Below are 72,089 nucleotides of genomic sequence, written 5' to 3' on the forward strand. Positions count from 1 at the left end.
TACTGCCCGTTATGCTGCAGGAAACCACACCAGCAGCCACGTGGTACCAGTCCAGATTGTGGGGTGGGACTGGAGAGCCCATGGTTACAGATAAAACTCACGGATAGCTTGAAACGTTGGTATGAGCTGGACGTAGTAGAAGGTAAATTTATAACACACAGGGCTAAGAAGTTTCCAGTAGGTGAGATTCCAGAAAAGCCTGCAATGCCCACACTCCGAGGAATAGGAAAGGTGTGAGAGCATTTCTATGATTTTTAATGTTTGTTTTCAGAAAAATAACCATGAATTTTTGGACAATAGCGAAATGTGGTTTACAGATTCTGCTCAGACTTGTCAACAACTTGACCCATTTAATTACCATTGTGAGTCGAAGACATGCCAAAGGCATGAGGTTGATTTCCAAAACAACCGAACTTTGTTATGCCAAACTTCCGATGCAAGGACTTTTGACTTATATACGTTGTCTTGGGAGACTCACTGACATCATACCCTGCATATTGCCAAGGATTTATATCTAGTATGTGGTCACCAGGCCTATAAATGGCTTCTCCCGGGGCAGAGGGAACCAGCATCTTAGCACGCCTTATGTCTGCTATCTTCAGACTTCTGCATGGTGACCTAGATACAGACGCTGTCCCCAAACATTCCCTATATACATGAGCTGCAGACAATTACCCCAGACCGAATGATAGACCTCATATAGTGGAAATGGGGATAGGGAATACGAATATATTCATTTACCCTTTCATTACATAAATGTTGATATTACTAGATTACTAGTGTATGCAACTGCTAGAACTGGTGTATTTGTTATGATGAGATTTGTGGACAAGGTATCTGTCAGTGAACGGGATCTGTCCCCTCCAGGCTCCCATAGCATGGGGAAGTATCTGATGGTTAAATTGTCTGTAAATAATAAAAAGGGAGGAATTGTTGTGGTAAATATTTATACTTTGCTTTGATTATTATTTTAGACAATTAAATCTACATATATATTTGATAATTTAATATTTTAAATAAGCTTTATAAGTGTTATTCATAAAAGCAATAACACAGCATTGTATGTTATATACAGCTGTCTTTCTGTTACACTTTCCTCTGTTTTTTTTAAGTATAGTTAATTGGACAGAGCTAGTTTAGTTCAAGGACATCTGCATCAGTTTCCATAATTTACAACGTTGTTATTTCCAATTAAAATACTTTCTGTATTAGGTAAGGCACCTAGCCATACCCTTACTTCTGGGGGGTGTAATAAAATACGTGTTGCTTGGCCTCTGAGGGCAGACAAGAATTGTACACTCAGACACTGGCTGTGTGTTATTTTCTTTCTCCGATGCATCGTATTTATTTCATTTGAACCAAAAATGGCAGACAGATTTAGAGATAATTTATCTCAATCCAAATTAGCTCTTCTTGAAAGGGCTACCACGACACTAAAGTGGTGTAACTTTTCATGAATTGGCCAAGTGCCCCCATGCTCCATTTATATTCCACCCACTTTGGCAGTCGGCCAAGACTGGCGGGAAAACACCAAAAGTAGCAAAATTGCTGATTTGCATCATGTTGCGCAAAAATTGTGGCTTTTCAAACTGTTTTATGGCAGTTTTCTTGATTTAAACATTTTGATGTATCAGCCCCAAAGTGTATAAGGGGTGAAATTTGCTATGTGTGGATATTCTAATCTTTTCTCTTGAGAATTGCAGCAAAAATTAATCTTTGGCCTCTCTGAATGCAATTTTAGTCTTTATAGTTTGTACAGTGTTCATGAAGAAAAATGCTCCCTTACATCCTAAACCAAGAATTACATCCCTCGAAATCTACACACTGAGGTCAGGGGCAAAGGAGGGTTAAAAAAGCACTTGTCCTTTAAGGACCCGCTCACACGAGCATATAACACACACAAGCGTATAACTCAGACGAGTGCTCTCCAATGTTTTATCGGCTAGCACTCGGCCCAATGTTATACTATGAGGCAGTGCAGATCTGCTTTTTTTTTTTTTTTTTACAGACTGAACCGGTCTGTGGAAAAAATTGCAGCATGCTGCGAGTGGCTCTGCAAATCGGATCACACCCACCCATACAAGTCTATGGGTGCGTGTAAAACATCGGACTGCACTCGGATGTCATCTCGCACAGACAATTTGGAGAAATGAAGTTCTCCGTCTTCTCCGCATCTGTAATAAGATTCTGTCATGCCAGGGACTCAGATCACAGTAAATTGACACTTAGCTCAAAGTCTGACCGAGTTTGAGCCGAATGTCATTACCATAATCAATGCAATTCTCTCAGAAGAGAGAATCATGGCTGGGGTGACCCCGGCCTAAGGGCTTGTGTACATGGCCTTACTATTGGTCCGCGTGTGATCCGACACAACATCAGATCTCACTCAGACCAATGTTATTCTATGGGGCCGTGCACGTCTGATTGTTTCCTTGGACTCGGTCCAAAGAAAAGATCACAGCGTGTCTAAGTTTGATCCAATACGCTCGGCCATACAAGTCAATGGGTGCGTGGAAATAATCAGACTGCACTTGGATAACATCTGAATGCAGTCTGATTTTCACAGACTGACAGAATGGAGAAGATGGAAACATTTTTTTTACATCTTCTTCTCATCCAAGAAAATCAGATCACACCATGATCACATCTAACTGGCCGATTCTCTGGATGGGAGAATATACGCTGGTGTGATCCCGGCCTAATGAGAAATCACTTAAAACACAGGAAGATTTTACATAGAGCAGGTATTTGCACATAACCTCGGTAGCCAGTAATAACAGCCACAGGACACCTATAATCCGCACTGTACACCAGGGGACGCTGCTGCTGCTGACTGGTCTATGCTCATCACTTATGACAGTGCACGATTCCCCTCTGCAGCGGACACATAAGACAATAGGGGGTGGGCGGGGCTCAGGCAGCGGTCTGACACTGTGCAGGAGATGAAGGATGCCGGGGCTGGCCTGTACAGACACACGCCGCACACTGATCTCCCCGGTAAGACACACGTGATCCACGGCACGCAACTCAACGCTGTGGATACTATAATCGTGACGTCACGCCAAGGAGACATCACATGATCAGAGCTGTCACTAGACGGCACGCCCACGTCTCGTTGCGTCATCAAGCGACGACCGGTAATACAGGTTTCTGATTGGCTGTTGGCAGTGACGTCAGTGGTTCGCGCTTGTAGGAGCCCGTGGAGGTCGTATTGGGAGGTGTGATGGTGCTGACATAACGTGACGGCAGCTCGGCTTCTACAGACGGCTCCTGCTCATGGCTCACCGCTGCCTGCTGGTGCAGGGGCTCTGCCGACCTCTCACCGGGGCGCTGCTCCCCGTGCTGCCGCACAGCCGGCGTGTGGGGGCCTGCTGCTTGAGGAGAGTGAGTCCCATTCCTACCCTTTCCTATAGTGCTAGGAGACATGTTCACTGGGGTGATAGTGGCGCCCCCTAGTGCTCCTCAGCTGCCATTGTGGTTTACACTTTCTGCACTTTTCTCTCCTACAGCCTCCTCCTCAGTGACTGGGAGATTGGGGCACACCGAGCCCCATGAGCGTCAGCCACTGGCACTACAAATGGCAGCAGCTCAGTCTGGGCGCGCGAGCCTCTGTATTCTCTTCTGTGTGACCCACCCCTCTCCTGGGCTTTGGGTGTAAGATGTCAGCTCTGTGTCTCAGGAGGGTCGGGGTGAACACTGTATACTGCACTGCTCCCTCCTGAGACAGATGTAGTTACCTAATGGACCCAAACTATCAAATGCTCTCCCCTAATGAAAGCCACAAAAACCTATAAAATCACAGGAGTATTAGCCATACGTAAGAGAGAATTCTTTATTGAACAATTTACAAGACACATTAAGGTTTAAAAGGAGCGTATCAGACATGGGAAATGCCACACAAACCTCCAAATACAGCCAGTAATAGACAATGAATAGTAAGAAGTATATAAAGTATAGATACACCAAAAATGTCATATGTAGAATGAAACAAAAATGATATACAGCAATAGGTAATCAATCTCCAGATGTATGCATCACAGTAAAATGAATGCAAAGTGGAATGGAATCCTAATAGGGAATAAATGGATGCACATAAACTCTGGTTTGGAGCATAAAGGTCTTTGCTGAAAATTGACAGTGTTAGCAGAGCAAATATTTGCTGCAAAAAAGGAGCGTTGTGCATTAGCCACAAGAATGTAGTCACTGGTTCAATGCACAAATTCAACATGAATCAATCCGATATAGAATATCCAATTATGAAAACCAACCATTAGTAAGGTGTAAGGATCAGCTGTAAGTGAAACGAGCGTCAGGACTGCTCCTTTAGCTGCCACACAGGTCTATATATCTCCTGTCATTCTATACCAGGGTTCCCCAACTCCAGTCCTCAAGGCCCACCAACAGGTCATGTTTTCAGGATTTCCTTAGTATTACACAGGTGATAATTGCATCACCTGCACAGGCAATAATTCCATCACCTGTGCAATACTAAGGAAATCCTGAAAACATGACCTGTTGGTGGGCCTTGAGGACTGGAGTTGGGGAACCCTGTTCTATACCATTGTCGGTTTAAACTTTGCTGTACAGTTCTCATATAGTCCAGCACAGGATTGACTCTATCCTATACTGATCATTATGCCTTACTAATGGTTGTTTTTCATAACTGGATATTCTATATCGGATTGATTCATGTTGAATTTGTGCATTGAACCAGTGACTACATTCTCGTGGCTAATGCACAACGCTCCTTTTTTTTGCAGCAAATATTTGCTCTGTAAACACTTTTTCAATTTTCAGCAAAGGCCTTTATACTTCAAACAAGAGTTTGTGCGTCCATTCATTCCCTAGTAGGATTCCGTTCTACTTTGTATTCATTTTACTGTGATGCATACGTCTGGAGATTGATTACCTATTGCTGTATATAATTTTTGTTTCATTCTACATATGACATTTTTGGTGTGTGTGTATATACTTATTACTATTCATTGACTATTGTTGGCTGTATTTGGGGGCTTTGTGTGGCATTGCCTATGGCTGATACTCTCCTTTTAAACCTTTCTAATGTGTCTTGAAAATTGTTCAATAAAGATTTGTTTCTTAAGTATGGCTAATACTCTGGTTTCACAAAAACCTATAGAAACAGAAAATGTTCTGCATCACCCTCCCACCCCACCCCCAGAGATCAGTGAGCTGCATGTCATGTTCATCTGAATACAGAGCCCAGAAGAGAACACAGAACACACACACAGGGTCACATTTGCTGATTTAAAAGTAGTGGACAAGCCCTCTGGCTAGTAAATAAGTATTCCTGGAGGATATGGATCTGTTGTGATGTCATTGGATGTATTTATGGTTTACACCTAGGATTTTAGAGATGAATTTACAACTCTTGGTTGCTTTTGTAACGCACCATTCAGCTGGTTGAGTCATCTCCCTCACGTGGGATTTTGTAATGCAGTACAGGAGCTTTCCTAAACTAAATCTCTGTTCAGTTCCTGAAATAAGGCTTCATACAGACAGGGTGTGTAAAAACAGTGCGACTATGTGGGGACACTTTACACTTTTTGTTTTAAAAAATAAATCTAGTTAAAAACTGTGTATTTGCTTAAGATGAAAATTTACCTTGAGAAACATTTTGAGATTTCTATTAGCTTACAGTCTGTAAGGAAAATTATTACATAATTAATAGGGTTGAAAAATGACAAATGTTCATGAAGTTCAACTGAGTGATGGGAAGGAATAAATTGGGGATTAGGCACATCCATAGTGCACGATCCTGTCTGCTCTCAAGAGCAAGGTTTTGGTTTTTTTTGTTCCCTCCTGATCCCGAGTGTCAATCAAATGGATAAAATAAGTGGGTAATCAGCTCTGTTATCTGTCTACAGTAAGCAGGCGTCTCTAGGAGGATTGACATGAACTGTCTTTACTTTTTTCAGATACAGACTCAAGCTAGTGATATCCGAAAGAACAGCTTCCTGGCCAATGTTCTAGCTGCATACCAACGACTGTGTTCTCAGCCCCCTAAAGGTATGTTCTAATTCTCTTTGTGCTCGAGTGAGCAGAGCAATCATTACATTCATCGTTGCAAAAAAAAAACCATTGACGAGCGATTGTTCAGTCAGAGCTGGAACATAGCATTACATTATTCAGGGTCAGATTTATTATATTGTATCTGCTTCACTCGGCTTTTATGTATTTTAGGTTTTGAGAAATACTTCCCAAATGGCAAAAACGGCAAGACTGCAAATGATACAAAAGGTAAATGCACCAGTGTTATTATGGATCATCGGTTTCTGTAGGTTTTATCAATATCTGAAGTACAAATCTATGTAGGCATGATACAAATAGATGACAATGTTTCTTACATCTCTTTAAACTCACATTGTGGAGAAACCCTAAGATTCTACCAAGATCACAACTAACCATGTATCCACAGGATAAGTCATAAGTGTCAGTGTGAATGGAGACTAGTGTCGTTACTGTTTATTTCTAGTTTTCTGTTTAGTCTTTTTCATACACAATGTGGTACATTTATCAAGAAGAATGCCCCTGAATTCTGGCATAACTTGCAGAAAAAACTATCTTTCATGATGTGTTTTAAACCCTTCTTCTGACTTCAGTGCCTAAGGGGTGTGGATTCTGAATGTGTGATGCATTGTGGCATACCTCTCTGCCACAAAGTATGTCAAGTTAGACCAGACAGTCTTAAAATTATCTAACAGCATGAACCACTTTGATCAATTTTGCACATTTTAAGACTGTCTAGTCAGTTTGCAGTGTCTAAATCTTTGATAATATCTTTGATAAATATGCTCCAATTAGTTATTATTTTAGATTTCTTTTTAATCTGAAGTAGGTGCTAAAGAAAATGAGAAGACTTCTTCAGGTGGAGGGGGTGAGTCAGGTGGAGGTGGCAATAAAGGTGGAAAGAAGGGCGGGAAATCGGATGATTGGTGGTCAAGAATGCAAAAGGTGAGACCCTTTTCAGTTTTATCAATTTTGAAAAGAGCCATCCGTAGAAATAAAGAGTGACATTTCCTAGGGATTTTTTTTGCAGTCTCTATGTGTGAATGTGACTGCAGATTACTGAATTGAGAGTGCAATGCCTGTATACCCCTGCAAATAGGAGGTTACATTATCCCAAGTATGCGATTCACATCGTTGTGGTCAGATGCTGACTAGATTCTCATCCGCTTCTCTCAATGTTTGATTTAGCTGTAAATGTTTTGCTGTTTCCTTTGCACATCGCTCTATTGGAAGGGGTTTTCTGTGACTTTGATATTGTTTGACTATCCTTAGGATAGGTCATCAAACACATATAGTGACTGTAAGTTCTAGCTCTCATAGACTTGCACTGAGTAGTGACTTCTGGCTCGACCAGCAAACGCTGGAGTGATCTGGCTGGGCGCAAACAGGAGATGACCAGAGTCGTGCTGAGAACAGAATAAGACAGCGGCTGGTGAGTATAATACCACGGGCTGTGAACCTACAATACTGACACCAATCCAGCAGTGCAATAATAGACCAGGCATGGGTGGTGATTTAAAGCAAATAGGTCTGAGCTGCGATATCAGTCACCACCACTATAAAATGTACAGAGCCTGATAAATCGGACACAATGCCAAAAGTTAGGCCTTTGATGTTGATGGCTTTTTCTAAGGAATGACCTTTAATATCAAAATCCCAGAAAACCCCTTTAACCATTGCTCTTTCTGTCTACAGCCAATGTCATTGAGGTCATTAATAGGAGTGCAAAGGAAAGGTGGAGCTGTTTTCCATAGTTGGAATGTAAATAGCTGATTTAATTTGCCAAAAACGCCCCTTAAAAAATTAGTTTTGCAGTCTTGTTGGTTGCTGTTGGTGACATTTTCCTTCCACTAGCTTTGAAATATTTCCTCTACTGTCTATATAAGGTTAGCAAAATGACACCTTAATACATTTTGGTTTTTTTTGTTTGATATGTTTTCGCAAAGAAGGATTTTTGTAACCTTTTAATCTCTGATTTACAGGGTGAATTTCCTTGGGATGATAACCAGTTCCGATACTACTTCCTAGCATCTACTGGATTTTGGGCTGTAGCTACTTACTACATCTTCTTCAGGAAGGTTCCTGTAGAAATCACATGGAAAGACTTTATAAACAACTACTTATCGCAAGGCCTGGTGAGTGTGGAGAGCCTCACCTGTGTGCAGGGGTCAGGCTAGAAAGAACTTACTTGCAGCTTCATATTCAACACCGTTTACAAGCTAAACATGAAATCGTCAGAATATGGTATCATTCATGCATCCAATTAAATTGTCTTTCCAATATGCAATGATATAAAGTTTGGTGGGTTAAGTTCCCTGCCAAATATTGTTTCTTTACATCTCTATAGGAAGTGTATTCTAAAAAGGCATGAGGGTCGCTTTGAAGTGTTTTTTGTTTTTTTTATTTAATGGCGTCAGCTATCAAGCATGCCACAGCCTTTCAGATTTGGCTTTGAGGGTTAAACAGTATATGGGCATTTTCTAGCCACTTACCAATTCACACTGTGTTGTAAAATGTATTAATTACATGAGGAATAACAGGAATGGCAGAATGCCTAGTGATAAAGAAATGATGCTCCAGGATTTTTTTTTTCAATGAGAAACACAAGTATTTACTAAAAGAGACAAGTCAGGGGATCTGACAGATGGGGAAACCAATTATATTTGTCATTTCTTTTAATACCAAAAGTGACAAACTCAGTATATCACTTTGACTTAATGTGCACTTTTTTTCTTAGGTGGACCGTCTGCAGGTTGTAAATAAACGTTTCGTAAGGGTTGTGCTTATTCCGGGAAAGTCTAGTATGGAAGGGGTAAGAGATGTGTGATTTATTATAGGCATTCGTCTAAATAACTTCCATAACTTATTTTGTATTATTGGGTGCGTGTTTTCTCCCAATATATAAGGTTAATTTCTTTAATACTTTAACTATTTCTTGCCTGGTCGTTGAGTATGTAAGCCAGGATGGGCATAATTTAAAGGAGAATCTACCAAAGGAGATCCACCAAAATTAGTTTCTGAATATCTTCTATTTTGTGTTGGGCTGCATTCCCACGATGATCTTTTAGTGCGTTTTTGACGCTGCATGTTTTTGCCGTGTCAAAAACTCAGCATCTTACAGTTCAAGAAAAGTGGATGGGATTTATAGATATCTCATGTCCACTGTGCTTCTTTTTAACGCTACATAAACTGACCTGCGATGCTTTTTTTAAATCAGCAGCATGTCAGTTTCTCTTTTGGGTATGTTGTGTTTTCTGTGCGGATTTTCTCCATAGATTATTACATTAGATGCGGAAAGTCCGCAGCAAAAAAAAACGCACATGCAGTTTTAGTGCCTTTCCGCCGCTGAAACAAATCAACAAGTATAGGAATAAAGTGTTGTCAAAGCAAAAAAACAAGAAGTATCAAAAACAAAAGCATCTTTATTTAAAGCATGATACACTAAACAGAGACTAATGCAGCGTCAAAACGCTATGAAAAATGCAAGTAAACTAATTTAAATAGGTGAAGAAATTCTTCAACATCAAAAGCTCATCATGGGTACGTAGCCTTATAGATACTGAGTCAGGTCCACAAGGCTGGAGCTCGCATTAGTCTTTACAAAAAAAAAAAAAAAGGTATGCCCTAAAGTATCTTCCCCCGCCAAGCATAACACTATAAAACGTGTAAAAACGTGCTGACCGGTTTGGATGTACGTGTCTTGATGTATTTTACAGCCTTATTATTAATACAATCAGCTATGTTTGATAACCACAGTTTCTTGAGTAGTTCAGTTTGTGATCTGTTGTACTTTTTTCTGTTTTTACATGTAGAAATATGTCTGGTTTAATATTGGCAGTGTGGACACATTTGAAAGGAATTTGGAAACGGCACAGCAGGAGTATGGTATAGAGCCAGAGAATAGAGTGCCTGTGGTGTATACAGTGGAGGGTGATGGGTAAGTTTAAGTCGCCTGTCTGGTTTTGGAGTCTACATACTTGACTCTTTAATTTTTCCTCTTTTGACAGCTGAACAATTTCTAGGTATATTTTGTGATAATATAATGAATTATTCCTGATGGACACATTTTGTTATGTATCTTTTTAAAAAAAAAAAAAAAAGTGTCCACAGATACATATCCAAGTGTGCCTGCTCTTTGGATGTTAAGAATCGTATTTTTAAAACATATGGAACAAAACACATAGGGAAGATTTATTAAGTAAATTGCGTCAAAATTCCTTTGGGGAAGAATCCAGTGGGACATTGATTGCAAACAAGATTTGTTATTTTGCACAACCAAAAAAAGTAATTTTCCTAACATTCATTTAAGACCATATTGCAAAAATAAGTACACTCCTATGAAAGTCTTTAAAACCAAAGCTAAAGTTTAGACTACAAAATTCTAATGAACAACAATTCAACAGGTAAGATTAAAAGGACTTTACTTAACAAAGAAAACCCCTTCCCATTTCATGCTGTAAGCAATGGCACCATATGGAGGAGAAATGTCACAAGACCTGAGACAGAAAATAATTTCATTACACAAGAAAGGTGAAGGCTACAAGAAGATCATTAAAGCTTTACTTATTAGTTGGAATATTGGAGCAAAAGTGCAACAAAAATTTAACAAATGTGGAATTGCAACCATCTCAGAGACGTTCAGGCTGTCCATGGAAGTTAACACCTAAACAGCAGTGCCTCCTGGTGAGAAGGGATGAAGAAAATTGATAATCAAATTCACTGCAGTTGAATTTAAAGCGAACCTGTCAGCAGGATTTTGCGGAGTAAACTACAGTCAGTGTCATGTTGAGGCTGCTGCACTGATTAATATGATACCTGAGATAAAGAAATCCGTTTTGTGGTTCTTGTGTGTGTTTGCAATTTTGAGTTAATGATATGCCCGTGCTCTGGGGTGGGACTGTAGGCAGGGTGTTATCTATGTGCTCTAGGCCAGATCAGCAATAAAAACCTCCCCACGGGACGCCCCTATCTGTCTGGCTGTCTCTATGATGAGGAACATACTTGTGCTTCGGGGCGGCCTGTGGGCAGGTCTTTTCTTGCTGTTCTGGCCTAGAGCACCAGGATTATTATTTTGTAACATGGAAAGAGGACCGACTAGTCTGGGGACACTAACGCCTCATCTACTAGTCAAAACCCTAATTAGCATAGGAAATGCAGACCTTATAAATGCTCTTTTTAAACATTAAACTGAATAACCTTGTACAGCGTTGGTTAGGCAGGGAATTTAGTCATATGTATGTGAATGCTGCTGGGTTGGAGGGCATGGGGAACCTGACAGATTCCCCTCAAATGTTGAAATACCCTCCACCTAAAGGTCTTTTAACCTCTATCCTATCCTATCCTAAATCTGATAAACGTGTACGGTTCAAGTTGGGAGTGGGTGTATTGAGTGGGATCAGTGTTATCCTGACCTATACCCGGCAGATAGTGGCTGTATGTCACAGCCAGAATCTACCTCTAACAACCATGTATGTTGGACTAAAATGAAAAGACTGAAATTGACCATATCGGGAAAGGGTTAAGAAAAATAAATTAATAATAATAAAAAAAAGTTGCAGAGTTGTTACTTTCACTGACCATTCCCTGTCTGTGCAGCTGATGGACACAGCCGAATACTGCTCACGTCTGTTTCTTTCTGCCCCATAGACATGAAATAAGAGCTCCCCACATATGCTCAATGCTACTTTATTCACTCCTCCACACTGCAGTTGTGTGGTTATTGGGGTGTAATCTGCGGCTTGAGACCCCTGTTCCAGTGATTGGTGGGAGTCTTAGCGAGGCCCTTAATGAACAGATATTTACCACCAGTCCAGTCGGCAGATGATAAAGGGATTTTCCATAATTGACATTTTACTATAGAAAGAGATGTAATCTGTTTGTTACAAAGACTGTAGCGTATATGACGGGTGTGTGCTAACCTGAATCTTGATTCTGCCCATAGCTCCTTTTTTCTGAACATCCTTCCAACATTCCTTATTCTTGCCTTCCTTGTGTACACTCTGAGGAGAGGTCCTACTGGAGGAAGACCGGGCCGTGGCATGGGAGGGCTCTTCAGTGTCGGAGAGACAACTGCCAAAGTGCTGAAGGATGAGATCGATGTCAAGTTCAAGGATGTTGCTGGATGTGAAGAGGCAAAGCTTGAGATTATGGAGTTTGTCAACTTCCTAAAGAATCCAAAGCAATACCAAGATTTAGGAGCAAAAATTCCAAAGGTGAGTGCATAGGGTTTATGAGACAGCACAACTTTGTAGCTTTTATGTTACTAGTGGAATTGTGCTCTTGGTATCTTAATGGCCAAAAGAACATGTAGCAATTTATACTAGAGGGTTTCCCAAGACTTTAATATTGGTGGCCGGTCCTTTAAAATAGGACATCAGTATTTGAGAAGTCAAGGCCATCTCCTAGCCACCTGCCAATAAACTTCATAAAGGAGCTGGGGGGTGGCTGAAGAAAGCCCATCCTCCTGTTCATTGTGTAGTGAGGCACATTGCCACATATACAGTTATGTATGGGACGTAGATACTTGGGGTTGCAGCTCTGCCTATTAATATGGCTATCAAAACCTTGTGATAAACATGATGTTGGATCATATAGGACATCGAAACTAGTTGTTTCTAATAATTTACAACACATTTGGTTTCTTCCCATATTATAAAATCAGAGTACATTATGTCATAAACAAGTTAGGGGAGGCGAATAGTGTGCTTCCATTTATTTTAGATGATCCTTTGTGTGAATAACACATTGGCCACATAATGGTAAACTTCCAAATGCAATGCCACATTTGACCACCAGGAGCTTACATGAACGCAGTATTCAGCTTTCTAGCTATAGGTCATAATCTGGTTTTATTCCTGCACTTACATGACCTTTTCACAGTAACCTATAGTGATTTGTAGAATGAGATATGGACTTTTTTCAGGGCGCTATTCTGACGGGTCCTCCTGGTACAGGAAAAACATTATTGGCAAAAGCCACAGCCGGAGAAGCCAGTGTTCCTTTTATCACAGTCAATGGCTCTGAGTTCCTAGAGATGTTTGTTGGTGTCGGACCTGCCAGAGTAAGTTTTTATTTTCGTCTTCATGACACAATGTTACAGAGAAACTTTAAAATATTATTCAGTCCAGCAAAAAAAAATTATTAAATTTTTGCTGTGTATGGTTTTTCCTTCACTTTACTGGAAAAGAGCAGATCATCAGGAGTGTGGGAGGATGGGAAGAATGGTTGTGGTTTTCATGACTGGGTGCAACTTTCTAATATATGTCCCTTCCCTGTGGGAAGATGAGCCAGTGCTATAGAATTAGGATAGATTTTCCCAGACAAGGATTTTGGGCTTACACTGCTGATTGCCCTATGATCAGTGAAGGGATACAGAATCTGCGCAGGAGGAATGAAATCTATGTACATCAAATGGGTGAGACTTGTAATTGCCTTGTAAAATGTATAATTGCACATGCAGATCAGCTGTATAATAGATTACTTGTGAATATAACCTTAAGGTGAAGTTTCCACAATGAGTTTTTGATGTTGTGTATTTTCGCTGCACAAAAAAAATCAACTTCTTACAGTTCTAGCAAAGTGGAGTTTTATGTGCAGATTTTCTCCATAGAATTGCGTTAGATGCAGAAAATCCGCAGGTAAAAATTACATGTGTTTTTAGTGCAGTTCTGCTGCAGAAGCTCACTAAAAACATATGAAAACATCTGATGACCCTAGGGTACGGTAGCTCATCAGATCCAGCTATAAGCCGGGTCTCCGTGACTTACTGACAGGTCTCGGGCATTGCAGTACATGAGTACTGCAGCGCATGAGACCAATGATCAGAGTAAAAATTATACATGTCCCATAGTGGGATTTAGTGGAAAAGTAAAAAATCACAAAACGCTGTTTCGCCTCTAAAAAACGCATTTGTGTTAAAACAAAGATAAACAGAAAAAAAAGTACACATAATTGGTATTGCCTCGTCCGGAACGACCCGATCTATAAAACTGGCACATTATTTATTCCGTACAGCGAGTACCATAAAAAAAATCAATGAACACACAAAATGTCACTTCTTCATCATATTGATACACACAAAAAATGTAATTAAAAGCAGTAGAAAAAAAGGTATATAAATGGAGACTTGCTGGATGGCAGATAACTTTTGTTTATATGTTGAATCCGAAGAATTACTCTTTGTCTTACTTGCATATATGGAAATGGCAAAATATGGTATACAGAAGATACTCTTTTTAATCTTCCTGTATAAAACTAAAACCAGTTCCAGAACTTGTGTTTCGGAAGTGGAGTTATCATCTTTTCTGTTTTTATGTGATTTATTTGAGGATGTTCCTTGCGGTTGTAATTATCTGAAAATATTAAATAAAAAGAATCCGAATTTAAAAAAAAAAAAAAAAATATATATATATATATATATATATATATATGGTAATGCAAAAACAAATTTCATTTTTGTAAAATATTGTTTTTAGTCTGTAAAAGCGACAAAGCATAAAATATCTCTATCTATCTATCTATCTATCTATCTATATATATATATATATATATATATATATATCTATATATATATATATATATATATATATATATATATAGATATATATATATATATATATATATATAGATATAGATAGATAGATAGATATAATCTGGTATTGCTGTAATTGTACCCACCTGACGAATAAATCTGTGTTATCACTTTTACCGCATGGTGAACTGCGCAAAAAAGAAATAGATAAAAACTATTACTGAATTGCTGTTTTTTGTTCATTCTGTGTCTGAAAATCTGAATAATTCGCAATCAAAAAACGTTATTTACCCCAAAATGGTACCAAAAAAATCTCCAACTCATCGCGCAAAAAATAAGCCCTCATACAGCTCTGTTCGCCAAACAATAAAAAAGTTACAGCTCTCAGCAACAGCATAAAAAATAAGAAATATTCTTGTACTGCTGTCTATATGTTCATTCCACCTCCCAAAAATCGGAGCAAGGCTCTGCTCACATTTATCCAGCACTCTCCGCTGAGCGCTTGCGTCGGGGTTTCTGTGTAAATCCCCAAAACCGCGATTCAGACAAAATCCTGGACAGAACCATTCACTTATGAGGCAGATGGAGTCAGTTTGGACTGGTCTCTGTTCCGGCGGTGTCCCATCATTTTAGGCCTCTTTTTAACACACAAGTGTGGGCGGCACAGATCAGTGCACACCTAAAAAGATGAATACCACCAAAGCAGATGCCAAACGGACTCCAAAGTGTCTCCATCTGCCTCATTATGGTGGGTGGTTCCATTGGGGGTATCGCCTGAATCACATTTTTGTGCGATTTACACGGAAACTCCGAAGTGCTCAGAGTAGAACACAAGAAGGTGATCCAGCCTTTTTCTGGAAGCGATCGAAAAATATTATGTGCCCCAAAATGTTACAGATAAAAACCCTAATTTATCCCACACAAAACCAGCCGCTACTCAGGTCCATCATTTGTCACTGGAACTATAGGGGTTGTTCCCATGTTACTGGTAGAGCAAAGTGACATGTCTCCCATCCCGTCAAATAAAATCCAGTGAATTCTGTGCTCCCAAATCAAAATGCCCCCCACCTTCTGAGCCCAACTGTTCCTAAACCACAGTAAGCTGCCACATGTTTGGCATTATTGTAGCTCAGAGAGCACTTAACAATTTACGGGGTGCGTGTCTCCAGAAGCACAAGCTTGGGCACAATGTATGGGGGCACTACACTGTATGGCGGCACAATGTATAGGCACTAAACTGGCATATTTACAATTCTCTAGAAAAAAAAGCCTGGTGTGGATGTTTCAAAATAGTCACTTCAGTCGTAGATGATTTCATTGAGAGGTGTAATTTCTACAATGGAGTCACTTTTGGGGTTTTTCTGCTATTCTGGCACCTTTTGGGGCTCCGCAAATATCACTCGGAAACTATTCTACCAAAATCTGTGCACCAAAAGCCAAATAGCGCTCCTTCCTTCTCAGCCCTGACGTGTGGCCTAACAGTTTCTGATAACATACGGGGCATCACCGCATTCGGGAGAAATTGCGCAATAAATTATGGGGTTCAGTTTCACGTATTAACCCTTGTGTAACTGACAAATTTGCAGCAAATACAAAAATTCAATTTTGACCACTAAAATGTTATATTTCCATGGCTCAATGTTATAAAATTCTGTGAGGCACCTATGGGTTCAAAATACTCACTACACCCCTAGATGAATTCCTTAAGCAGTGAAGTTTTCAACATGGGGTCATCTGGGGTGGGGGGGGGGGTTGTTGATCTGTCACCTCTGGGGCTCAGCTAATGGAATCTGCGTCCTAAAAGCCCAGTGGCGCTCCTTCCATGGAAATTATAAATTTGGTGCTAAAACAGTATTTTAGTGGAAAAAAATAAAATTTTTGTTTTCACATCTAAATGTTATATCGTTTTGTGAATCACCTGTAGATTAAAAATGTTCAATACACCATTAGATGAATTCCTTGAAGGGCCTAGTTTCCAAAATGGGGTCACTTGTGGGGGGTTTCTGCTGTTTTGGCTTGTTAGGGGCTCTCCAAATGTGACACTGCATTCACAATCTATTCCAGACAAATCTACTCTCTTAAAATCAAATAGCTCTTTTCTTTATGAGCCCTGCCATGTGCCCCAAACAACAGTTTTTGATCACATGTGGGGTATGTTTGTGTTCTGTAGAAATTGCATTGTCTTGTTGTTGAGAAATCCTCTTTTATCACTTTGTATAAATGACCTCTTTCAGGCTCTGGGGAGGACACTGCCTGGAAGATAACTCTGCCTCCCAAGCTTATTTTACATGAAGGGGAGTTACCAGTGTGAGACAAGTAACTAACACAGAACAGGAGAAATGAAATTTGTCTTCTTGCAAACACATTGTTTCTTCTCTCTGAGCTCTGCTGTATTGTAACAATATTACAACCATGTCTGCCTGTGAGCTGGAAGCTGGAGCTGAGAGGAGCCTGCAGATGTGTCAGGTATAATCACACACAGCTCTGCAGTGAGATCAGGAGAGCAGAGAGCGGCCATCACACAACTCTGACTCAGTGTGATATCTTCCAGGCAGCGTCCTCCTCAGAGCCTGGAAGAGGTCATTTATATAAAGTGATAAAAGATGATTTCTCTACAACACCACATCTGATTTGAGGCATACAGGGAGGACATTTCTCAGCAGTCTATAACCTGTATGCCCATATTAACAGTTTAGATAGGTCAATTATGGTGACAGATTCCCCTTAATGATATAAAGATTAAAAGTTTGAAAATTGCCAATTTTTCAACATTTTTGCCGAAATTCCGATATTTTCACAAATAAACGCAAAACATCAACCTAAATCTACCACTAACAAAGTACAACATGTCAAGAAAAAACATTCTCAGAATCGCTGTGATGTGTTTAAGCGTTCCAGAGGTATTACCACTTGAAGTGATGCAGCTCAGAGTTCAAAAACCTGACATAACGAAGTGTCAAAAACGTAATCTAACAATGCAACATCAAACGCTCATTGTGGAAACTTAGCCTAAAGCAGGCCATACACTTTAGATAGTTGTTGGTCGAATGCTCTTTTGCCAGTGGCTATGTCCCAACCCCCCCCAAAGACAGGTATTTTCAACCATGCATGCTTTTCTTCTGCATGAGAAGAGGGTAGTAAGATGCGGACAGGCATTCCTGGCGGGGGTTTCTTTCCGTAGAAGAAAAGGATTTGGGCATTTTGAAATCCAGCATGATCAGTTACTGGATGTTGAACCACACCTGTGTACATTGGATGGTTGGCTGCTCCTCCCGAAATCTGTATGTTCAACTGACATAATGTGTATGGCCAACTTAAGAAATTGACCCTAATGGCAAGTGATAACCCAGTTTGGAGCCAATCTTGTTCTGGACCTCGAGACCATTATATCTGTTAATGTGTTGTGGTAGACCAGTGTAGAGAACTCCTCCTATACTTGTAGAGTCCATTGCTAATATGTGAAATATCCAGATGGCTCATTATGTTGACCCTAGATCCTCTCTAACCCATCTCTTGTAGGTACGAGATCTGTTTAGCATGGCCAGAAAGCATGCTCCCTGCATACTCTTCATCGATGAGATTGATGCCGTTGGACGGAAGAGGGGACGCGGCAACTTCGGTGGTCAAAATGAGCAAGAAAATACACTGAATCAGCTATTAGTAGAAATGGATGGTAATGTACTCCTTCTGCATAATTATATCTGTGCCTCTCCATTTCCTTATCTGTAAATGTACAATGACCTAATGTGACTGACACACAAAGAGCCTTACGTACTATGGTAAATGGCAATGTTAGGACAGATCATTTTCCATGGTGTGCCCTGACTATAGGCTGCAGAAATATATAGCAGCTACTCTCCACTCACTGGCTGGTGATAATGTCTCCATTTGCTTTATGTACTTGCAGGTTTTAATACCACAACAAATGTAGTTGTATTGGCTGGGACTAATAGACCTGACATCTTGGATCCAGCTCTCATGAGACCTGGCCGGTTTGATAGGCAGATTTATATAGGTAAGATATTATTATTCTCATAGCTGAGACGTCTATGTATGTATATAATTCCTACCAACGTTATGTTCATTTTCCTTCCACACACAGGCCCTCCAGACATAAAAGGCAGAGCGTCTATATTTAAAGTTCATCTTAGACCTTTGAAATTAGATACTACATTAGATAAAGAAGTCCTGTCTAGGAAACTGGCAGCTTTAACGCCTGGATTTTCAGGTGAGAAGAGATATGTAAAATGTGTAATATACTCAGTCTCAAATTCTGTGTCTTTCAGTAATGGACTAGTCGAGATATAAATGTCTCTTGCTTTACTTCATCAACATTTCTAATACCTATCTATCTATTTATCTATAGATAGATATATGGACCTCCAATAACCTACTCCAGGCAGCGGTCGTTGTTAACTACTTATGAACTCCCCATGAACTATAAACATCCGGGCAGTCCACACTTATCTTTGCACTTGTGTTGTAAAACGTCAGTGCAGTGTAAGCAGCTTGCACAAGATCTTGAAGCTGTGGGTGTGGGAATATGGCTGTGTATACAGTTTAGGAAGAGAGTAGGGAAGCACTGACTGCTTATTCCTCTGGACAAAGTGATCACTGGGTGTAGAGAGGGAACCGCCACATCTGGGTCCTAGGAGACCACATCAGCTCTGCAATGCCAACAGGAGGCTGACAATCTCTGGTAACTGAGGGCCAATATACCAGCCCCAGTTACAGGGGAAATCTGCAATTAAAACAATGTATTAATAGGTTAAAATGCCTCACCAAAGGTCTTTTAAGCCCTTATGGGAAGGGGGATGCAGCATGTTAAAAAAAAAAAAAAAAAAAAAACAGAGTCAGTCTGAATCGCTATTTCTAGCTCTGCACCCATTGAAAAAATATGTCCAATGTGTCAAAATAATTTCTACAGAAAGCAGTTTAAAATGTTTTCAGCAGTCCTTTGTTGTCATAAAAAATGCACAAGTTTTTCCTACTTTTCTTTACATTTTCCCCCAATTATTGGCAAAATATAAAAATGACATAAAAATTAAGCCTTTGTACAGTGAAAAAAAGGAGGAAAATTATTTGATTATTCGAACAAGAACATCTTTTAGAGCCTATAAAAGCACATGTACTGTCAAACCCAAAAATGTGCCTCGTCAGGAAGGAGTAAAAATGGCCTGGTCATGATCTGGTTAAGCTCCCAATCACATTGTTTTGTTTGGTTTGCATGTATTGATGGTGCAAGAGAGCGGTCATGTGACCTCATGTAAGCAATTTGCCTACTTACGCTCACATTCCGACTAGACGTGCTCGACCTTGCTTAATGCATTTCCATAGAGGACGAGCACGTCTCGTGAGCATGTGATTGTAAGTACACAATTCACATCCTTGTAGTCATATGACCACCCACTCGTACTGGCAATAACGGAGAATCCTGACTGTGCACGCTGTCATGATTCAGAAGCCTGCACTCACTTTCATAGCAAGCCTGGACAGCCCCTTAAAATAGGTTAGTCTATAAGTGGTAGGTTCTGCTGTGAGGCCTCAGTGAAATGTTACATCATGAGCCTTTCAATAGCTTTTCGTGACCTATATCATTATGGCCTATGAGATGGATGCCAAATACTTGTCCTTCCCCACTCGTACACTTAAATGGCATCTATTTGAACATATGCTTCATGAAAATAACTTAAACATTAAACAGATACCCAAGAGTAGTTATAATTGGATCTCTCTCAGACGTCATTTACACACCCGTTACCAGCCTTTCTCAGCGAATACACTAAACACTAACATTCCAGTTTACATCCAGACAGAGTTCTAATACACTTGCCTGGCTAGTGAATCACATTGGACAGCCGACGGCCGTTTCGCGCCTGACTTCAGGATCCGTTGAAGCGCAGACAGGCGCAAACTAACCACAGATCTTGTATGGAGAGAGGCTTGTGCAGATCCTTCTGTCTCTTCATATAATCCTACACAGACTCAATGATGTTGAGATCAGGGCTCTGTGGGGCCATAAAATCTTTTGCAGGACTCCTTGTTCTTTACACTGAAGATTAATAGCATTGGCTGTATGTTTGCGGTCGTTGTCCGGCTGCAGAATACATTTGGAACCAATCAGACGCCTCCCTGATGGTATTGCCTGGTGGATAAGTATCTGCCTGTATTTATCTTGTGTTCAAGCGCAAAAGGATTGATGCCCTTTTGAAGGCAAAGGGTGGTCACACCAAATTTTGATGCAAATTTTGCTTTTTGTTGATTGACAAAATAAACTATTAACACTAGGACTACTGGACTCGTGACCCCGCCTAGAACTACTGAAAGGAGTCATTTTGACTCCTTGCTTGTTTTCGGTTATTTTTAGAGTTTCATTTGTGGTTATTTATTAATAATTATATTTTTTGTAATGTATTATTATTGTGAGATCCAACAGTAATGCTTTTGATTGTTTTTTTTCTGCTTTTCTTATTTTTCTACAGAAAATAACAATAATTATAATAGACGTTTTTCAAACTTTTTTTTTTATTCAAGTGCACACATATAAACAACAACTGAAGAACAAAAAGCAGAGAAAATGTAGGTGGAGGAGCATAAAAATGAAAATATGGCGCAGAATTCACCTTCTAAACATTTGGTGTTTCGCATTTTAGGCATTGCCTTTGATTTATGGCAGTACATTGCCCACACAAAGACTTACCACAAGTCTTACAATTTCCGACAGATCTATTTTTCTTGCACTTTTCTTTGATCTGGCAAAATTTTGTTTGAACCATCACTTCTGAGCATGTAGAAACTTGGGACGTGGAACCCTTTTCCCTATCTGTGACATAAGGACCACTCAACTCTCTCACAAGCGTTTGCAAAAATGCCTTGCGTGACATTTTTTGGTGGGTAATCTCCTTGAATATTATCCATGCATTTATACCCGCAAAGTCTAAGGCATTTTCAAATGCATGAACAGGCCATCTCCTTGTGCATGTTCGTGTGGTATATTTTCGTGCCATCTGATCCACTACATCTACTCCATATTTTGTTTCATTGTAAAACTTTACCGTTTCTGGAGTTTTTTTAGCGGAATCAGACGCAACAACATCATCTGGATGGACGGAACTCAAAATGACAACATTTTTGTTGGGCTTTCCTTGATATACTGTAAGTGTAAAATTGTCTTCATTTCTAAACACTTTAGTGTTGTACAATTCCTCTTTCATGGATTTTATTTCTTTAGGCACTTCTCGCCTTATCTTGTTCAGTGTTCCCACGATGGTTGTTCCTTTACTTTTTAGCTGTTTAGCTAATTTTACTGAAGTAAAATAATTATCGGTTGTAACATTGCGACCTTTTTTCAAAAACGGGTCCAATAACTTCATTACCACATGGTCAGCTAAACGGTCCTCAGCACGGCGTGTGTCATCTTTGCCTAGATAAGGGAAGCCATTTGCCAGATATTTGCTCCTCTTATCAACAGCTAGCCAATATTTGTGGCCATATTTATCTGGTTTGGAAGGCATGTACTGCGTGAATGGACACCTAGTTTTGCTTGGGAAAAGTTGCTCATCCACCGTTATGTATGGGCCAGGTTTGTAACACGCAATACAATTTTCAATAAACCTGTCCCACACAGTAGAAAATAGAGCAAACTTGTCCGTTTGCAGTCTCTCCGATCGAGTAGATTTCTCATCAAATCTGAGAAACCTCATAATTTCAACAAAGCGGTCCCTAGACATTGTCGCTTTGCAAAACGCTATTCCCCAGTCATTACACCAAATACTGCTAATCGAGTGACGGTTCGTGCCAGATATTCCACGAGCATAGAATATCGCAATGAATGCATCTAGCTCCTCATCAGATAGAGTAAACTGTAAATTATTGCTTCTGCAAGCGTACAGTTCTTTATATATGTCAATATATATGAATCAAAAAATAAACGCCATGCGCTCAAATGACTATCGATAATGATATTTCTTCTGGCGTATCCTGTAGGGCCAGGTGCTTCTCGAAGAATATTTTGGCTGTCACGCCTACCAGGCAAGTGTTCTCCAATTTCAACAGGTTTCCATTGAATACCATCCGCTGAAACTAGTATTCCTTCAGATTCGCCTTCTCTGGTGTTTGTTGTTGCATTACCTTCGCCGCCATCGTTATCTGTTGTTCTTTCATTTCTGGGACGTTTTGCTGATTTTTTCTGTCCACGACCAGGAGGATGGTCACGAGGCAACATAACTGCATGAGCCCGATCCCCAGTTGATGTGCTTGGAATATCTGTAAAAAAGTTGATGAATATTTAGAATTTTTGTTTTGTAAGGGTCCGTGCACACTGGCTGGATTAGCGGCGGAATATCCGACCGGATATTCTCCCCACAATCCGGCCCGTACCTGCCCGCTCAGGTACAGAGCGGAGTTTCATACCTGAAGCTCCGCTCCGAACCCCGGGCTGGAGCCGCTGTCTGGGACGGAGCCGTGCTCGCGCGTAAGCAAGCGCTGCTCTGTCCCTGACAGCGGCTCCAGCCCGGGGTTTGGAGCGGAGCTTCAGGCATGAGCGGGCAGGTACGGCCTGTATTGCGGCAAGAATATCCAGATGGCTATTCAGCCAGAATTCTGCTAGTGTGCACAGGCACTAACTCAGTGTGTGGAAGAACAAATAAATACACATAACTACTTACCTTCTGGATTTGTTCCTTCTGAGTCTTCAGATTCACTTGATATGTTCTGAGGAATGAAATCTTCATCACTGTCAGAATCAAATACATGTTCCTGCAATTCGGATTCCAATTCATCCTCCGGTATGGATTGCAAAGTAGCCAGAATATCCTGAGGCTTTATCAAACGTCTTCTCTCCATATTCCTCACAAATTCCATAATTCTATATAGTTCCCTGCTGAAAAATAGAAATGAAATGAAAACTAAAAGAAATAATAACTGTTCTGCCACCTTCAAAAGTAGGTGGGCTGAATCAGTTGACAGACAGCTAAACTATTTCATAACAATTCATACCTGTATGAGTCTTCAGAGCTCGTATGTCTGCGTCTGTTCTCTTTGTCTCTTCAGCTGAACTGAAAGTAAAGTTACTATCCAGAATACTGTCTCCTGCTAGGACCTTAGAAAAACACCACCCTTCATTAGCATAAGATAAGAGCCTAGAGTAAACAAGCTATTTTGTTCAGCATTACACAGTAATACAAGCAGGTAAAACACAAGGAAAATGTGAAAAGTTGACATGTAAATTGAACTACATCTATATGAACATCAGGGTAAATAAGACAGAGTGAAAAAATTATGCACAAAACTTTATAGCAACATTTAGTGACAAAAGGACCTCAAAATATAGTAGGGAGTCAAAATGACTCCCTTCAGTAGTTCTTGGTAAATTTTGAAAAAAACGCGCAAATTTTTCACCAAAATTTATTTATTCTCACAAAATCTTTTTTCACATCATATTTGAGGAAAAGTCACCGAGTTTCAAGCCGGAATTCTGAAAAATGTAGTCACAGAAGAGAAATAAAAAATGAAAGGAGTCAAAATGACTCCATCAGTAGTTCTAGTGTTAACACTTCTATTTTTGAAGGTATTCTTACTTTGCAGCATTTTTTTTCAATACCTGCAGAAAACGTTTGCACAGCACTGTATATCACCTATGATCTTAGACTGTCTTTTCTGGTTTTACTTCTGCTTCTTTCATATTTTTTTGTTTTGTTACAGGGGCAGATATTGCAAATGTGTGTAATGAAGCTGCTCTCATCGCTGCCAGACATCTCTCTGATGCCATAAACCAGAAGCATTTTGAACAGGCGATTGAGAGAGTAATAGGAGGTAAGATGTCGGAAATGTGACATTATCTTATAAATAAAGTAGATATATGCTAACATATCACAAATTGTATTGATTCATTAGTGCAATCAGGTGATCTGTAATTTTGACAAGTCTACATTTAAAGGGGTGGTCCACTACTGAATGTCAGTCTCTGACAGCGGGAGTTGACACACGCCAGCCGGAAGCGCGTCATTCTGGCTGCTCCTCGTGATGCCCCAATATGTTGTCATGACAGCCTGGGGTCTACCCCGTGCCTGCCACTACTATACTTCTGTGTACGCCGGCTTGTTGTCGGGGTTCACAGGAGATCGGACGATCTCGCAGCTCTTCAAGTCTTCTAAGGGGACTATTAAACACTGTAAAAAGTTAAAAACAAAGTTTTTTTAAATTTATGAAAAAAAAGCAAAACACGAGTTCATTCAATTCACCTTCCTCTTGCCCCATTGAAAATAAAACCGTATAAAAAAATGACCCATTTGGTATTTCTGCGCTCAAAAATGTCCGCTCTATCAAAATCTAAAATAAATTAATCAGCAGTAAACAACGTAACGAGAAACAAAATCTAAAGTCCAGAATGAATTTTTTTTTTTTTGGCCTCCACAACATTGCATATAAAATGCAAAAAGAAGCGATCAAAATATCATGTCTACCCCAAAATGGTATCAATAAAAATGTCAGCTCAGGGTGCAAAAAATAAGCCACCACATAGCTTCAGATCCAAAAAATGGAAACTCTGCGGGTCTTAAAAATTGGCAACAAACGCAAAAAAAAAAATTTCATACAAATTTCAGAATTTTTTTTCACCACTTAAATAAAAAATAAACTATACATGTTTGGTAACTGTGTACTCATACTAACCTGGGGAATTATATTGCCTGGTCAATTTTACCCTATAGTAAACATCGCAAAAAAAAAAAACTGTTGTGGAATTACACTTTTTTTTGTAATTTCACCCCACTTGCAATTTTTATTCCCATTTTCCAGTACACTATATAGAAAAATCAATGGTGCTATTCAAGAGTGCAACATGTTCCACAAAAAACAATCCCTAGTATGGCTTTATTAACGGAAATCTAAAAAAAGTTAGGGCTGTTGAAAGAAAAGAAGGAAAAAACGGAAAAATGGCCTGGGGGTGAAGGGGTTAAAAACAGTTGCTGAATATTTCCTTGCATTTGGAACTTTTTTTTTTTCCCGTGAATCAAGTTTTTTTTAAAAATGAATGGTATCATTCTAAACTACAGGAAACAAGCCCTATGTAGACTGAATAATAAAAATTGTCATGATTCTTGAAAGAATGGGAGGAAAATACAAAAGTGAAAAAAAATCGCCCGATCAAGAAGGAGTAAATTTTTTTTTTTTTTTCATAAAATGTCACTTAGACAAAAACTATGAGTAACATCGGAACAAGCAATGAATGCTGAGTGATCTCTTCCTGCCATCGCAAAATGTACCAAGCTTTCTACAGAATAAAGAAATACTATTTAATAAAAATGTATGTGCACTTTCAGTAAAATATTGATTTTTTTTTCCTATACCCTTCTCTTTACAGGCTTAGAAAAGAAAACCCAGGTTCTCCATCCAGAGGAAAAAAAGACGGTGGCTTACCATGAGGCTGGGCATGCTGTGGCAGGGTGGTTTTTGGAACATGCTGATCCTCTTTTAAAGGTTAGATGCGCACTTTGCTCTTTATAGTCCACTTACAGTATATGTTGTATATACTGAATCCCTACTCGGGAAAATTAATGGGTTTCGCTGACATTAATTTAATGTATATTGACACTTTAAGATATTATCTCAGTAAATTAGTAGATATGTCCTTACATTTGGGGACAAATATCAGATTTTTTTTCCTTAAATTCATGTATTTGTGGCTAAAAATCACTTTTGCAATTGGACTTCGTTAAAAATGTTGCTCCATTTAGCTTTTACATGCTTTTCATGTCCTGCACTTGCAACTTTGATGTGATCTGTACTCATAAATAAGCTGAGGCCTCAGAAAAAGACAGATAAAAGTTACCATTTGCTATCAGACCGTCATAGCGGACTCACTGAAGGATTCTGATTTAGTTCAGAAACACAGGAGCAGGTCTCTCTCCCGTGCCTGTTGTCCGAGCTGGACAGATATTCAGCTTTGTCCAACTTTAAGATAAACTGGTCAAAATCAGAGGTTCTCAATATAAATCTTCCTGATAAGACGATGACGAGCCTTCGGTCGAGCTTTACTTTTCGTTGGGCGGGGTCCTCCTTAAAATATCTGGGAATTAATTTGACAGCCAACTTGGACCTGATTTATGGAGCAAATTTTGTGCCTCTATTGAAGAAGTTGCGGGAGGTCTGTCTTAGATGGTCAAAGGGTCATTTTACTTGGTTTGGGAGGTGTGAAATCCTGAAAATGAACGCTCTTTCGCGGGCCCTCTACCTCATACAGGCAATCCCAATTAGGGTCCTGGAATCCTTTTTTAGGGAGTTCTCTCTTCAAACCAGATTTATTTGGGCAGGAAAACCGGTCAGATTGGCCAGATCCATGCTGTGCAGACAAAAGTCAAAAGGGGGCTTGGGTCTTCCGGACCTGAAATCTTATTATGCTTCCGCACAACTGGTTAGGGTAGTAGACTGGTGCAGACATGGTTTGACTAAACAATGGGTGGGCATAGAGTAGAGCTTCACGGACATCCCCTTGCAGGCCCTTCCGTGGTTGCCTAGCGTTGCTGACCTTGGCTTGAAAGCCCACCCTACTATTAGTCCCACCTTGCGATGCTGTTCCTCTACACGGATACGATCACGTTTAATTCCTTACCCGTCACCGTTGACCCCAATCCTCGGATCCCCTGACTTTTGACCTGGTCTGGTAGATCCGATTTTTCGGACATGGATAGTGGAGGGACACTTCAGAGCGGGACAGTTTATCAGGGACTCTACCTGGATGAGAGGGGAAGATATCCGGTCGGGACTAGCACTGTCCAACTAGGACCCTGGAGGATGATGCAGTTGAGACACTATATGAAATCTCTCCCGGAGGCCTCGTTATTTTTAGGCCCACCCACTACATTTGAGAGAATATGTTTGGAACGGGAACCCCTTTCCCACTCGTTATCGGTGATAAAATCCATACTGGTTAATACGAAGGACTTACCCCCACCACGTTTCCTACTGTGTTGGGAACGAGATTTACACATCCAACTCACCCCTGAACAGAGAGTGAATTCTGACCCTGGCCCATAAGACCACAATTGGCTAGCTCCAGCCTCCAAGAGGCGAACTACAAAATAATTGACCAGGTGGTATAGGGTCCCCCAGAGGATCCACTCTATGTTCCCAACTGTAGAGCCAACCTGTTGGAGGTGTGGGAAGGAGGAGGGGACTTTCCTTCATGTCTTTTGGGCCTGCGAGAATTTGAATAGTTTTTGGGCAGATGTAAAGAGTATAATAAGACGAGTCACAAAGACGGAGCAAAAGTTGGGTCTGGAGCTTTTTCTGCTCCAACTTTCCTCCTACCCGACGAAGACTTACAAAGTCTCCCTTTTACAGTTTTCTGCTGATGGCTGCTAGAGCTTGCATCCCGCAGTGCTGGAGGTCCCCCTCCCCACCGAGTTTTAGCATGTGGGTGAATAAAATAAATGACCTGATGCAGATGGAGGATCTGACTGCGTCCCTCAAGAATAATTATACGGAGTTCTTTGGCACCTGGTATCAGTGGTCCGACTTTAAAGCCTCCACAGAGTATCCTCTATTGCTGTTGAGGGATTGAACAGCTTCCTATGGAGACTAACCTCGTTCCCTGACCCCCCGCCCTCCCCTTCTCCTTGACCCTGTGGCTCCTCCCTCCCCTCCCCCTTCCTGCTCCCTTTCGCTTCTCTATACTTTTCTCTATATCCTTTCTGCCCTCTATAATCTTTCCCTTTTTCTTTTTTTTTTTTTCCCTCAATAACCAGCTTCAGGCTCAGACCAGAAACTGGCTTTACGGTAGTCTATGGCCTCTGGCCCTATCGACAAGAGTGGATAGATTGGTTCACCATATTTGGGTAGGACCACATAAAAACGGGGCAATAAAAAGATGTTGTTCAATGAAAGTTAATAATTTTATTTATTTATTTTTTTTATAATTGTTGAATATAATCCCATTCACATTGAGTTATGCAAGGTCCACACTTTGGGCCACTAAGATACATATATCCACTTATGCTTGGTACTAGGGAGTTCTTATATGGGCTTCTATGATGTCGGACAGTACGAATAGGGGATTAAGGTTCGGTACCAGAGGTTATCTGGCGGTGATCCTTTGTATGTCTTGGGATGTTTTATTCTGTTTTATGACAGTATTTGGATGTATTGCTTTTGCCCTTTGATAAATAAAAAATGTAAAAAAAAAAAAGAAACACAGGAGCAACAGAAGGTAAAAGGTACAAAATTATTAATGAAACCCAATTGCAAAAATTATTTTTATCCCCATTTACATGCTTTTTAAGAATGAAAAAAAAAATCCAAACCCCTTGTTGTCCAACTTAATCCGATCAGCTGTAAGAAAGGTCCGACAAGAATGTGCTCATCACTGTGGTCCTGGTGCCGGGCCTGGGATAGCATCAGCCAAGTTCTTAGGTCATTTATGACCATTAAAATCAGCAGTCTGTCTAATATACAAATGTGCCAGGGTCCCTTAGCTTTACTTTGCTAAGGAACAGCAGCACCCCCACCCCCAACCCGATCACAACCATATGCCGTAAACCAGACAACCTCCTCATTTTGATATTTTGGGGTAGTTTTTAATATTTAGTTAAATTGCTATTATTTATATATAGACATGTGGAATTCTAATATGACATGGCTTTGGGTTATAGCTAGTGTTGAGCGATACCTTCCGATATCAGGAAATATCGTATCGGATTGGATCGGGCCGATACCCAAAAAGTATCGGATATCGCCGATTCCGATACCGGAAACCAATGCAAGTCAATGGGACACAAATATCGGAATGAAAATAAACCCTTTCTTTCCTTGTAGGTTAATTCTACATGAAGTAAAACAACTAAGAATAATGTAGAATGACATGAAAAGCCGGCAATTCATCAGCGGCATACACCGGTACCCGACAATTTACAACAGAAAGAATAGAGCTTCACACATAGATTAGATAGATAGAAACATGTCAGTCACATATATATGAAGTACAGTGACAGTGTTGCTTACTGTACTTGTCATTTAGTGTAAAGGATTTATTTAAAAAAATAATAGTGTTTTCATGCACCGTCTCTTTAAGAAAGCCGGCCGGCAATTCAGCAGCGGTACCCGACAATTTATAACAGAAAGAATAGAGCTTCACACATAGATTAGATAGATAGAAACATGTCAGTCACATATATATGAAGTACAGTGACAGTGTTGCTTACTGTACTTGTCATTTAGTGTAAAGGATTTATTTAAAAAAATAATAGTGTTTTCATGCACCGTCTCTTTAAGAAAGCCGGCCGGCAATTCAGCATCTGTACCCGACAATTTAGAATAGAAGGAATAGAGAATCACACATAGATTAGATAGATAGAAACATGTCAGTCACATATATATGAAGTACAGTGACAGTGTTGATTACTGTACTTGTCATTTAGTGTTAAAATAAAGGATTTATTTAAAAAAAAATTGGCGTGGGGTTCCCCTTAATTTTAGGCTCTAGCGGAGGTTAAGCAGACGGCTGGGGCAATTGTTTGAAGCCTGGGAAGGGGGTAATACCCACGGAGCTTCCCAGGCTACTAATATCAGCCCCCAGCTGAATACCTAGCCTTTACTAGCTATTAAAATGGGGGAACCACCCCCAAAAAAATAACGTGGGGTCCCCCCTAATTTAATAGCTAGCACAGGCTAGGCAGACAGCTGGGGGCTGATATTAATAGCCCAGGAAGGGTGCCATGAATATTGGCCCCCTCCCAGGCTAGAAACACCAGCCGTCAGCCGCCCCAGAAATGGCGCATCCATAGGATGCGCCAATTCTGGCACTTAGCCTCGCTCTTCCACGCTGCCCTGGTGCGGTGGCAGGGGGTAATAGGGTTGGGGTTGATGTCAGCTTATAATGCCAGCTGACATCAAGCCCAGGTTAGTAATGGAGAGGCGTCTATAAGACACCCCCATTACTAACCCCATAGTCAAAGTTAAAAGAAAACACAAACACCCAGAGTAAAGTCCTTTAATTGAAATAAAGACACAATTCTTTATTGTTCTAAATTAAACCATACTTACCATCACGCCCATTCCAGCTGAAGCCAACGATCTCCTGCAATAAAAGAAAAATAATAAAGCAACCTCATCCTTACCTTTCGATGGTTCCCAGGACAGCTCCAGCTCTGCTACATCGAGATGACAGGCTGGACCGCAGCAGAAAGCTGCCATCCAGCCTGTCATCCCGCAGACACTGAGAAGCGCAGGCATGCTTGCGCTCCTCAGTGTCTGGCTGTGACGGCATCCAGATGAGCCGACAATGAACTCGGCTCACCTCATGTACGTCACTGACAGCGTGGGAGAATTCTCCTGCACTCAGCGCTTCAGCGTGAGAATTTTCCCACGCTGTCAGTGACGTGCATGAGGTGAGGTCATGTCCAATGAACTCGGCGCACCTCATGCACGTCACTGACAGCGTGGGAGAATTCTCACGCTGAAGCGCTGAGTGCAGGAGAATTTTCCCACGCTGTCAGTGACGTGCATGAGGTGAGCTGAGTTCATTGGACATGACCTCGGCTCATCTGGATGATGTCACAGAGAGACACTGAGGAGCGCAAGCATGCCTGCGCTTCTCAGTGTCTGCGGGATGACAGGCTGGATGGCAGCGTTCTGCTGCGGTCCAGCCTGTCATCTCGATGTAGCAGAGCTGAAGCTGTCCTGGGAACCATGGAAAGGTAAGGATGAGGTTGCTTTATTATTTTACTTTTATTGCAGGAGATCGTTGGCTTCAGCTGGAATGGGCGTGGCGGTAAGTATGGTTTAATTTAGAACAATAAAGAATTGTGTCTTTATTTCAATTAAAGGACTTTTTTCTGGGTGTTTGTGTTTTTTTAAATACTTTACTAGAAATTCATGGCGGTCATGTCTAATATTGGCGTGACCCCATGAATTTCGGGCTTAGGGCCAGCTGATAATGCCAAGCTGGCCTTAACCCCTTTATTACCCAGTGAGCCACCGCACCAGGGCCCTGGATGAGTTGGGTACAGCGCCAGAAGATGGCGCTTCTATGAACGCGCCATTTTCCGGGGCGGCTGCGGACTGCAATTTGCAGCGGGTGGGGCCCAGAAAGCTTGGGCCTCCCTGCGCTGCAGATTCCAGCCCCCAGCTGCCTAGTTGTACCTGGCTGGACACAAAAATAGGGCGAAGCGCCACACATTTTTTTTTTTAATTATTTCATGAAATTCATGGAATAATTAAGAAAAAAAGGGCTTGCCTATATTGTTGTGTCCGGCTAGGTACAAATAGGCAGCTGGTGGTTGGGGGCAGCCCGTTCCTGCCTGCTTTACCTGGCTGGACACAAATATAGGGCGAAGCCCCACATAATTTTTTTTTTAATTATTTCATGAATTTCCTGAAATAATTAAAAAAAAATTGACGTGGGGCTTCACACTATATTTGTGTCCAGCCAGGTACAGCAGGCAGGAACGGGCTGCCCCCAACCTCCAGCTGCCTATTTGTACCTAGCCGGACACAACAATATAGGGAAGCCCTTTTTTTCTTAATTATTCCATGAATTTCATGAAATAATAAAAAAAAAAAAAAAAAAAACGTGGAGCTTCTCCCTATTTTTGTGTCCAGCCAGGTACAACTAGGCAGCTGGGGATGGAATCTGCAGCGCAGGGAGGCCCAAGCTTTCTGCCCCCCCCCCACCCCCCCACCCCCCGCTGAAAATTGCAGTCCGCAGCCACCCCGGAAAATGGCGCGTTCATAGAAGCTGGATGCTGTACCTGGCTGGCATACAAAAATATGGCGAAGCCCACGTCAAAAGTTTTGGGAAAAATTTATTAAAAAATAAATAATAATTTAGGGACTGCATCTTTATTAAGTCCTCAAATGTCATTTAGTGTTAAAATAAAGGATTTATTTTAAAAAAAAATGGCGTGGGATCCCCCATAATTTTAGTCTCTAGCGGAGGTTAAGCAGACAGCTGGTGCAGATGTTTGAAGCCTGGGAAGGGGGTAATACCCACGGAGCTTCCCAGGCTACTAATATCAGCCCCCAGCTGAATACCTAGCCTTTACTAGCTATTAAAATGGAGGACCCCCCCCCAAAAAAATGACGTGGGGGCCCCCCTAATTTTAGTCTCTAGCGGAGGTTAAGCAGACGGCTGGGGCAGATGTTTGAAGCCTGGGAAGGGGGTAAAACCCACGGAGCTTCCCAGGCTACTAATATCAGCCCCCAGCTGAATACCTAGCCTTTACTAGCTATTAAAATGGGGGACCCCCCCCCAAAAAAATGACGTGGGGTCCCCCCTATTTTAATAGCTAGCAAAGGCTAGGCAGACAGCTGGGGGCTGATATTAATAGCTCAGGAAGGGTGCCATGAATATTGGCCCCCTCCCAGGCTAGAAACACCAGCCGTCAGCCTCCCCAGAAATGGCGCATCCATAGGATGCGCCAATTCTGGCACTTAGCCTCGCTCTTCCACGCTGCCCTGGTGCGGTGGCAGGGGGTAATAGTGGTGGGGTTCATGTCAGCGCCAGCTGCCATGAAGCCCAGGTTAGTAATGATGGCCGTCTATATGACACCCCCATTACTAACCTACAAAGTGTTAAAAAGAAAAAACACACTACACCCAGAAAAAAATAATTTATTTGAAATAAAACACCATTTTATTTAATTCTTAGTTTGCTAAAAAAAAAATAGTTACCTGTCCACGTTCCTGCGCTGATCTCCCATGCACAGCTGTCACATCTGGAGATGGTGACAGCTGTGCATGGCTGCTGTAAGCTCACGCTGCCGGGAACACGTCCGCTCCGGGCAGCGTGAGCCCCTGACTGAGGTCACCGGAGTGCATTCAGTCAGCTCAGCTCCGGAGACCTCCTTTACGGCAGTGCTGTACCGTGGGAATTTCTCACGATACAGCAGTGCCGTAAAGGAGCTAACCGGAGCAGCGCTGCCTGAACTCCGGTGAACCCTTACGGCCCCGTCATTCTAGCGGCGGCAGCGGTTCAGAGCGGTCACATTCTATGTGGCTGCTCTGAACTGGAGATCTTCGTGGGACACTCGTGGACTGCTACGGAGGGGTAAGGATAAGGTTGTGGTTTATTATTTTATATTTTATTACAGGAGATCGATGGCTTCGGGGAATTAGGTGTCTTGGTGAGTATAGGAGTAGTTTTTTATTTTTTACTTTATTTTAGGTGGCGATCGGCGGGGACAGGTAATGTATGAACGAATTTCTTTTAGGTAACCACTGGCCACCAATGACATGTATTTAAAATTTATTGGGGACACAGTAGGGCAATTTAAATAGCAGGATCAGGCTGATGGGAACTACTGCTCCCATCGAGCTGATCCTGCTGGCAGGAGTGGACGGGGGACAGACATAGGCCGATGGGAGTAGTAGTGTCACATCGGCCTATGTCTGCCTGCACGCACAGACACCCCGCACACACACACCCCGCACACACACACCCCGCACACACACACCCCGCACACACACACCCCGCACACACACACCCCGCACACACACACCCCGCACACACACACACCCCCGCACACACACACCCCCGCACACACACACACCCGCACACACACACCCCGCACACACACACCCCGCACACACACCCCGCACACACTAATCATGACGGGTCCGGGAGGTGAGGCTGACCTGTGCGGCCGTGGGAAAGTTGATGTGAGTTCATGCAGTCAAGCATGAGCTCACATAAACCCTCTGAGGGCAGCGCGGCGACTTCAAATGAACAGCTGATCGGCATCACCTGATACCTCAGCTGTTCATTTGAAATAACCGGCGGGAAAGCGCAGCACAGAACGGGAAAGCCGGCGGTGAAGTCTTTTCACTGCCGGCTTCCCCGCCCGGGTCCTTCGCTCCTTGGTGCTGCGCTCCCCGCCCGGTCCTAATTTACGATTGGGATTGGAGGTGGCGAGGGGAGCGGAGGATCGGGGTGGGAGGCTGCGGGGAAGCAGTATGGGGCTGCGTGATTGTTTAAAAGCCGGCGGCTTTTTACCGCGCGCCGGCTTTTAAACAATCAGGAGAATTCTCCCACGCTGGGATGGCATTCTGATGACAAGCTGGATCGCAGCTGAGCGCTGCCATCCAGCTTGTCATCCTTCACAGACACTGCAGAGCGCAGGCATTATGGGAACTTCCGATTCCGGTATTCGATATTATAAAAGTATCGGAATTAAGTATCGGAATTCCGATACAGTGAATATCGGCCGATACCCGATATTTCAGTATCGGAATGCTCAACACTAGTTATAGCATAATTTAGCAAAATTGACGAATTGTGCTGCTGGTTAGTAGATTGTGGTATGAAACTATAGCTGATAGCATACTACTTAGAAATGTTTGATTGCATGGATTTCTGACCAACAGTAGACCTACTATGTTTGGAAGATGTAAGCTGGTATATTATATATAATACCAGCTTAGTAGGTCTACTGTGATTAATATGATTGTGGTTTTCCTGATTAAAGAAATGGAAATGTGTTCCTTTTTGTTAGAATTTATTTATTATTTTCATACATTGTGGACTTTTGCCTAAGAATTCTCCTTTCTTCCAGGTTTCTATCATACCACGAGGTAAGGGACTAGGATATGCTCAGTATTTACCTAAAGAACAGTATCTATATACAAAGGAGCAGCTGCTGGATAGGATGTGCATGACTCTGGGCGGCAGGGTCTCTGAGGAAATCTTCTTTGGGAGAATTACAACTGGAGCTCAGGATGATCTGAAGAAGGTGACACAAAGTGCCTATGCACAGGTGGGTCATTGTATGGGAGGGACACTGCTCCTTTCAAACCCCCTACCACAGTCGTGCCGTAAGGTGAAACAAAGGACTCTAGATCTCCATTCTAGTTTATCGGAGATTATGGTTAGAGGAGTTTTCCAGTGTATATTTAAACTTTACAGGGGAAGGACGGCCTGGAGAAAGAAGACATACTGACCCCTAGAATCTGTTCCAGGACTGCCACTCTGACAGTCTCCACCAGACCAGAAGTGAAGACTACCTGAGTAGGCCAATTAGAGGCCTCAGCAGTCAGGTTACTGGTGGTTGTGACATGGTCACTCTAATCCACTGGCCACTAGTGGAACAGATTTCAGTGGCATGTTTTTTTCACCATGCTGTCTTTCTGTTAAATTTAAAAATGTATTGGAAAACTGACACAGAAGTCTTAGGGAAGTTCTCTTCGAGTCTCCTTTGATCTACATGCAGCATTCAGTGGACCATGATCCACCTCTAGTGGTCAGGGATAACTATTTAATACCTGGTGTAAATATTTTATCTAATAATACACTTTCTACACTAAAGTCTATTTTTGTATTTTGTAGATTGTCCAGTTTGGCATGAGTGACAAAGTCGGCCAAGTTTCATTTGACCTGCCTCGACAAGGGGAAATGGTGTTAGAAAAGCCTTACAGCGAGGCCACAGCGAGACTCATTGATGATGAAGTTCGAATACTGATTAACTCTGCGTATGAAAGGACTGTGAAACTACTTAAGGAGAAGAAATCTGATATACAGAAGGTAGGTCACCTCACAAACAGTTTTTAGCTTTTTTTTTCCCCTCATGTTACAGGTTAATTTAAAACCATATTTTCGTGTTCTATTTTTTTCTTTTTAGGTTGCACTTCGCCTTCTAGAAAAGGAGGTGCTGGATAAAGGTGATATGGTTGAACTTTTGGGGCCAAGACCATTTGCTGAAAAATCTACATATGAGGAATTTGTAGAAGGTACGGGGAGCATTGAAGAGGATACAACACTTCCTGAAGGTCTGAAGGACTGGAACAAGGATCGCGAAAAGGAAAAGGAGGAATCGAATGATGAGCAGATAGCCCGCCATATCGGTGGAGGATTTCCATTTTGATTTCCTGTACAACACCTGGGTTTTAAGATATGGACAGTGTTTTTTGTTCTCTTAAACAGAATTTAAAGTAGTCCAACCTCTAGAAAAGGTTTTAGCTATGAATGGCTTAAAAACAACATCATTCACACTTGCCTATTGTCACACAAGTGGATCCAGTCATAGATGTCCCTCTGATGTGGGAATGTTGGCGTCCCTTAACTGCTGCGGTCCCAGAATAGACCACAGTTGGTGGATCCATGGAGGGGACAGCAGGTGAATGACTGACTGACTGATTTTATTACTCTTAAGCCATTCTTGCCACTTGTAAATTTTGTCTAGGGGCTAGACATCTCTCTCCCCCTCAAACCACATATATGGGTGCCCGGGTCTTTGAGAGCTAAATCCATCGACTCTTAAAAATATATATAATGTTGCTTCATTCTCAAAAAAGCAGAGTTTTAATTCATATGCAAGTGATATATTAAGTGCTCTAGGTGTGACAGAGCACTTAAGGAGTCTTTTTTTTTCCCCCCGAGGTTGTTTCCCCACCCAGGACTATTCTCTTTTAGCTTGATTGATAATTCACGGTCTGTGTGATGTCAGGAAACAAGCAAGGAAATCAGACAGTGCTCTTTCAATCAAGCTATAGAGGCTGGTGCTGGGTGGACAACCAACCTCCAGGGCATAAGCTCATTAAGTGCTCTGTCAAGCCCAGAGCACTTAATGCCTCATTTGCATATCCAACATAGAGAAGATATAAAGGTGTTAATGGACTTGGCTTTCAAAGACCTGCATGCCCATAAATGCTGTTTGCCGGGTTGACTTTGCTGTCAGATTCCCTTTAATTAAAAGGAAAAAAATAGTACTGTGCAGACATCACGCTTGTCCTACTATGAGTATACACTGTCCTAAATGATGGACAGTCAAAGATTTAATGCTAAAAATATTTATTGCTTAGACAGATCGGTGACAGAAGCAAATCTACTTGCGGATAAGAATATGTGATTTAATTATCTGATTTTTGGACTGTTCTTCTATAAAAGCAACTAAATGAAATGTAGGATAATATGAAGTGAGGGTTTACAGACATTTGTATTACCATAAGGCACATATTTCTCAGGTCTGCATTGCTTGTGTGGACAAATATAACTCATAAGCTGATTTCAGTCTGAGAAAATGACTCCATCAAATGATAGCCATTTATTATATAGTGGTGATATTTTTATTGCACTTAATCCACAAAACGCTGCAGATGAGGCCATGCCATACATAATCCACATTGCCCCAACAGGAAGAAGGCACTTGATTGAATCCCAAAAAGTAACTGTAAGAGTGGGTTTGCTTGTACATAGATGTGAATGTAATTCCTGCTGTATAAATGTTTCATGCATTCAGATAAAATATAAAAATTACAGTATGGCGGATGTCTTGATGCAGTTTTTTTTATCTGGGAAATAAATGCACAGTGAATATGTAACTAGTCTTCTTTTCTTTTTTGCCCGTTTAAAGCAGACTCTCGGTAATATAACAAAAATAATAAGATATGTGCCACAGGGTATAAAATAAAACCGCTGCTCTGCATCAGATCTTTCCACATGCATCAGATTTGAAGTGGATCAAATGTGATCCATCCATTTCTGCTCACTGTTTAATTGGAGGAGATTCTCTAAAGCTACACTAGGAGCTTCGGTGAAATGTCAAGTTTAGGAATTACTTGGCCCTGTGGCAGGGGACTTGGGATCCAAGCTGCCCCCTTAAGTTCTTCATTATGACGCTGATGAACCTTCAAAGCAGGCAGCTGGTAAGGTGGCCATAAGTTGGGTGTGTCCCATGCTGAACAGCCCATACACCCAGTTATGTAAGCCTGGTCCTGGTCCTGTCTTGTGGTCCTCTTGTGGACAGTAGCTTTAACAGATTCAACTTGTCAGCAAGCTGAGAGAAGCTCTTCTTATTGGCTAGCCGAGTCTTCTGACTTTTCTGGCCAACCTCTTCTATGACGGTGCCACATGCCGTGACACTGCCATTTTTGAAGGAAGGGGGGGGGGTGGCATGATTTTTGTGTGTACTACTGCAACTGGATAAATGTGGCCTGCGTCTAAATTGAGCCACAGTAATTGTTAATGTGCAGCTGGTCATTGAGCAGCACAACGTCACGCTCTCAAATGAGGACAAACCATCTTACGCTGCTTTGCCTATTTTTTTTCCCTACCGGCTTTCCCACTTGGGCAAAATCGAAAAACGTTCTTGTATTCTCATGCAACTACTTCTTTGTACTGTTTCCTCTTTAGGCTGTATTACTGTCATTGCATTAGAAATTCGGAGGTCAGGTTCACACAGCTAAAGTGTGCATGTGTAAAAATTGTGAGCCCCAATGAGCAAAGCAGCGGCCATCGCAAATCTGCGTTCAGTGCTGAGAAATATGTGGGCTCTAAATAAGCTACGTACTAAACGTATATGTGCCACGTACAGTGATGCACACGGGCAGGTGTAGTTAAGAACCCGCTCATTCTTATTTTATTGTTTTGTTTTTTATCCTGTGTATTTTAAATGTACTATGCGAATGGTGCAGGTTTTTTACTTAATGGTGCTCCAAACAATAAGACAAGAATCATTTATGCTATAAGAAAGCCAAACCAAAGCTGTTGCTCTTGGGATCTCCCATCATGACTGAAATGTGTTTGTAAATGTGGTAACAATTGAATCGATTCAGCGCCTTCAGTTGTTCCCTAACGTGTACCTGCCCTTCAAGGTGACTTTTATGGAAAAACAGTTGTGTGTATGTGAGAAGTCACACTCTTTATGACTTTCAATCATTTTTCACCCCGCTCTCTCATTTCGGTTGTCCGAGCTAGTGGGTTGAAGCTAGCTCCTATGGTGTCTCCCATACACAGCAGAGGGATTCCTGCTCCTTTCTTAAAGAGGTTGTCCCATGAACAATGTGCATTTTAATCAATAGATCTTGGAATAATAATAATTTCCACAATTGGATGTGTTTAAATAAAATGTCCCTGCGCTGAGATAATCTTATAAATGTGCCCCTGCTGTGTACTGTGTAATGGCTGTGTCTGACCGTGCAGGGACATGGTCTGATCATACCACAGCTCCTGGGCAGGGGAGGAAGCAAAAGAGTACACAGACATTACAGCAGGGGATCGTGGCTAATTCTTTCTTTGAGGTAAAACATTACTTAAAACCAGGCAGTGAAATGTTTTGCCTCACAGAATCAGCTGTGATCCCCCTGCTGTAATGTCTGTATACTCTTTTGCTTCCTCCCCTGCCCAGGAGATGTGGTATGATCAGACCATGTTCCTGTACGGTCAGACACAGCCATTACACAGTACACAGCAGGGGCACATTTATAAGATTCTCAGTACAGGAACATTTGTTTTTAACACATTCAATTGTGGAACTTTATTTTTATTCCAAGATCTATTAATTAAAATACTTTGTTCATGGGAAAACCCCTTTAAGTAACACACAGACAAAAGCAGGAACAGCATGGAGGACATTATATACTAGTACTGAGCAATGTAACTGTTACTCCAGCTCTGGGAAAAGCTAACACACTAATAAGCTGCAGTAACATTTGTTTGTCTGTCCTCTCACTGTGAATAGGCTCTGTAACCTACTACTTCAGTATGTCTTATCTTGAGCAAGATGGATTCAGTTGATCAGGTGAAGGAGAAGTATTGGCTCATACGTGATGATGGAAGCATATTTCTCTGAAAATTATATGTTGCAATGTTTCCTATATTTACTTGTAATATTGATTTTTGCCAAGTTAGTAAATCAAAGCAGCATATTTTATGTGTAGACAATAAAAGTACAAACTGTTTCCATGGTTGACCTGAGGCATTTAAGCTTCTTAATGTGGATTTAAATCAGAATTCACAACTGAATTGCTGGGATTATTTTTTTTTATTATTAAACCAGATCACTTGCAAAGTACATGACTTTGTATTAAAATGCACAAGCTGAGGAAACCTATACAGTCTTTTTTGAGACCACTAAAGCACAGTACCAAATGTTATCCTGACATTGGCTTGATTGTACGACCTTGTCCATTCAAATGAGTGGCTCTCCACACTCGCTTTCACAGCACATGGAAACTAGACATATTTATTTCTGGATTAAATAAAAATATCACCAAAAAAAGATGTTTTTTGTTTTATTCATGGATCTCTTCCTCATCTTCTTCAAATGCTTCCTCTCCATCATTGGCGGTAGCTTCCTGATACTGTTGATACTCTGAGACCAGATCATTCATGTTGCTCTCAGCCTCGGTGAATTCCATCTCATCCATCCCTTCCCCAGTGAACCAATGTAGGAAAGCCTTCCTTCTGAACATGGCAGAAAACTGTTCGGAGATTCTCTTAAATAATTCTTGAATTGCTGTGCTGTTCCCGATGAATGTGGAAGCCATTTTGAGGCCTCTAGGTGCAATGTCACACACGGCCACCTTGACATTGTTGGGAATCCATTCTACAAAATAACTGCTGTTTTTGTTTTGGACTGCAAGCATCTGCTCATCCACCTCCTTCATGGACATTGGCCCTCTAAAGACTGTAGCCACAGTTAGATATCGACCATGGCGCGGATCACAAGCTGCCATCATGTTCTTGGCATCAAACATCTGCTGGGTAAGTTCCGGAACAGTGAGTGCTCGATATTGTTGGCTTCCTCTAGCAGTTAGTGGCGCAAAGCCGGGCATGAAGAAATGAAGACGTGGGAATGGGACCATGTTCACAGCTAACTTTCGAAGATCTGCATTGAGCTGACCTGGGAAACGTAATGAAGTGGTTACTCCACTCATTGTGGCGGACACTAGATGATTCAGATCGCCATATGTGGGTGTAGTTAGCTTCAGCGTACGGAAGCAAATGTCATACAAGGCTTCATTGTCAATACAGTATGTTTCATCTGTGTTTTCAACCAGTTGGTGAACAGACAAGGTGGCATTATATGGCTCCACAACTGTGTCTGAAACTTTGGGTGACGGCATGACACTGAATGTATTCATTATCCTGTCTGGATATTCTTCCCGTATCTTGCTGATGAGTAGTGTGCCCATGCCAGAGCCCGTTCCTCCTCCAAGAGAGTGCGTAAGCTGAAATCCTTGCAGACAGTCACAATGTTCACATTCCTTTCTGACAATATCCAGGACAGAATCCACCAGCTCTGCACCTTCTGTATAATGTCCCTTGGCCCAGTTATTTCCTGCTCCAGTTTGTCCTGTAACCAAAGCATAGTGTTTCAGAAAATAACTCATGATGACATGGAGAATAGTAAAGTAAGTTTTACTTTCATAAACTTAATCTAGTTTAAAAACTAGCACACAAAGCACAACAATTCTAATCATACATCAAACAAACCCACTATTGTTTTTTTTTCCTCCAGATTTTTGTTAATGTTATGAAAGACGGTTAATGGATGAATCATAAGTTGAATATTGTACATTTTAAAATTAAACTGGACTTTCTACAAACTTTGCATAAATCAATAGATTCTTTATCTTTCTCCATTTAAGAAACCCCCTCCACCCTGAACTCACCATCCACTGAAAAAAAAATCAAACCGCTCCACTCCGTATTGGACTGCCAGTACTGTGAAGTATCAGATTTCACCTCTTGTTATACTCTAAAGGGAGGGTGGGGGTGGGGGATTGAGAAGCAGCTTTATGAAACAAGCAGGTAGAGGCACATAGAAAGTGTGCTGAGCTTTCTAACAAGTCTTTTGCCTCACCCCAAATCAGGATTGTCAACTATACTGCTGAATAATTTCTTCCATGTTTCTCTGTGTGCTAACAAAAGAATAAAATGTAGGAATTCCCTTCTATGTGCTGTGAAATGTATAGCAGGCATCATAGCAGATTGTCTCCTCCCACCAGCTCAGAGTCGATTGCAAATTAAAAAGAGCCTGCAGAGGGGAAAATTGGTGAAAATGCAGGATACAAGACATATAATGGCCAGATGCAATGTTATTCCTCATGTACACAAACAGCACAGCTTATTCTAAAAAAGTTACTTGAAAGTATAGCTACCCTTTAAATAAATACTTACCGAAAATAAAATTATCGGGTCTAAAAAGTTGTCCAAATGGGCCAGACCTAACGCTATCCATTGTACCTGGTTCCAGGTCAACTAGTACTGCTCTTGGCACATATTTCTGAGCTGTTGGGACAATGGGAGAACACAATTAGGTTGCAATTCTTAATATCACTTTGGTATTTCCTTTATTACTATCATTGAGGTCCTTAGGCTCTGTTCACATTAGCATCATATCATGGTTCAGGATATTATTGCAGTTATGAAACACCAGTCTTAATACTACGGAAATAATCCGCAGAGAAAAGTGACAGAATGCCAATTTATGCAGCAGACTTTTTTTTTGTATCATGGATGCCACCCTTTGTAATGCATTAAATGGACAGTAAATCTGCAGCGTTACTGCAGCAAAATCAGCAAGAAAATTTGCAGCATATATAAACTGTGTGAACGTACCCTTATAGAGTATACGATGGCTAAAGGGGTATTATCTAACACAATGATTGATAAGAATTTTGTACGGCGGAGATGTGTTCAGCTCACAGATGATTGTGTATACTGGGTAAAATCATATCTACTTCTTAGTTTGGAGCAAGAATAGATCTGTAATTATCAGCTCCAGACTGTAAACAAGAATGATCCCATCCACTGACGGCAAACAGAGATCTTAGAAAAAGAATGAAAAGATCAACTATTTTTTTGCACAACTTTTCATTAATTCATGCTTCATTTAAACGCAACCAGAAAACCCCTTTAAATTAGCATCAGTTCAAATTTCTATTAGACATAACAAATGTCCGCCTACTTCAGCATATGACGTCCATGTACCTACATATAATGCCTGTTGCTCCTGTGAGACAGGAAAACAGCGGACTCCTGCTGTCTTTATGCTAAACAATTCTTGGACAAACATGTTTTCTCCTTGAACTCTTCCTTCAATATTATGCTGGACTGTATCCATTGGTGTAGGAAATATGGGACTAGTCCTTAGTTAAGTTCACTCCTGTCTAAAGTTCTGTTTACAACAGCCAACCTAGTGCACTAAATGACTGCCGACCTAGGGCACTAAATGACCGCCGACCTAGAGCACTAAATGACCGGCGACCTAGGGCACTAAATGACTGCTGACCTAGGGCACTAAATGACCGGCAACCTAGGGCACTAAATGACCGCCGACCTAGAGCACTAAATGACTGCCGACCTAGAGCACTAAATGACCGCCGACCTAGAGCACTAAATGACCGCCGACCTAGAGCACTAAATGACTGCCGACCTAGAGCACTAAATGACCGCCGATCTAGAGCACTAAATGACCGGTGACCTAGGGCACTAAATGACTGCTGACCTAGAGCACTAAATGACTGCCGACCTAGAGCACTAAATGACTGCCGACCTAGGGCACTAAATGACCGCCGATCTAGAGCACTAAATGACCGGTGACCTAGGGCACTAAATGACTGCTGACCTAGAGCACTAAATGACTGCCGACCTAGGGCACTAAATGACCGCCGACCTAGTGCACTAAATGACTGCCGACCTAGAGCACTAAATGACTGCCGACCTAGAGCACTAAATGACTGCCGACCTAGAGCACTAAATGACTGCCGACCTAGGGCACTAAATGACTGCTGACCTAGAGCACTAAATGACTGCCGACCTAGAGCACTAAATGACTGCCGACCTAGGGCACTAAATGACCGCCGATCTAGAGCACTAAATGACCGGTGACCTAGGGCACTAAATGACTGCTGACCTAGAGCACTAAATGACTGCCGACCTAGGGCACTAAATGACCGCCGACCTAGAGCACTAAATGACTGCCGACCTAGAGCACTAAATGACTGCCGACCTAGAGCACTAAATGACCGCCGACCTAGAGCACTAAATGACCGCCGACCTAGAGCACTAAATGACTGCCGACCTAAAGCACTAAATGACCGCCGATCTAGAGCACTAAATGACCGGTGACCTAGGGCACTAAATGACTGCTGACCTAGAGCACTAAATGACCGGCGACCTAGGGCACTAAATGACCGCCGACCTAGAGCACTAAATGACTGCCGACCTAGAGCACTAAATGACCGCCGATCTAGAGCACTAAATGACCGGTGACCTAGGGCACTAAATGACTGCTGACCTAGAGCACTAAATGACTGCCAACCTAGGGCACTAAATGACCGCCGACCTAGAGCACTAAATGACTGCCGACCTAGAGCACTAAATGACTGCCGACCTAGAGCACTAAATGACCGCCGACCTAGAGCACTAAATGACCGCCGACCTAGAGCACTAAATGACTGCCGACCTAGAGCACTAAATGACCGCCGATCTAGAGCACTAAATGACCGGTGACCTAGGGCACTAAATGACTGCTGACCTAGAGCACTAAATGACCGGCGACCTAGGGCACTAAATGACCGCCGACCTAGGGCACTAAATGACCGCCGACCTAGAGCACTAAATGACCGGCGACCTAGGGCACTAAATGACTGCTGACCTAGGGCACTAAATGACCGGCAACCTAGGGCACTAAATGACCGCCGACCTAGGGCACTAAATGACCGCCGACCTAGGGCACTAAATGACTGCTGACCTAGGGCACTAAATGACCGGCGACCTGGGGCACTAAATGACCGCCGATCTAGAGCACTAAATGACCGGCGACCTAGGGCACTAAATGACTGCTGACCTAGGGCACTAAATGAACGGCAACCTAGGGCACTAAATGACCGGCGACCTGGGGCACTAAATGACCGTCGACCTAGTGCACTAAATGACCGGCGACCTGGGGCACTAAATGACCGTCGACCTAGTGCACTAAATGACCGGCGACCTAGGGCACTAAATGACCGGCGACCTAGGGCACTAAATGAACGGCAACCTAGGGCACTAAATGACCGGCGACCTGGGGCACTAAATGACCGTCGACCTAGTGCACTAAATGACCGGCGACCTAGGGCACTAAATGACCGGCGACCTGGGGCACTAAATGACCGTCGACCTAGTGCACTAAATGACTGCCGACCTAGGGCACTAAATGACCGGCGACCTAGTGCACTAAATGACCGCCGACCTAGTGCACTAAATGACCGGCGACCTAGGGCACTAAATGACCGTCGACCTAGTGCACTAAATGACTGCCGACCTAGGGCACTAAGTGACCGCCGACCTAGTGCACTAAATGACCGCCGACCTAGGGCACTAAATGACCATCGACCTAGTGCACTAAATGACCGCCGACCTAGGGCACTAAATGACAACCTATCAGTTCTTTGTTTCCTGATCGGCAGTTGTTCAGTGGCCTCTTTACACAGGCCAACCAGCTTCATATGCGCACTGAACGATTTTTAAGAGATATTTCACTGCCCATAGGCTGCCATAGCCATTGCCATTGCTCTCAGCAGCATAAGTACAGGCCGATGCGCTGCTGAGAACAATGATCTTTTGTGCAGCACAAAAGATCATTTCACCTGAAAGATGAGCATTTTGCTAGTTCGTCGGGTGATCGACAAGCCTGTTTTGACCGCAAGATTATCATGAACACATGTTCTTAGGTTCACAATAATCTGGCAGTGTAAATAAACCTTAAAGGGGTAGTCCAGGACTAAATTATTTTGTTTACTATGAGCCAAAAAACTAACAGGCTAAGTATTTAGAAACTACCTTCGTGTTCTATCCAGCGCCGGCTCAGAGTGGTCATTGATCACTCCTGCCGGCTATTCAGCGGCTCCTCGTCAATAGAGCAGCTCTTCTTCTTTCGGGCTGCTCTATGGACACCGATGTCATGCTGATAGCCTACAGTTATGCAGCAGGGAAGTGACTGACAATCAGCATAACACTGGCAGTCAAGCCTCATCAACAGAGCAGAGTGGAAGAGAAGCCGCTGCTCTGTCGACATGATGTCAGTGGAAGCTGCAGTATCACTGTCAGTAACTGCACTGTGCCGGCAGAAATCTGCGCTGGGCAGAAAGGCTATTTCTTAAGCCACAAAGTAAAAAATTAATATAACCCTGAATAACCCCTTTAAGAGTGCATTTAAACTAGGTGGTTACACTGGCTGTTGATTGATCATTCTATCAGGCTGCCAATCACCTATTGGGTGAAATTATTTTTAAGCTTTATAAAAATAATCGTTATCAGCATGACATGGTCCTGTGTAAACAGAACTTGAGCTGCAGAGAACACTGACGGCCTATACGCAAAGAATGATTTATTAATGGTCATTCTGTGCCCATCGGAAGTGCGGTCTGCCTTTCTAAACAGACTATTCAACAACGGTTGCTCAGCAAACTTAGCCAATCAACAGTCATGTAATGTAAATGCACTTACACTGGCCAATTATCATGAACAAGCTAGGAACACTGGTTTCCCGATAATCATTCAGTGTAAACAGGCTACCAATCACCCAACTAAAAAGCAAAATGCTCGTTCCATGGAAGAAATGACTTTAAAGATTGCTTAAAAAACTTTGTTCTCGGCAGCACATCGTTACGTGCTGCCGAGAACAATGACAACCTGTGCGCACAGAATTATCTGTTACTGATCGTTCTGTGTACTCTGGAAGTGGGATTGACTTGTCTGAACAAACCATCAATCCACAGTTGTTTAACTACCATGATCGCACCTTAACTGTCATTTTATGCCCAATAACAGGGAACCTGTCTCATGTGGGCATATCTGCCATTTCTAGATGTCTATTCCAAATAAAATATTTTTTTACTTCTTTTTGTACAAACTGTTTTACAAAGGCTGGTAGACTTCATCGTCAGTTCATTGTGATGACACACAGTGTGTGCTATATAGCACACTGCCTGCCTCCGGGTTAGTAACAACAGGTCCATTTTTAGTCTTGAATGTGACATTTTAAGCATACCAGCATTCCCATCCACCACATGTAAACAGATCTGTTTTACTCGCAGGTCAGTAATGTAGCCAAAATTGTATATCTTTGGTTGGCACCATTTACATGTATGAAATATTGCACAGGTAAAAGCACTGTCTACTGCGAATATAAATGTTTTAACAATGTGCGATGAAAGAAATGCTGTGAAATGGCTTTTATATATTACAGATGTATGGTAACTGCTGGACTGCTATGATGTTACAGAACAATGCTACGTGTGTGGTATATACAACCTAATGTACAGCCGTCCATAAGCATTAATCCTCAGGATTGTCAATTTAATATTCCGATATCTCATCATTATTACAATACACTGTTTTCCCATGAAGAGCATTCTCTAAATCTATATTTTAATATATCTCTTTTCTCAATAATAAAATTAATACTGTAAAATAAAATCCATTGAAGTCAATGTCTGTGGGGATTCATGGCCAAAGTTTATTAGTACTCAGTACCCTAAGAAGTTTAGGCGAATACAGTTAAATAAAGAAGATCTCTTTGTCACCACTAGGGGGAGCTCTCTGTATACACATTTATTATTGCATTTAAAGAGGACCTGTCATCAGCTCAAAAGTGGCCGGTCTTTGTTCTTGTTTTAACCACTCTTTCCCTGAGTATTTCATTATTTGTTTTGTTTTTGTTTTTTTTAATCTGTCATACAGTTCCAGAGATATGAGCCTTTATATTTACTGCCAATTTTTATTGTCTTTACCAAGCGAGTGTGGCTCACAGGGTAATAATGCAGAGCAGCCTAAAGCCATGTCCCCAGAGAATCCTGTGAGCCACGCCACGTTAGAAAAGACCATAAAAATTAGCTCAAAATAAAAAGGCCAAATAAAAACTGTCAGTACGCGTTGTAAGAATGCCCAACGCCCAGAGACCAAGCGACTTCACTTGCATTGTTGGTCTCTACCCTCCAGGTATTCTTTCAACGCGCTCTGTTGCTGGCTCGTTACTACTGATCGGAGCTGGCGACAGAGCGCACAGTCATTGTGCACAACGCACAGTGACAGAGCAGGGACTAGCCCAGCCCCTGAAACGAGCATCACTGATGATGCTTTGCTTCAGGGAGGGGACAGGAGCTGCAGCAGTGACCGCAGCCTCTGCCCCCTGATGACACTTTGTTTAAGTATCTCAGCATGCACTGGTGTCATCAAAAAGACAGCTGTAAAGAAAAAACAAAACAAAAGCAGTTAGATAGTGTAGAAAGGGAATGATAGGGAATTTTTAATTAACGTATAGAAAATACATTAGATTATGGCATTAAATAGTTAGGAATTTAGGATGAAAATTCAGATGTATTTCAGAATAACCCTTTAAATAATAGGTGTATTGGCATACTCTAGTCTAGACCATCCAAGGTAAACCCCTCCACCATCCTAAACTATATATTTATTATATATTATAATAATTATATTATTGTACTAACCCATAACCATCCTGGATTTTCAATATCAATATCAGCCCTTTATGGAGATATATTAAGACACTCTAGACCCCCAGGGATATTATAGGAATACACTAACCATTAAAACACTGGATGAAAAATTTGTGATGTATGCATGATAAGATGGTAAAATGGATGTAATTAGAAGGGGAAGATAACGAGTTTGCTATATCGCTGACGTCGGCGGTCGCGTGACCTGTCACATTACTTAATGACGTCACCGCAGGTCCTTCACACCACCGCGACCCATACAGCAGACCAGACGGAGCGGAGAAAATACCGGGGGCCATCGGAAGGTGAGTATAATCTTTATTTTTTATTTTTTACCATTCTTATTCTTTAACTATTACTTGGTCACACTATATAAATCCATGACGGTTGCATGGATTTATATAGTGTGACCAAGTTGTCAAGCACTTTCCAAGTGATGCTAAAATTGCTTGGAAAGCGCTTGACAACCCGCATGCGAAATCGTATGTGAAAAATGCTTCACATACGCTTGTCCCTGGCAAGAAAAACGCATGTACAACCCGCATGTACAATCCGCATGTACAATCCGCATGCGTTTTTCCTGCCAGGGAGAAGCGGAAAATATATACAGCATTTCTGCATTGTGGGCACATAGCCTAAGAAATAATTTTCTGGAGGGGCCCCAAGATTTCGACTGCCCAGTGACCTCCACAGGGTTTAATCTGGCACTGCTTTCAATGGCAATTTTTTTTGTGAAAAAAAGTTGGACTGTTGAATTTCACCATGCCATTTCCTTTTGTCCTCAGGGAAGTTAAGCTACCGCCAGAGGTATCTTGCCCAGGACATGTACCCCTCTTCCTATAGAACATACATGTCAAACTGTGACCCGTGGGCCAAATCTGGCCGGCAGGGTGATTATATTTGGCCCATGACACCAGAACCGCCATCCCGATGTGGGGCCCATTATTCTGAATGGAGGACTATGTGGGGCCTATTATTCTGTCTGGAGGACTATGTTGGGCCCATTATTCTGTATGGAGGGCTATGTGGGACCTATTATTCTGTAAGGAGGACTATGTGGGGCCCATTAGACTGTGGAGGACTATGTGGGACCCGTTTATACTGTATGGAGGGCTATGTGTGGCCCATTATTTTGTATAGAGGACTATGTGGGGCCCATTATTCTGTATGGAGGACTATGTGGGGCTCATTATTCTGTAAGGAGGACTATACGGGGTCATTATTCTGTATGGAGGACTATGTGACACCATTATTCTGTATGGAGGACTATATGAGGCTATTATTCTGTATGGAGGACTATGTGGGGCCCTTATTCTGTATGGAGGACTATGTGTTGCCCATTATTCTGTATGGAGGGCTATGTGGGGCCCATTATTCTGTATGGAGGACTATACGGGGTCATTATTCTGTATGGAGGACTATGTAACGCCATTAATCTGTATGGAGGACTATATGAGGCCATTATTCTGTATGGAGGACTATGTGGGGCCCATTATTCTGTATGGAGGACTATGTGACGCCATTATTCTGTATGGAGGACTATATGAGGCCATTATTCTGTATGGAGGACTATGTGGGGCCCTTATTCTGTATGGAGGACTATGTGTTGCCCATTATTCTGTATGGAGGACTATGTGGGGCCCATTATTCTGTTTGGAGGACTATGTGGGGCCCATTATTCTGTATGGAGGACTATGTGTTGTCCATTATTCTGTATGGAGGACTATGAGGGGCCCTTATTCTGTATAGAGGACTATGTGTTGCCCATTATTCTGTATGGAGGACTATGTGGGGCCCATTATTCTGTTTGGAGGACTATGTGGGGCCCATTATTCTGTATGGAGGACTATATGGGGCCCATTATTCTGTATGGAAGACTATGTGTTGCCCATTATTCTGTATGGAGGACTATGTGGGGCCATTATTCTGTATAGAGGACTATGTGCGGCTCTTATTCTGTATGGAGGACTATGTGCGGCTCTTATTCTGTATGGAGGACTCCAGGGTTTGGCTGACAACTATCTAAAATATAAGGCCAGCTTATCTATGTGTTACACCAGTACCTCTAGCACCATTACAACACTGGCAAGGCTTCATTGCATTGTTATTAGCAGAAATGTCAGTTTTTGTTGTTTATTCCACGATTTTGGAATAAACTGAAACTGTATTAATAATGGTAATTTTCCCTACATGTATGATGGCATAGAGGTGTGTAATGCACAGGTCAGAACTAAGTGACTGGTGTAGTCAGAGAGCCGTGTGCTTCACATAGAGCAGATGAGAGCGGGGAATGTGCCAAGACAGCAGAGCTCAGTGCTGGGCCAGCGGGACGGCAGCCAACCTAAATATTGCTGAGTGGAACTCTATTCAGTTGGAGACAAGTACAAGAGTCGGAGCATTTTTTGAAAATTCATCCTATAAAGGAATTATTGCAGCTCGCAGTCTGAATGAACGCTATTCCATGTGTAAACAGCTTTCATAGCCGCATTGGAATGATGGATGCTGCGGGAAGAAGCTCTGCGTATCTGAGGACACTGTACTGACTATATATATGGAGAACCTGAAATATACGTAATATTATCGCCCTGTGAGCACATAACAGTTCTGGGATTTATCAGAAGAGTAGACCCCTGTTCTTGTAAGGCTGAGGTGGGGTACAGTATGTGTAAGAGAAGTTCGGGCTATCATCTCTCAGGCTACAGCATACAACTATTTTATAACACTAGAAGCTGTCGGCACACATACTATAACCTCCACATTCACCCAAAAACTTCAAGGGTAAAGTATCTCACTTGCCTCCTCATGTCACATTTTCATTGGTCAAAAAAACTAAGATATGAGAGTTGTTTGGTGGCATCCACACACTTCAATAATTGTTCATGTATCTACCTATGACCATAAGGCTGAAAAAAATTTGCGCTGTAGAACCACTATTCAGTGAGACTACCACGGGTGACCTACAGTGACTATCCTATGCATGACATGGGCATTCTAGGAGAGCAGCTAAAGTGGCTGAGCTATGTGAAGACCCCAACACACATCTCATATCTCACCTTCCTAGACCAATGCAAGTGTGATATACTTAAAATGGAATATTGCAATTATCCTACGGTCATCTACATTATTTAGGGGGAAGAGGTTGGGGGGGGTGTTCTCTTTTATTCAGAAGTCTGATCATTTTTTACTATGCGATGTAACTAACACTTGATCTTATATTCAGTTGTTTTCATGCAAACAGTATATGGGTATCATATGTAAGTGTATGGGAGAATTATATTGTTTAACATTGACATTTGTGACCTTTAATTCCAAGAGATTACTTATTATTTATATGCACATGTAGCTCTTTCAAAAACTAGTCTAGCAATACCTTTACAGGGCCAGCCACCCCTTTGTTACAAATAAATCAAATATTGAATTGATGTTCAAATGAGGCTGTATCTCTACAGCCTATGTCACTCCAGCTCTGTCCCCATCCATTGCCACCTCCTCCTGCTTGACTGACAGCTTTTATGCTTTGTGACTTTTGTGACTTCAGGCAAAGAAGCCTTCCATCAAGCAGGAGGGGGCAGCACTGAGCAGAGAATAGAGCTGGAGAGACAGAGGCTTCAGATCTACAGCTTCATTTGCTTATCAATTCAAATCCTGATTTCTCTGTAACAGTAGAACGGACTGGCCATGTAAAGGTATTGCTGGACTAGTCTCTGAAAGACCTACACGTCTATAGAAATAGTTTTGAGTTTTAAATCACACTGATAGATTCCCTTTAAAAGGAATAAAGCAAATGTAAGAAAGTCCATTCTGAAGAACAACCTGTGTAAGGATTAGGATTGAGGAATAAAATACTCTCCGACACCTTTGGCAGCAGACTGTCTATCAGGCACAATCCAAGTAAGACAAGTGGCTTCAGCATCCGATAATGATTGTCTTGCTTTACTATGTCATCACAAATACATATGGAAATTTCCCCTGTAGAGAGGAAGAGGACTTGAACTCTAGTCACCTATTGGAAGAGTCTTGCCATGTGACTTAGGGTAAAAGCCAAACCAGTCGATATTGACTTTTAGGATTGCTACTTCCAATAGGTTGCACTAGTCCTCTTAAGGCCCCGTCACACATAACGAGATCGCTAGCGAGATCGTTATTACGTCACGGTTTTGGGATCGCTGGAGAGTCATTTCGTGATCGCTGGGGAGCTGTCAAACATGCAGAACTTCCCAACGATTTCGGCCGCCCCAGCGATCTAACTAACGATCTCGGCGGTCGTTGGGACACTTTCACACAGCAGCTATTTCAACGATCCACACCTTTATAGGGACTGTACTGTGTCACAAAGGCGTGCATAAAATTACGCAAAATCAGGACTCAGTCGAATGAACGGATATCAACAGCCCGGAGAATTCTGCTAGGATCTGCAATCCAGCACGAGGTCAGAAACAAAGGATGGAATCGCTATTCTGTTGCCTTCTTTATGCACGGCGGAAAATGAGAACGCTGTAGCAACCACCAATCGGGGGCGAGGGGCGCAGAAAACTCCAATTTATGCACGCCTACGTGTCTCAGTTCTGAATCGCTAACGAGGTCGTTGATAAGGTGTCAAATGCAGCGATGCACACTGCCCAGCGGGAGCGCAACGACCCAGGAACGGTCCAGGAAGCTTTGCAACGATCAGCGATCTCACAGCAGGGGCCTGATCGTTGCTACCTGTCAGACATAACGAGATCGCTATTGCGTCACAAAAAACGTGACGTATCAACGATCTCGCTAGCGATCTCGTTATGTGTGATGGGGCCTTTACTCTCTGAAGAGGCAATTTGCATATCTAATTTCCCAGAGCACCATCACAAATACAGAAACAGGAGCAACATTTTGACTTCTAGTATAGATCTGGGTCTTCATCTTCTTGAGCAGCTGCTGTGTCTGTACTTGTCATGACTAGTGTTGAGCATTCCGATACTGAAATATCGGGTATCGGCCGATATTCACTGTATCGGAATTCCGATACTTAATTCCGATACTTTTATAATATCGAATACCGGAATCGGAAGTTCCCATAATGCCTGCGCTCTGCAGTGTCTCTGAAGGATGACAAGCTGGATGGCAGCGCTCAGCTGCGATCCAGCTTGTCATCAGAATGCCATCCCAGCGTGGGAGAATTCTCCTGATTGTTTAAAAGCCGGCGCGCGGTAAAAAGCCGCCGGCTTTTAAACAATCACACAGCCCCATACTGCTTCCCCGCAGCCTCCCACCCCGATCCTCCGCTCCCCTCGCCACCTCCCATCCCGATCGTAAATTAGGACCGGGCGGGGAGCACAGCACCAAGGAGCGAAGGACCCGGGCGGGGAAGCCGGCAGTGAAAAGACTTCACCGCCGGCTTTCCCGTTCTGTGCTGCGCTTTCCCGCCGGTTATTTCAAATGAACAGCTGAGGTATCAGGTGATGCCGATCAGTTGTTCATTTGAAGTAGCCGCGGTGCCCTCAGAGGGTTCATGTGAGTTCATGCTTGACTGCATGAACTCACATCAACTTTCCCACGGCCGCACAGGTCAGCCACTCCTCCCAGACCCGTCATGATTAGTGTGTGTGCGGGGTGTGTGTGTGCGGGGTGTGTGTGTGCGGGTGTGTGTGTGTGCGGGGTGTGTGTGTGCGGGGTGTGTGTGTGCGGGGTGTGTGTGTGCGGGTGTGTGTGTGTGCGGGGTGTGTGTGCGGGGTGTCTGTGCGATGTGTGCGGGGTGTGTGTGCGGGGTGTCTGTGCGATGTGTGCGGGTGTGTGTGCGGGTGTGTGTGTGTGCGGGTGTGTGTGTGTGCGGGTGTGTGTGCGGGGTGTGTGTGCGGGGTGTCTGTGCGATGTGTGCGGGGTGTGTGTGCGGGGTGTCTGTGCGATGTGTGCGGGTGTGTGTGCGGGCAGACATAGGCCGATGTGACACTACTACTCCCATCGGCCTATGTCTGTCCCCCGTCCACTCCTGCCAGCAGGATCAGCTCGATGGGAGCAGTAGTTCCCATCAGCCTGATCCTGCTATTTAAATTGCCCTACTGTGTCCCCAATAAATGTTAGATACATGTCATTGGTGGCCAGTGGTTACCTAAAAGAAATTAGTTCATACATTACCTGTCCACGCCGATCGCCACCTAAAATAAAGTAAAAAATAAAAAACTACAACTATACTCACCAAGACACCTAATTCCCCGAAGCCATCGATCTCCTGTAATAAAATATAAAATAATAAACCACAACCTTATCCTTACCCCTCCGTAGCAGTCCACGAGTGTCCCACGAAGATCTCCAGTTCAGAGCAGCCACATAGAATGTGACCGCTCTGAACCGCTGCCGCCGCTAGAATGACGGGGCCGTAAGGGTTCACCGGAGTTCAGGCAGCGCTGCTCCGGTTAGCTCCTTTACGGCACTGCTGTATCGTGAGAAATTCCCACGGTACAGCACTGCCGTAAAGGAGGTCTCCGGAGCTGCGCTGCCTGAATGCACTCCGGTGACCTCAGTCAGTGGCTCCCGCTGCCGGGAGCGGACGTGTTCCCGGCAGCGTGAGCTTACAGCAGCCATGCACAGCTGTCACCATCTCCAGATGTGACAGCTGTGCATGGGAGATCAGCGCAGGAACGTGGACAGGTAACTATTTTTTTTTTAGTAAACTAAGAATTAAATAAAATGGTGTTTTATTTCAAATAAATTATTTTTTTCTGGGTGTAGTGTGTTTTTTCTTTTTAACACTTTGTAGGTTAGTAATGGGGGTGTCATATAGACGGCCATCATTACTAACCTGGGCTTCATGGCAGCTGGCGCTGACATGAACCCCACCACTATTACCCCCTGCCACCGCACCAGGGCAGCGTGGAAGAGCGAGGCTAAGTGCCAGAATTGGCGCATCCTATGGATGCGCCATTTCTGGGGCGGCTGACGGCTGGTGTTTCTAGCCTGGGAGGGGGCCAATATTCATGGCACCCTTCCTGAGCTATTAATATCAGCCCCCAGCTGTCTGCCTAGCCTTTGCTAGCTATTAAAATAGAGGGGACCCCACGTCATTTTTTTTTGGGGGGTCCCCCATTTTAATAGCTAGTAAAGGCTAGGTATTCAGCTGGGGGCTGATATTAGTAGCCTGGGAAGCTCCGTGGGTTTTACCCCCTTCCCAGGCTTCAAACATCTGCCCCAGCCGTCTGCTTAACCTCCGCTAGAGACTAAAATTATGGGGGATCCCACGCCATTTTTTTTTTAAATAAATCCTTTATTTTAACACTAAATGACATTTGAGGACTTAATAAAGATGCAGTCCCTAAATTATTATTTATTTTTTAATAAATTTTTCCCAAAACTTTTGACGTGGGCTTCGCCATATTTTTGTATGCCAGCCAGGTACAGCATCCAGCTTCTATGAACGCGCCATTTTCCGGGGCGGCCGCGGACTGCAATTTTCAGCGGGGGGGGGAGGGCAAAAAGCTTGGGCCTCCCTGCGCTGCAGATTCCATCCCCCAGCTGCCTAGTTGTACCTGGCTGGACACAAAAATAAGGAGAAGCTCCACGTTTTTTTTTTTTTAATTATTTCATGAAATTCATGGAATAATTAAGAAAAAAAGGGCTTCCCTATATTGTTGTGTCCGGCTAGGTACAAATAGGCAGCTGGTGGTTGGGGGCAGCCCATTCCTGCCTGCTGTACCTGGCTGGACACAAATATAGTGTGAAGCCCCACGTCAATTTTTTTTTAATTATTTCAGGAAATTCATGAAATAATTAAAAAAAAATTATGTGGGGCTTCGCCCTATAATTGTGTCCAGCCAGGTACAGCAGGCAGGAACGGGCTGCCCCCAACCACCAGCTGCCTATTTGTACCTAGCCGGACACAACAATATAGGGAAGCCCTTTTTTTCTTAATTATTCCATGAATTTCATGAAATAATTAAAAAAAAAAATGTGTGGCGCTTCGCCCTATTTTTGTGTCCAGCCAGGTACAACTAGGCAGCTGGGGGCTGGAATCTGCAGCGCAGGGAGACCCAAGCTTTCTGGGTCCCACCCGCTGCAAATTGCAGTCCGCAGCCGCCCCGGAAAATGGCGCGTTCATAGAAGCGCCATCTTCTGGCGCTGTACCCAACTCATCCAGGGCCCTGGTGCGGTGGCTCACTGGGTAATAAAGGGGTTAAGGCCAGCTTGGCATTATCAGCTGGCCCTAAGCCCGAAATTCATGGGGTCACGCCAATATTAGACATGACCGCCATGAATTTCTAGTAAAGTATTTAAAAAAAACACAAACACCCAGAAAAAAGTCCTTTAATTGAAATAAAGACACAATTCTTTATTGTTCTAAATTAAACCATACTTACCGCCACACCCATTCCAGCTGAAGCCAACGATCTCCTGCAATAAAAGTAAAATAATAAAGCAACCTCATCCTTACCTTTCCATGGTTCCCAGGACAGCTTCAGCTCTGCTACATCGAGATGACAGGCTGGACCGCAGCAGAACGCTGCCATCCAGCCTGTCATCCCGCGGACACTGAGAAGCGCAGGCATGCTTGCGCTCCTCAGTGTCTTTCTGTGACGTCATCCAGATGAGCCGAGGTCATGTCCAATGAACTCAGCTCACCTCATGCACGTCACTGACAGCGTGGGAAAATTCTCCTGCACTCAGCGCTTCAGCGTGAGAATTCTCCCACGCTGTCAGTGACGTGCATGAGGTGCGCCGAGTTCATGGGACATGACCTCACCTCATGCACGTCACTGACAGCGTGGGAAAATTCTCACGCTGAAGCGCTGAGTGCAGGAGAATTCTCCCACGCTGTCAGTGACGTACATGAGGTGAGCCGAGTTCATTGTCGGCTCATCTGGATGCCGTCACAGCCAGACACTGAGGAGTGGAAGTATGCCTGCGCTTCTCAGTGTCTGCGGGATGACAGGCTGGATGGCAGCGTTCTGCTGCGGTCCAGCCTGTCATCTCGATGTAGCAGAGCTGGAGCCGTCGTGGGAGCCATGGAAAGGTAAGGATGAGGTTGCTTTATTATTTTTCTTTTATTGCAGGAGATCGTTGGCTTCAGCTGGAATGGGCGTGATGGTAAGTATGGTTTAATTTAGAACAATAAAGAATTGTGTGTTTATTTCAATTAAAGGACTTTTTTCTGGGTGTTTGTGTTTTTTTTAAATACTTTACTAGAAATTCATGGTGGTCATGTCTAATATTGGCGTGACCCCATGAATTTCGGGCTTAGGGCCAGCTGATAATGCCAAGCTGGCCTTAACCCCTTTATTACCCAGTGAGCCACCGCATCAGGGCCCTGGATGAGTTGGGTACAGCGCCAGAAGATGGCGCTTCTATGAACGCGCCATTTTCCGGGGCGGCTGCGGACTGCAATTTGCAGCGGGTGGGGCCCAGAAAGCTTGGGCCTCCCTGCGCTGCAGATTCCAGCCCCCAGCTGCCTAGTTGTACCTGGCTGGACACAAAAATAGGGCGAAGCTCCACGTTTTTTTTTTTTTAAATTCATGAAATTCATGGAATAATTCAGAAAAAAAGGGCTTCCCTATATTGTTGTGTCCGGCTAGGTACAAATAGGCTGCTGGTGGTTGGGGGCAGCCCGTTCCTGCCTGCTGTACCTGACTGGACACAAATATAGGGCGAAGCCCCACATCAATTTTTTTAAATTATTTCATGAATTTCCTGAAATGATTTAAAAAAAATTGACGTGGGGCTTCGCACTATATTTGTGTCCAGCCAGGTACAGCAGGCAGGAACGGGCTGCCCCCAACCACCAGCTGCCTATTTGTACCTGGTTGGACACAACAATATAGGGAAGCCCTTTTTTTCTTAATTATTTCATGAATTTCATGAAATAATTTAAAAAAAAAAATACGTGAAGCTTCTCCCTATTTTTGTGTCCAGCCAGGTACAACTAGGCAGCTGGGGGATGGAATCTGCAGCGCAGGGAGGCCCAAGCTTTCTGCCCCCCGCTGAAAATTGCAGTCCGCAGCCGCCCCGAAAAATGGCGCGTTCATAGAAGCTGGATGCTGTACCTGGCTGGCATACAAAAATATGGCGAAGCCCACGTCAAAAGTTTTGGGAAAAATTAATTAAAAAATAAATAATAATTTAGGGACTGCATCTTTATTAACTCCTCAAATGTCATTTAGTGTTAAAATAAAGGACTTATTTTAAAAAAAATTGACGTGGGGCTTCGCCCTATATTTGTGTCCAGCCAGGTACAGCAGGCAGGAACAGGCTGCCCCCAACCACCAGCTGCCTATTTGTACCTGGCCGGACACAACAATATAGGGAAGCCCTTTTTTAAAAAAATTATTTCATGAAATAATTAAAAAAAAATTGACGTGGGGCTTCGCACTATATTTGTGTCCAGCCAGGTACAGCAGGCAGGAATGGGCTGCCCCCAACCACCAGCTGCCTATTTGTACCTGGTTGGACACAACAATATAGGGAAGCCCTTTTTTTCTTAATTATTCCATGAATTTCATGAAATAATTTTAAAAAAAAATGTGTGGAGCTTCGCCCTATTTTTGTGCCCAGCCAGATACAACTAGGCAGCTGGGGGCTGGAATCCGCAGCGCAGGGAGACCCAAGCTTTCTGGGCCACCCCCGCTGCAAATTGCAGTCCGCAGCCGCCCCAGAAAATGGCGCGTTCATAGAAGCGCCATCTTCTGGCGCTGTACCCAACTCATCCAGGGCCCTGGTGCGGTGGCTCACTGGGTAATAAAGGGGTTAAGGCCAGCTTGGCATTATCAGCTGGCCCTAAGCCCAAAATTCATGGGGTCACGCCAATATTAGACATGACCACCATGAATTTCTAGTAAAGTATTTAAAAAAACACAACACCCAGAAAAAAGTCCTTTAATTGAAATAAAGACACAATTCTTTATTGTTCTAAATTAAACCATACTTACCATCACGCCCATTCCAGCTGAAGCCAACGATCTCCTGCAATAAAAGTAAAATAATAAAGCAACCTCATCCTTACCTTTCCATGGCTCCCACGACAGCTTCAGCTCTGCTACATCGAGATGACAGGCTGGACCGCAGCAGAACGCTGCCATCCATCCTGTCATCCCGCAGACACTGAGAAGCGCAGGCATACTTCCACTCCTCAGTGTCTGGCTGTGACGGCATCCAGATGAGCCGAGGTCATGTCCAATGAACTCCGCTCACTTCATGTACGTCACTGACAGCGTGGGAAAATTCTCCTGCACTCAGCACTTCAGCGTGAGAATTTTCCCACGCTGTCAGTGACGTGCATGAGGTGAGCTGAGTTCATTGGACATGACCTCACCTCATGTATGTCACTGACAGCGTGGGAGAATTCTCACGCTGAAGCGCTGAGTGCAGGAGAATTTTCCCACGCTGTCAGTGACGTGCATGAGGTGAGCTGAGTTCATTGGACATGAACTCGGCTCATCTGGATGACGTCACAGAGAGACACTGAGGAGCGCAAGCATGCCTGCGCTTCTCAGTGTCTGCGGGATGACAGGCTGGATGGCAGCTTTCTGCTGCGGTCCAGCCTGTCATCTCGATGTAGCAGAGCTGGAGCTGTCCTGGGAACCATCGAAAGGTAAGGATGAGGTTGCTTTATTATTTTTCTTTTATTGCAGGAGATCGTTGGCTTCAGCTGGAATGGGCGTGATGGTAAGTATGGTTTAATTTAGAACAATAAAGAATTGTGTCTTTATTTCAATTAAAGGACTTTACTCTGGGTGTTTGTGTTTTCTTTTAACTTTGACTATGGGGTTAGTAATGGGGGTGTCTTATAGACGCCTCTCCATTACTAACCTGGGCTTGATGTCAGCTGGCATTATAAGCTGACATCAACCCCAACCCTATTACCCCCTGCCACCGCACCAGGGCAGCGTGGAAGAGCGAGGCTAAGTGCCAGAATTGGCGCATCCTATGGATGCGCCATTTCTGGGGCGGCTGACGGCTGGTGTTTCTAGCCTGGGAGGGGGCCAATATTCATGGCACCCTTCCTGGGCTATTAATATCAGCCCCCAGCTGTCTGCCTAGCCTGTGCTAGCTATTAAATTAGGGGGGACCCCACGTCATTTTTTTGGGGGGGTCCCCCATTTTAATAGCTAGTAAAGGCTAGGTATTCAGCTGGGGGCTGATATTAGTAGCCTGGGAAGCTCCGTGGGTATTACCCCCTTCCCAGGCTTCAAACATTTGCCCCAGCTGTCTGCTTAACCTCCGCTAGAGCCTAAAATTAAGGGGAACCCCACGCCAATTTTTTTTTAAATAAATCCTTTATTTTAACACTAAATGACAAGTACAGTAATCAACACTGTCACTGTACTTCATATATATGTGACTGACATGTTTCTATCTATCTAATCTATGTGTGATTCTCTATTCCTTCTATTCTAAATTGTCGGGTACAGATGCTGAATTGCCGGCCGGCTTTCTTAAAGAGACGGTGCATGAAAACACTATTATTTTTTTAAATAAATCCTTTACACTAAATGACAAGTTCTGTAAGCAACACTGTCACTGTACTTCATATATATGTGACTGACATGTTTCTATCTATCTAATCTATGTGTGAAGCTCTATTCTGTCTGTTATAAATTGTCGGGTACAGATGCTGAATTGCCGGCCGGCTTTTTTAAAGAGACGGTGCACGAAAACACTAATATTTTTTTTAATAAATCCTTTACACTAAATGACAAGTACAGTAAGCAACACTGTCACTGTACTTCATATATATGTGACTGACATGTTTCTATCTATCTAATCTATGTGTGAAGCTCTATTCTTTCTGTTGTAAATTGTCGGGTACCGGTGAATGCCGCTGATGAATTGCCGGCTTTTCATGTCATTCTACATTATTCTTAGTTGTTTTACTTCATGTAGAATTAACCTACAAGGAAAGAAAGGGTTTATTTTCATTCCGATATTTGTGTCCCATTGACTTGCATTGGTTTCCGGTATCGGAATCGGCGATATCCGATACTTTTTGGGTATCGGCCCGATCCAATCCGATACGATATTTCCTGATATCGGAAGGTATCGCTCAACACTAGTCATGACGTAATAAAGCTAGACGATCATTACTGGATACTAAAACCACCTTAATTCATTTGGATTTATGAGAAGTGGGGTCATTCCACATTTGGCTTTCGTCCATCCTTACGGTGTTGAAGCATCATGTGGTCTCATCATCACTACGATTTGTCCCTCAGTCACAATCAGGCTACCCAATGCACATTCATCCAATTATTGGATTCTGTCAATATTAATGTAGTACATGGCAAATATTTGGTTGGGTTTATAGAAAACTGTGTTAATTAAGGAGAGATCTCAGTAGTTATTCTTCTGTATGGACCTTCCACTCACTAAAAATCTGTTCCATTGATTGGAACATATATCTGATGATGTGTCACATAATATGAAATTCTGTTAGCAGCTGTCAGGCTATACATGTTGTTTGCTTGGGACGTGCTGTGTGTTTTCTTATTATCCAGTGTAATGTCTAGTGGTAAATGGCCACAACACAAAATATCTCCACCATGAATCTGCAAAAACTCTAGTGCACGCCCTCATCATCTCCCGTCTCGACTACTGCAACCTCCTGCTTTGTGGCCTCCCGGCTAACACTCTTGCACCCCTCCAATCTATCTTAAACTCTGTTGCCTGACTAATCCACCTGTCCCCCCCCCGCTATTCCCCAGACTCTCCTCTCTGTCAATCCCTTCACTGGCTCCCCATTGCACAGAGAGAGACTCCAGTTCAAAACCCTAACCACGGCATACAAAGCCATCCACATCCTGTCTCCTCCATACATCTGTGACCTAGTGTCCCGGTACATACCTACACGCCACCTCCGATCCTCACAAGATCTCCTGCTCTACTCCCCTCTTATCTCCTCTTTCCACAATTGCTTACAAGATTTCTCCCGTGCATCCCCCTTACTCTGGAACTCTCTACCCCAACATATCATCCTCTCGCCTACCATGGAAACCTTCAAAAGGAACCTGAGGACCTACATCTTCCAACAAGCCTACAACCTGCAGTAACCCTCGCTCCACCACATCGCTGCATGACCAGCCCTACCTTCACCTACTGTATCCTCAGCCATCCCTTGTAGACAGTGAGTCCTGGAGGGCAGGGTCCTCTCTCCGCCTGTACCAGTCAGTGACTTGTATTGTTCAAGATTATTGCAATTGTTTATGCTAAGTTTTCACCTTTCACATGTAAAGCGCCATGGAATAAATGGCGCTATGATAATAAATAATAATAATATAGAAGGTCATAGACGATGGGTCCAGCCCACATCCCGACTATTCCTGCTGGTGTCGGTGATACACTCACAGGATGATTCATTGTAGTACACGTTAATCCTCTCAAGCTGTAGAGCTGAATCACCGACGTAGCTTCCTGCTGGATCGATGCCATGCTCGTCACTGATCACTTCCCAAAACTTGGAAGGAAGAACAAAAAGAAGAGAGAGAAAGAAGAATCCATGTTAGAGCAAGAGCAAACAACAAGTATACCAAACAATACAAAGATATCATCAGTTCTTTAAATATTATCATAAATCATCATGAACAAATACCAAAATGACAATATTTATAAGATAAATTGAAGTGGCTAAGCTGGGTTTAGTTTGAGTCACCAAAGGCCACGTTCACACGTTCAGTATTTGGTCAGTATTTTACCTCAGTATTTGTAAGCCAAAACCAGGAGTGGAACAATCAGAGGAAAAGTATAATAGAAACCCGTCACCACTTCTGGATTTATCACCCACTCCTGGTTTTCACTTACAGATACTGAGGTAAAATACTGACCACATACTCAATGTGTGAACGTGGCCTAAGATACAGGAATCAAACAATATTTCCTCCAGTCCAGCTTTTCCCATTGACACTAATAACCAAACTTTTCCAGAAATAAGTGTAACTAAACTACCATGCCAGATCACTACACTTAAAGAGAATCAAAAGGCCATCAGTTTAGATAGTTTTTTATGCTTAATGTATTTTCTTTAATGTAAGTTTTTCTAATTTTCCATATAATTATCTACAAAAATATCCTGAATGTTCACGAATTATAAGAGTAGATATATACTTCATATTCTTTACAGCAGTGATCTTATTGGCACCATAGGAATACAATGAACGTTTTTCACATACTACAAATAAACAGGCTTAATAATAAAAATTCACTAAAGGTTACAAGATACAAACTAAAGATATTTGAGATAACGTTAGAATTGAGGAAGAAGACAATTTTCTGCCCACAGCACGTTTCCTGACCAGTAACCATATTCTAGAACAAATGGTGAATAGGGAGTCTTTAGTGGAAAATGGTGCAATTTTGTTGTGTATTTAAAAATAGCCACAGTCTCCAGCGAAACAATAAAAAAAGCAGATAAAGAGACAAAAAGTGGCAAAAATAATAATAGAATAATACTTTATTGAATCTTCATTTAAAATGTGCAAAAAATATGGTGGCAGTGAGTTCACTGACGCGTTTTAACCGTTCAGTGGTCTTAATCGTACAACGCTGAGTGGTTGAAACGAGTCAACGAACTTGTTGCTACCATATTTTTTGCACATTTTAAATGAAGATTCAATAAAGTACCTTTTTTATTTAGCATTATGTTTGCCACTTTTTGTCTCTTTCCTAGTGTTGAGCGAGTATGTTCTGTCCGAGTATGCTCGGGCCGAGCACCGTGTGGTTACAGCTGCTCGGTGATATGGTTGAATCGCTCCCGTGTGCATGATTTGCAACTGTTTGACAGCTTTATTACATGGGAGGAATGTGTGGCCTAGTATTATCAGAACGTCATTGTCATTAATGATCATCAGAGGGAAGCTGTAATAATACAGGAGCCCCATCACCTTCCATTGCTCAACTACTGTATAATCCATGACTTACAAACCTAATCTTAAGAGTCTTAAGTGTAAAGGATATAGGTATTACCAAGAAGTGCAGTAATGTAACTCATGATATAGTGACAGCTACTAACTGTAGTTTGACTTGTCATCGTTGGCAACATGTAAGCTCTATACATTATTTTTTTTTACACAACTTGCATTAGGTCAAAAGACCAGGGACGGACATATCATTGATGCAACCAGTGCATCCTCACAGGGGCCCAAACGTCTAAGGGGGCCACATCTACCACCAAAGCTGCAAGCAACCTGTGTCTGACATAATCAGGTGTATAATGGTTGCAAAGGGCCTATATACTGTTCTTGCACAGTGGACCTGTTATATCTGTGTCCACCTCTGCAAATATAATATCAAACTATGTAATATCATATTACATAATATCATAGTATATAATATATATAATATCACACTATATAATATCATAGTATATAATATCACAGTATATATCACACTATATAATATCATAGTATATAATATCACAGTATATATCACACTATATAATATCATAGTATATAATATCACACTATATAATATCACTCTATATAATACCATAGTATATAATATCACACTATATAATATCATAGTATATAATATCACAGTATATATCACACTATATAATATCATAGTATATGATATCACACTATATAATATCATAGTATATAATATAGTATATAATATCACACTATATAATATCATAGTATATAATATAGTATATAATATCACACTATATAATATCACAGTATATAAGATGACTATGAAGCTTTTAATCCAATTAATAACAGAATGTAACCAAATATTAAGCTCTGTTTCCATCCAGTATTTTATGACTTGTCTTACTCATTATATGAATGTGATATCTAGCACCTCAATAAATGTGATGGCTGTGACATGGCGGACAGTGTGATGTGGGTGCACAGCAGCTGGCAGCATTCCTGGCATAACAGCAGCACCCAGGACCCTCCCTGCTGCGGAGAGGGAGATTGTGGGGGCTTTTCAGAATTCCAAGAGGATGAGAGAGCCATATGCCTGAAACAACTGTCACCCACAGCTGGGGGTCTACACTAGTACCCTGGGATGCTTATGTCTATGGGTTTTTTTCAATGCATCCGATTTTAAAATACAAGTGAGTCATATACCAGCGTATTACCCTGCACCAGCCTCATATGACCCAGAACTTCTGCTTCTCCTTATCTGGAATTTGGAAAATCAAAGTTGGTAATTGCCCTCAAGTATTTCTCTAGTGTCTGCACTATTCTAATTCTGATCAACTTCTAAAAAAGAGAAGTAACATAAGGCAAAGCCACAAATGTCTGGAGATTAACAAAAAATACACTGCAAACTCAGATAAGTGTAGCTGAATGAGCTGGGAGACAAGGACCCGTATCCCCCGTGTTCCTGTTCTGCCCCTCTAGTAGCAATGCCCAGGGCAGGGAAGAAATCCCAGTGGACAGTCGCCTACTTTAAAAAGAAGTCTACCCATAATCTCTTATTTGAAGGGTAAAAGTGTCTCATCGCTGAGGGACCCACAACTGGGACTCCTACCGATCATGAAAAGAAAGTGTCCCATGTCCCCAGTATGGATGGAGGGTGGTAGATACCCCTGCCTGCGCCATTCATTGTCTATGGGACTGTCGGAGATAGCGGAGCACTTTATGCTGTATTTTTTATATTTTCAGGATATGCCATAAATCTTTGATTCTGGCAGTGAATACACTGTTCCTTATAATGGAGTCTGCTTCCTCCAGTCTGTAGAGAAAGAGAAGCGACCGCACATGTAGTTATTCTTCATTATTCTCCATAGGAGATCCAGAAACATTCCTGATACACCCAGATACCACTGGATTGTACTAGGAACCGCGGCTCGTGGGACTAACGGGGGATTGTAGGGAGAAACAGCACAAACATATGGGGATAAAATAAATTACCTTTATATTTTTGACCAAAGTTACCAAAAGCAGAGGATCAACTATAGCTGATCAGACTGACAAGTGCAGGCAAAGGTCCGAACCAGGAAAGGTAGAGTTGTGTTATAGTCTGACATACTACTTCTATTCACACTCCCATCATCCACAGTGATTTCTCATCTAGTCTGACCTACTGCTTCTATTCACACTCCCATCATCCACAGTGATTTCTCATCTAGTCTGACCTCCTGCTTCTATTCACACTCCCATCATCCACAGTGATTTCTCATCTAGTCTGACCTACTGCTTCTATTCACACCCCCATCATCCACAGTGATTTCTCATATAGTCTGACATACTACTTCTATTCACACTCCCATCATCCACAGTGATTTCTCATCTAGTCTGACATACAGCTTCTATTCACACTCCCATCATCCACAGTGATTTCTCATCTAGTCTGACCTCCTGCTTCTATTCACACTCCCATCATCCACAGTGATTTCTCATCTAGTCTGACCTCCTGCTTCTATTCATACCCCCATCATCCACAGTGATTTCTCATCTAGTCTGACATACTACTTCTAGTCATACTCCTATCATCCACAGTGATTTCTCATCTAGTCTTACATACTACTTCTAGTCATACTCCTATCATCCACAGTGATTATCGTATCCACAGGAATCCGCTGATTCACACACTGTCTGCTCCTAGTTAGGACACAGCTCATGTCATCATTCTGCATCAGGAAAGGGAAACACACTTTTTAGGCTGTAAACGGAGTTCGTGCTGTCAGACACACCCAGACCAGTGTAAGTTCTCTGTGCATCATAAGAGGCGCTGACTGTGCGGCCATTCACCGCTGCAGACAATAGAGGGCCAGTTGGACGATATTCATCGAACGATCTAATCGGCAGAGGAGACTATGCTGACAATCTAGGACTTGTTCCATGGATCTTCCAGCTGCGGCTTGAACCTAGACACTGTGAGATGATAGGATTAGGAGCAATTACCTTGGTCCCGATCTGGTTGCCGCACTGGCCGGCCTGGATGTGCACGATCTCCCTCATGGTCGGTGACTCCCTTTACTCTGCTGTGCTGTGGATGACTGAGCTCTGTGCCTGCACACTCACACTGCCCGGAGACTGCCTACATGGGACTGCCTACATGGGACTGCCTATGGGGCTGACAGCCAGTGGCCCTGGAGAGTCACAACAATGGGTGGGGATTTGGGCAGAGTCTTTTCCATAGAGGGAAATTAACTGATCCAACTTTGTCAGCTTTTCACAATGCTGAGTTATTACATAGCAGCAGCCAGTACATGGACGGCAAGCATGAGAATAAAGGGTCTGTCTGGGCTGAGGGGCCCACAGTTACCTAATATACATCCTATAGTATCCAGATACACCTTCTTCCCACTTATAAGGGACATAGTCATCTAGAATAGCTCATTGATGTTTGGCTTGATTAATGGGGTATTCCAGTAAGGCTGGGGTCACACAACCATATGTTCATCTGAGAAAAACTGTCCGATCATGCTAATCAGACTCTGATCACTGTATGATCAGAATGGGATCCGTTTTTCTCGGATGTGGAGAATAAAAAAAGAAGTTTCTCTGATTTTTTACACGGACCCATATACTTGAATGGCCGAGTGTGATCCGATCAGAGGCAAATTATGCATGTGGCAATGTTTATCCTCGGACCAAGGACTTGTGCATGGCCTCATTGAATAACATTGGTCCAAGTGTGATCCGATGTCTTGACAGATCGCACTCAGATCGAAACTGCACTCGTCAGCACAAGCCCTAAGAACAAGTGACGCGCCCCTGGGCCTTCGTCGCGCGGCATCGCGCGCACGGGAGCTTACCCGGAGCCGGATCTGTTGAGGGTTGTAGTCTCGTGGCGGTGACCGGGTCCGTGCCCAGGGAGTCAAACTGAGCGGCGATGTATTAGCGGTAGATGTTGGACGACTACGCCACCCGTTGAATGCAGCGAAGGAGCTGCCGCTGCAGGGCAGACCGCTGAGGCCGGTGGTAGGATTGTGCAGCGTGATAGTATCACCCCCAACGGGAGGGGTATGGCCTCAGGGCAGCCGACGTGGATGATGGGGGTAGCAGGAATCACTCAGAGACGATGCGGTGTAATTCAGGGTCTTTACTGGTGATAAAGATAGACCCTCCCGGAGTACTGGCTAGCGATCGGGGCCTGGTCAGTCCTTGAGCAGATGGGATCTCCCCTGGCCAGGCGGAGTTGTAGGCCTCCCAAACTGACTGTACTCTTCTGGCTACCTTGCTAGAGGCGGGTATAAGTAGCCCACGTCCCTGAGTGTACCGTGTGGTGCTCACCCGTATGGCTGGTGACTCGGGGCCTTCTAGTGGCGTCCGCTCCACGACGGCGGTGCTGGTCCCACGCGTGTGACCGTGCCTTCGGGTTTCGTGGCCAGAGGACCTGAAATCCCCTGCCGGGCGGTTTCTGCTGCTGGGTAAAGATTAGTCCCCACAGCCTCGGACTCCGGGCCCGGTGATAGCTTCTCAGTCAGGGCGAGCTCTGCAGCTGCCAGCCCCTGACTCCTTATAGCACTGCTCCCACAGAGCTCCTGATGTTCTTTTCCTAGATCTGCTTCTCTTCTCTGTCTCTACTTCTTCTCTACTCTCTAACCCTGCCTCAGCCCTAGGTTTATATAGGGGAAGTTATTCCCCTCCCAGGACTGGGCAGGAGGTGTGGCATGCATAGGATTCCTGACCAAGAGACCTCCCACCTGCTCTCAGACATAACATTGCTGTTACTGTGGAAACCAGACCCCTGGGATGCCACACAAGTATAATCTATTCACAGGATAAATGATAACTTGCTTATCACTGGCAATGCCAAGGACACTTCAGTGCCCCCTCTGAATGGAGCCGCACTGCTTTATTCATTGTTTATGGAACTGAAGGAGAAAGCCAAGTACATTGACCACTGATGCATATACAGTGGTGTGAAAGTGTTTGCCTGATTTCTTATTCTTTTGCATGTTTGTCACACTTAAATGTTTCAGATCACAAAACAAATTTAAATGTTAGACAAAGATAACACAAGTAATCACAAAATGCAGTTTTTAAATGAAGGTCTTTATTATTAAGGGAAAATAACTATAAAGGCTATTTGCCATTTCAATGTACTTTGGACGTGCCATAATGAAGTTTTGGTTGTTGGGAGCTCACATACTGTCAACCCCCCCACCAGCTGAGTACTATCTCCCTTTGGTTTTGATCAGCTTTGATCATCTCTCCTGGGAAACGTGAGCAGAGAGATGTCCAATCTATCCTAAACTCTGCTGCCCGACTAATCCACCTGTCCCCCCGCTATTCCCCGGCCTCTCCTCTCTATCAATCCCTTCACTGGCTCCCCATTACTCAGAGACTCAAGTTCAAGACCCTAACCATGGCATACAAAGCCATCCACAACCTGTCTCCTCCATACATCTGTAACCTAGTCTCCCGGTACTTACCTGCACGCAGCCTCCGAATATCTCCTGCTCTACTCCCCTCTTATCTCCTCTTACCACAATCGCATACAAGATTTCTCTCGTGCATCCCCCCTACTCTGGAACTCTCTACCCTAACATATCAGACTCTTGCCTACCGTGGAAACCTTCAAAAGGAACCTGAAGACCGACCTCTTCCGACAAGCCTACAACCTGCAGCAACCCTCGCTCCACCATACTGCGGCCCGACCAGCTCTACCCCCACCTACTGTATCCTCACCCATCCCTTGTAGACTGTGAACCCTCGTGGGCAGGGTCCTCTCTCCTCCTGGACCAGTCGCCGACTTGTATTGTTCAAGATTATTGTAATTGTTTTTGCTATGTATACCCCTTTTCACATGTAAAGCGCCATGGAATAAATGGCGCTATAATAATAAATAATAATAATGTACAGGCTGATGGAAAGTGGAGCAGTGGGACGTATTGTTTTGCTGGTGCACATTGGGGCCATCAAAGGATTTTATTCTGAGGGCCCATCTTACAACTTTACAGAAAACATGTTCACAACTGTCTGCTGTTAAAGAAGTTGTCCAGTACTTTATATTACCCCCCAATGTATCCCCCTGGGGCCCCTAAGGATTTTTGCACATACCTTACTTTGCTTTTTCTGCCTGTGAGCGGCGCTATCGGTGGCCACTCACAGGCATCATGTGACCCCGCGCTGATGTCACGACAAGTGAGGCGTGACTCGGCGCTGGGGTCCCCGCGGTGGCTGCTGAGTTGTGGGCGGGGTAACCCCCCCTTTTCACACCCAGCATCCACCGCGTGCTTTCCCAATGAATGGGGAGAGGCAGAGCGAGCGGTGGATGCCGGGTGTGACGCGGGGGGGTAACCCCGCCCACCACAGCCTGGCATCCACCGTGGAACCAGGAAGACAGAGACCCCCGGCTGCTGCCAGCACTTGTCATGACGTCAGCGGATGTAAGAGCCGGCTGCAGCTGGGGGTCACGTGATGCCTGTGAGTGCCCAGTGATAGCGCCACTCACAGGCAGTATCTGCAACGTAAGCTAATTACAAAAATCCTTAGGGGTCCCGGGGGGGGATACATTGGGGGGGTAATCTAAAGTACTGGACAACCCCTTTAATCATTCTGCAAAATTACCCCAAAATATGACAGGCCATTGCAACAAATGATCTGCTGCACTTCTCATGAACTAATGAGCACAGGTAGTGCTGACGTTCATGAAGTAGGTCAATGGGAGCTTGATCTCTTTGTGGCCAAGATTGGACAGAACTGGATGTAGCACAGTTAAATTCAAATTAAGGGGTCTGTGTTTAACGACTCCAATATACATTAGAGAAACGTCATCCAACTATCTAATGTGTATGGGGGTCTTCTGGCTCTTCCCAGGTACGCAAGTCAGGGGAGAGAGGGATCGGGCCACTGAAATTTCAAAGGCCAATCCTCTCCTTTCCCTTTAAAAACACATGGACGTTCGGCTAAGTATGAAGGAGTCAAGCAGGAGAGATATCTGTCTACTGAAGAAATGTTTTTATGGCCAGCTTTAGATAACTGCACAGGGTGGTTCGGGGTGTCACCGGGAAGGGAAAATATGTGAAGATGCGACACCTAAAGGGTCACTCCTATTTCTGCCATTTATGGCATAGTCCCCTCTCTGAGTTCTGCATCTATTTGTAGAATAGGATTCCCAAACTTCCACCTTGAGGGCGTCATGAATGTGGATGTACCAGATGAAATTGTATAAAAGTGAAAAGAGCGAGACATTAATGTGCGGCCAACTCCATTGAAAGCAGCCGCATAATCAAAGTTGTGGACGCCCTTTCTTAGGATAGATGCCGGTCTTGGAGGTGGGACCTATATCTATCAAACATTTAGGGCATATTTTGTAGATATGCCATAAAAATCATATATAGGAACCCTCCCCATCCCCAAGAATATTAGCAACAGTTCTTAACCAATCTTCATTCATAGGATTGTAATCCAAGCAATATCATGGGATACATTTTTAAAGAAATTTTATGTGCATTTGTAGA

The 72,089-nt window shown here is 42.9% G+C and overlaps 2 protein-coding genes across 3 annotated transcripts; one reads left to right on the forward strand and one right to left on the reverse strand.

Annotated features, from left to right (window-relative positions):
• The first annotated feature begins 3,131 nt into the window (after nt 1-3,131).
• Nucleotides 3,132-37,867, forward strand: AFG3L2 (AFG3 like matrix AAA peptidase subunit 2). 2 transcript variants are annotated; one of them, XM_073679004.1, is made up of 17 exons: nt 3,132-3,384; nt 5,937-6,027; nt 6,202-6,258; nt 6,857-6,972; nt 8,010-8,162; nt 8,765-8,839; nt 9,840-9,964; nt 11,969-12,239; nt 12,950-13,087; nt 18,077-18,230; nt 18,465-18,572; nt 18,660-18,785; nt 24,260-24,370; nt 25,920-26,035; nt 35,104-35,304; nt 35,874-36,068; nt 36,166-37,867. In XM_073679004.1, the coding sequence occupies exons 1-17, from the start codon at nt 3,277-3,279 to the stop codon at nt 36,406-36,408; spliced, it is 2,388 nt and encodes a 795-aa protein (XP_073535105.1). In that variant the 5' UTR covers nt 3,132-3,276; the 3' UTR covers nt 36,409-37,867. The 2 variants fall into 2 exon arrangements, with proteins under 2 accessions (XP_073535105.1, XP_073535104.1); XM_073679003.1 differs by having other exon boundaries at nt 6,854-6,972; nt 36,166-37,866.
• Nucleotides 37,868-40,286: 2,419 nt separating this feature from the next.
• On the reverse strand, nt 40,287-67,744 carry TUBB6 (tubulin beta 6 class V). Its single transcript, XM_073679005.1, has 4 exons — nt 67,579-67,744; nt 63,074-63,182; nt 42,447-42,557; nt 40,287-41,619 (listed from the first exon to the last, which is right to left on the reverse strand). The coding sequence occupies exons 1-4, from the start codon at nt 67,633-67,635 to the stop codon at nt 40,556-40,558; spliced, it is 1,341 nt and encodes a 446-aa protein (XP_073535106.1). The 5' UTR covers nt 67,636-67,744; the 3' UTR covers nt 40,287-40,555.
• Nucleotides 67,745-72,089: the final 4,345 nt, after the last annotated feature.

Source organism: Phyllobates terribilis, unplaced genomic scaffold, assembly GCF_046119375.1.
Source record: "Phyllobates terribilis strain yellow unplaced genomic scaffold, ASM4611937v1 Scaffold_4__5_contigs__length_816908805, whole genome shotgun sequence".
In the NCBI taxonomy this organism is placed as follows: Eukaryota; Metazoa; Chordata; class Amphibia; order Anura; family Dendrobatidae; genus Phyllobates; species Phyllobates terribilis.

What these genes read in the sequence shown, in the direction of transcription:
- AFG3L2 (XM_073679003.1), top strand. Translation starts at nt 3,277, where the DNA reads ATGGCTCACCGCTGCCTGCTGGTGCAGGGGCTCTGCCGACCTCTCACC. An exon ending in TTTAACGCCTGGATTTTCAG is followed by an intron (nt 18,786 to 24,259) that starts GTGAGAAGAGAT and finishes GTTTTGTTACAG; the next exon opens with GGGCAGATATTGCAAATGTG. An exon ending in GATTGAGAGAGTAATAGGAG is followed by an intron (nt 24,371 to 25,919) that starts GTAAGATGTCGG and finishes TTCTCTTTACAG; the next exon opens with GCTTAGAAAAGAAAACCCAG.
- TUBB6 (XM_073679005.1), bottom strand. Translation starts at nt 67,635, where the DNA reads ATGAGGGAGATCGTGCACATCCAGGCCGGCCAGTGCGGCAACCAGATC. An exon ending in GCAACCAGATCGGGACCAAG is followed by an intron (nt 63,183 to 67,578) that starts GTAATTGCTCCT and finishes CTTCCTTCCAAG; the next exon opens with TTTTGGGAAGTGATCAGTGA. An exon ending in GTACTACAATGAATCATCCT is followed by an intron (nt 42,558 to 63,073) that starts GTGAGTGTATCA and finishes TTGTCCCAACAG; the next exon opens with CTCAGAAATATGTGCCAAGA.